At 48.0% G+C, this 65,539-nt stretch overlaps 2 protein-coding genes across 2 annotated transcripts; both read right to left on the reverse strand.

Annotated features, from left to right (window-relative positions):
* Window positions 1–18,009: 18,009 nt before the first annotated feature.
* LOC144105320 (uncharacterized) lies at window positions 18,010–19,795 on the reverse strand. The gene is made up of 3 exons (XM_077638455.1): window positions 19,271–19,795; window positions 18,731–18,949; window positions 18,010–18,149 (listed from the first exon to the last, which is right to left on the reverse strand). The coding sequence occupies exons 1-2, from the start codon at window positions 19,682–19,684 to the stop codon at window positions 18,755–18,757; spliced, it is 609 nt and encodes a 202-aa protein (XP_077494581.1). The 5' UTR covers window positions 19,685–19,795; the 3' UTR covers window positions 18,010–18,149; window positions 18,731–18,754.
* A 10,660-nt stretch (window positions 19,796–30,455) lies between these two features.
* LOC144103578 (uncharacterized) lies at window positions 30,456–52,901 on the reverse strand. The gene is made up of 9 exons (XM_077636257.1): window positions 52,800–52,901; window positions 50,872–51,099; window positions 47,349–47,710; window positions 44,695–44,823; window positions 39,564–39,804; window positions 37,856–38,035; window positions 35,142–35,306; window positions 32,328–32,623; window positions 30,456–30,843 (listed from the first exon to the last, which is right to left on the reverse strand). Exons 1-9 carry the CDS (start codon window positions 52,824–52,826, stop codon window positions 30,615–30,617), a joined length of 1,857 nt encoding a protein of 618 aa, XP_077492383.1. The 5' UTR covers window positions 52,827–52,901; the 3' UTR covers window positions 30,456–30,614.
* Window positions 52,902–65,539: the final 12,638 nt, after the last annotated feature.

The following is a 65,539-nucleotide window of genomic DNA, read 5'->3' on the forward strand; positions in this document are numbered from 1 at the left end:
ACGGCGAGGACGCCCGCACGGGGCCCGATCTCCTCGGCCATCTCCCAGCCCTGTTCCCTGGTGAAGGCGGTGCACCGGTTCGCCGGCCGAGACAGCACCGTTTCCACCAGGCTGGACTGGACCTCCACGGCAGCTGCGGCACGCTCCAGGGCAGCTATCCGACGAGGCTGCACCTTGGTTGTGGTGGTGCGCCACGGTACCAGGCTGGCCCCAGCATCAGCATCGCCGCCGTCTGCGGCGTATTGCTGCGGCGCGCCACTGAGTTGGGCACGCTCGCTGCCAGCAGACGACGCTTCAGCGTGGTCGCGCCAGGTGTTTCTCCGGACGTCGTCACCCCAGCAGCAACAGCATCAGCAGCAGGCTGGAGGAGGGCTCCATGTGGTTCTTGCGAAAGAGTCAGTCTTCCCGAAGAGGGCACCATGTCGCCGCTGGCAGCCGAGTCGTGCTGGGGCAAGGCCACCTCCCTCGAATGTGGAGGAAGGGGGAAAGGAGACATTGACGGTTGGGGGCTTCGTGCTTCGCGCTTGGCCACCGCGATGTCCCTGTTGGTCTCCTCGTCCCTCTCCTCCTCGGACCCCGTTGAGCGGCGCTGTTTCCGGAGAACAGACGACTCGTCCATCGGAAAAGACGTGTTCCCCTCGGCTGCAGGTGTCTGTGGTGAGCCTGCATCAGCAGCATCAGGGGGAGAGGGCATCAGGGCCGGTTCCCCAGGAGTAGCCATGGCGGCGGGAGGTGCAGGGGTGGCCGGCAATGGCGGGGAGTGAGCCGCCATGGTGTCCTGCGTCTGGTGAGCAAGCGCCATGGCGTCCCTCAGGGCTAGAACGCGTGGGTCCGTCGGCGACACGTCCAAGGCCCCGCTGACGGACTCGAGGTTCGCTGAGGTGGTGATGAGCGCCGCCGTCAGGCACCTGACCGTGTCCCACAGATCCGCGATCTTGGCCTGCATCCGCCGCATGTTGCCGGATGATCTTGCCCTGGATGTCGCTCGTATTCGTGAGCGGCCTACCCTGCATTGCGTATCGTTCCCGCCGAACGCAGGCCGTCGCTCGTTCTCGGTGCATGTGGCCTCCATGGGGAGGGCCCGCGGTGCGTCGAAGCCTTAGGCCTAGCGGCCAAAGGAGCCGAGAGCTAAAAAACACGTCCGCTCGCTTCGAGCGCCGGCTGGATTGCTGGTTTAATGAATAATATTCTGACCAAGTTTGGTTGTTATGTGAGCAGTAGAAAAGAAGAAACTTTTCTTCTCATGAGGCAGTGGCACGCATTTGCCGTCGAAGGCGTCTATGAATGCGCTTCTCAAGACGCGGCCGCAGTGCGGGCAAAAAACCGAATGCGAAGGGAATGCCCACGTTAGAAAGTTTATTTTTGCGCTTTTTAGTGACAGAATATCATTATTGATAATACTCAAGGGCACTAACAAAAAATTAAAAAAGAAAGACATATTTCTGGCTGCAGAGTGGATGGCATACCGAAATAGAAGCTGCGATTGGCGGAAATAAACCACGTGACCACTCAACGCTGTTTTCGCGCCATTCGGAGTTGTTCCCGCTTTGGTTGTGTTCGACGCTTGCTATCTGTTATCTTTTCTGCCTTCTGTGAGTTTACTGCGATCAGCGGGTGGCCGGTGGTGTGACCAGGAGATGCTGGCATGGAAGGCTTCGACTCGGAGAAGCTTCAGGAAGCGAAAGCGCATCATGAAAGCGAGAGCCCTGTACAGCACGGGCGATCGCCAGCAATTGAGCGTCTGCTTGTGCGTTCGCCAGGCCTAAGCCTGCAGACGAAAACCGCCGTGAACCATTCGAGCTGCGATGGTGGTTCGTCACCCGAAGCATCAGTAAGAACCGTGGAGACGGCGGCGCTTTGGCTGTGCTAGAATTTAATGAGGGCACACGTGGCATCAAGAGACTGTTTGACAGCTGGAACTAGAACACGGAGTCCAGACGATGAAGCACGTCCAGTAAGCACCCCACCAAAGTATTTCACGAGCGAACGCAAGGGCTGTGGACAGCTCTAAAGCTGAAAAAAAAAGCTTGAGGCGTTTGCCACAGAGCAGCTTGTGCTGTAGAGGAGGGCCCAACATATGAAGGAGGGCACTTTGAATAGTTTTTTCTACCCGAAAATAAAATCTTTGAACTCATTTTTATCAGTTTGCATAGTTTGTAAACAAAACGTTAGGAAAACTATCATTTCCAAACTGCATCGACAAAAGCTGCTTTCAAAGTGGTTTCTCGATTGAAATTTTCTCAGGACCAAGATAAGGTACTTTTTAGGTCGCTAAATATTTTCTAAGACAAAATATTTTGAGGTGTCTGACATATAATGACAACAAAAAATTGAACTTTTTTTAGAGCGATTAAATTTCACAGCAATGGCAAAAAAATATGCTACTGGCCTTATCCTGCACTACAAGCCATCTAGAGGATATCTGATCACAAACAACTAGCATATCTCTATTTTTGAAATGATAGTTTTGAAAAGCTGGCGCACCTGATTGCTCAATATAACAGCTATATTTTTTTGCTGTTTGCGCTAGGGAGCTGAAATTTAGAATATAGCCTAATGTCGAGAGACGCCTTGTGAGAAAATATTATCACGCTTGGTGCAGTCGTTCGAAAGTTGACTCTTCAGCCTTGCATCCCCCCTTAAGTCATGACCCTCCCAACCAATCGGGACATTCTCGACATGCCCGTGGCTACCCAAGCAGCACAGATAATCGGCCTAATACTCTGGTAATTTGCCGGGCCGGTTTTGACCACAAATTTTCAATACTGGGTCAATTACCTGTACTGCTTGGGTACGGCTGTTTTTTCCGCTGTACGGGAATTCAACGTTTTGGCGCAAAACTGACCGGCAGTGCAACACTGCCGCAAATGAACCTAACCTTTATTGTGCCCGTGTAATTGGCGAGGCTCCGCTTGTCGCATCCGTACATTAATATTCGCGGTGGCTCTCATGACAAAACAGGACGCTTACTCGCTGTAACAAAACACGGTAAAGCGCATCGCATTTACAGGAAACAATGATATGCTATTCTCCTTTCAAAGAGACATAGATGGTCATGCGAGCGGCACAGCCACTTCAACTAGGTAGTAACCGCCTTTGCGAAAATTAACCAGGCTTTCTGATTTGCTTCGAAGTCCTATCATCATCGTCATCAGCCCGACTACGCCCACTGCAGGGCAAATGCCTCTCCCATGTGTCTCCAATTAACCCTGTCCTTTGCCAGCTGTGCTCACCCTATGCCTGCAAACGTTTTAATCTCATCCGCCCACCTAACCTTCTGCCGCCCCCTGCTACGCTTGCCTTCTCTTGGAATCCACTTCGTTTCCCTTAAGGACCAGCGGTTATCTTACCTTCGCAGTACATGCCCTGCCCAAGCCCATTTCTTCCTCTTGATTTCGACCAGGATGTCATTAACACGCGTTTGTTCCCTCCCTCACTCTGCCCGCTTCCGGTCTCTTAACGTTACACCTATTATTTTTCTTTCCAGTGGAGCACTTATGGCACAGCTTATGCTCTTGATTTGTGTAAGGTAAAAAGAATCCTTGAGCTCAGCTTTCGGTGCCTTTTCATTCTTAGGTAACCGTAAAAGCTCAGCAATACGATTGAGAAGCAAATTATGCTGCCTAGTTACTTTTGGTGAACGTGGTGCAGTCATGAAATTTAGGAGCGTGAACAAAGGAGCCCGTGGCTGATGGCCTCAAACTCTATTTTTGGTGATACGCAGAGGCTGACTTCCAGAACGTGGTGTAAATGGTTCTGTTGCCTTGTCTGTTTGTGGTGAACAGAGGATCGCATCAGAAGAGAATAAGTTTAGCCATGTCGGTTGTACATACTAAGAACGAACTAATAGCAATGTACGTTCCTCTTCGCTCGTCATGTCATATCTGTGCGCTATTATTTCCTTTTAAGAACTGTTGTGTCCTGAGTTACCGTTTCGCTTTCTTTTTATTTTATTGGATAGAGTTTGGGCTTGTTTATGTAGATGCGTACTTCATATTGGCTGGTAACTGTCGCGCGATTATTTCCCACTTAAAACCACCCTGGCTTGAATAAATATTCGGGGGGCACTTTGCTGGCCTAAAGTGCGGTGAGGCGAAAGTCTTTAGCGCGGTGTTGCTGCTTATGTCACTGATGTGCGGTTAAGATGTTAATTAAGTACACAATTTTTTGTGAATCTTAAAGGCTGGAGACACTGGAGGGCGTATGGGAGGCATCCGTCTGATTCGACGCTTTCCGCAAACACTCTCCAGCGTTCTTGACAAGGAGAACTACATATTCGTTGGTAGGAAGTAGCGTAGTCGTTAGCACGCTGGGCTGCGGAACGGAAAAATGTGGGTTCGAATCCAATCGTATACAAATATTTTTACTTATCGAGTTGAAGAGCGTAACGGACGGACGGACGGTCGGTATGACGTCTCTTCCGTTGTCGTGACTTCCGGTTGGCCATTTAACGGGCGGACAGGCACTCGACCGGGAGTATGAGCCATTAAAGGCTTTCGCCTCAATAATGTACGTGTCTCTTCACTCGTCATGTCACATTTGTGCGCTATTCTTTCTTTTTAAGAACTATCAACATGCGCAAACTTATTCTCTTCTGAATTGCATTTCTAGCACATTGGGCCTGGTTTGTGTTCTTTTGATCCCGGTATTATCGTTTCACTAGCCACCAACGCTGAGGTTAGCACTTGCCCTTGTCTTCACGTTCAACCTGTCATCTTCTGTGTGCTATTATCTTTTTTTAAGGGGGAAGGCACCACTCTACCCACTTCGTTTGTGAAAGAAGCCGCCGCGTATATAGCCACAAGTAGAGCTCGAAGCTATCGGGCACGCACTCCTGCGTTCACGCATAAATTCCATGAGAGTACGTTTCCGCACCGCCGAAGGACCGCCACTTACAGAGCCTGGAGGGTCACTGCACCCAGGCGATGTCCAGGAACGCCTCGGCGGCAGTGGCGGGCTGCCGCAGCCATGAGTCACATGAGTAGTGCTGCCGCGCTGATCACTTCTTAGGGGCCCCTCGCTCGGCCTCTTGCCTATAGCCAATATCACGATTGCGCGCGCACTCGCCGAAAAATTGCGTCCTGGTTTGGACCTCGCTCAAGGGAACCGTGAGCACGGTGCCGACATGGGCCATCCTGCGTTGCCTGGTCGAGCCCGACAAGGTGAAGTCGGCAAGCATTTGTACGCTTCAAGAATTAGCGCACTAATTCAAGGCCTCAGGGCCTTATACACGCCCTAAAAACCAGATATCTGAGTAGAGACCTCGTGCAACGCTGCCATCTAAAATACGAAGGGGAACCAAGGCCAGAACTAGACGCTCCAATGAAGGAAGAACTACACCGCAATGCACGAGCCTGACTTCGCAACATGGCTCCCGGGGACAATACAGAAACCAACGCCATGATTCGAAAGCTGAGCCCGAGCACATGCACCACCAATCCCCCACGTTGGGCGTATGCCACTCTAACGGAGGACAACAACAACATGCACGACCTGACCGAATACCTGAAAGAACTCTGCAACAAAGGCCGCGTACCGACGGATTGGTTGACATGTGAACGTCGCGACCATTCATAAGCCCGGCAAGAAACTACGATCTCAGGCCCTGTGACCCATCTCGCTGACTTCGTGCCTTGGTAACCTGTGCGAGAAGGCCATCCAAGTCCGCCTCCAAAACTACATAGAGGGAACGGTCAGTTCCTGCACACCATGACGGGCTTCGTGCCGGGACTCTCTGCGCAAGACGCGTTTTTAATCCTAAGGCATGAAGTCCTAAAGGGCATTTCAATGGGTGGCGAATTAACACCTCCTGTTCGCACTCGACCTGGTGGAGGCCTTCGACAACGCCTCTTACGAGGTTATCCTCAAGAGACGGATCGCCAAGTGTTGCGGGGAACGCATCGTTGATTATGTCAAACCGTTCCTGACGAGCGGACGACGGCCATTCGAATAGGCCAGACTCGATAGGTCGAGTTGGGGGTGCCGAACAAAGAAACGCCGCAGGAAGCGACAGTGCCCCCGATTATTTTTAACATCGCTATGCTGGCGCTGACCAGAGAGCTGCGGAAGATCCCAGGGCTGGATAATGCCCTGTACGCCGACGACATCATGCTATGGGCCTCCAAAAGCTCCGTCGCGGAAAAGCTTAGAAGCGATGCTTCAGGAGGCCGCGACAGCCGTGGAGAGATTTGCAGCTGCAAGTGGGATGGGTTGTGGGTCCGAAAAGTCCGACGTGATCCGGGCGTACTCAGGAGGAATCTACAAGTCCCCTGGCTCCACAGAGCTCTGTCTAGAGGGCCAGTTCATCCCAGAGAGCAACAAGGCAGGAGTCTGTGCTTCTTGGTGAAGAGCAACCTGAAAGCTTCTCCCGCCATCCAATCCCTAAGGTCCGTCAGGAATCAGATCTCCAGATGATCAACAGAATAACTAGAAGCCCCAAGGGTATGCAAGAAGACGACCGCTTCGCCTCTTCCAGACCTTGTTGATCGCCAGAGCGATGTACGGAATGCCGTATGACCACGACTGCCTCCACCACGTCCAACGAGAAGCTAGCAGATCTCAGGATCGACAACACCTTCACCGAGCTGTCAGACGCGGTTCTGGCTTCACAAAAAGCCAGACGGTAGAGCATGGTGGCTGGCAGAGCAATCCTCCACCGGATCGGCGCGGAAACAGTGCTACGCGTTCTTGATAGGTAACAATGGCTCCCATACGAGGTTAGAAGCAGGGCCAAGACGTGCCTCATCCCGAACCACATGAACGATGAAGTCCATGCAGCCCATGCAGAAATGAAATAAATACCGCCATGACTGGGTTTCGAACCCACGGCGGCGTGAACAGGTCAGCTTCGCTTCCACTGTACTAGACCACTGTGCTATCGCCGTAGCCAATCACACCTCGCGTCAAACGGGAACCGTGCATTGCATATCGTCGTCTTCAAGTTCCGTCAAATTTGCGCCGAGTGATCCTCAGGCACACTGTGCGTAGACATCTTTCAGTTGCTTCACTCCAATCGCGTTCGCGAAAAAATGCACTAAACACGTTTTCCCACCCTAGAAATTTTGATCCGGAGTTCCCGGGTTCGAATCCGACCGCGACGGCTGCGTTTTTATGGAGGAAAAACACCAAGGCGCCCGTGTGCTGTGCGATGTCAGTGCACGTTAAAGATCCCCAGGTGGTCGAAATTATTCCGGAGCCCTCCACTACGGCACCTCTTTCTTTCTTCGTTCACTCCCTCCCTTATCCCTTTCCTTACGGCGCAGTTCAGGTGTCCAACGATATATGAGACAGATACTGCGTCATTTCCTTTCCCCCAAAACCAATTATTATTATTATTATCACCCTAGACATTTCTCACAGAGGCGTCCCGCAGCTATGCACGAGTTCGTAACTTCGACTGCTGGTAGCCACGGAAGCATTTCAAAGGAAAGAACGGAGGAGGAAATGGAGAAAAAAAATTGCCTGACTTAGCTAAGGTTAAGCCTAGGATGCAAAGCAGAATAGACGTTTTAGTCGCTGTATGACTGCCTCGGCGTGAGTAGCGGGGCTCTGTTATACAATGCCGCGACGACAATCGCCCCCTAGCGGGAGGAGCGGGAGCTAGCTTTGGTGGTCGCGGCCGCGCGGCGACCGCGCGAGTTGAGCCCCGTCTCAGTTCAGTTCAGTTCAGAAAAACTTTATTTCCGGCAGATGGTGGTCTCCCTAACCCCTCTCAGGCTCGGCCGAAGCCTAAGCCCGATTAGGAGAAGAGGCCGTCGGCTGAGGACGGTGTAGCTGATGCTTCACGGCTTCAGCCGCCACGCGGGTGGCTTTGCGCTGCGCGTTGGGGTCCTCGCTCCGCAGCAGCGCCTCCCAGGCTTCAATACTATTTATTTCTTCCTTAGCCCCTGGTGAGCTAAGACATTCCCAAGTAATGTGGTTTAGCGTACCCCTTTCCCCACAGTCGATATATTTTTGTCACCTGGGTTCTGAGCAATTTTGACTGGCGATATGTATACCCCTGCTTGGATCCTCCTCCAGATATACGCCTCTTTGTGAGTAAGGGATACGTCTGGAGGAGGGTATATTCTTCTTACTAATTTGTAACCATCCGTAATTTCCTTGTACGTGATTGGGGCATCCTTAAGATTTGTGCAGACCGGTTGCTCCGCTGCTGCCCGGATGTAGGTTACTCGGGCTAGCAGGTGAGCGGCCTCGTTACCAGCTATTCCTTCATGTGCTGGTATCCAGAATAGTGCAGCAGACCTATGTTTTGGCATGCTTTCCAGGATGTATTTGGCTTCCCAAGAGACCAAGCCCTTACTAAAATTTCTGACAGTGGATTTACTGTCGCAAAGAATGTACCCTGCTTTAGATCCTGCCAGGGCGAGCGCCACCGCCACTTCTTCAGCAGTTTCCGTGTTCTGGGTTCTGACTAAGACTGTGATCAGGGGTTTTTCCTGACCGTCTACAAGGGACGAAACCGCAGCCCCCTCCAGACCCCCAGCAGCGTCTACGTGTGCTACCTCCTCAGCAGGCAGCTCTCTGAACTTTTTTGCCATAGCCTTGGCCCTATGCTTTCGTCTATCTTTGTTGAACTGAGGGTGCATGTTTTTCGGTATGGGAGGAATTTTTAATTTGGACCTGATGTCGAGAGGTATATCTACCTTGCCTTCTATTTTGCTGTCAGGCTGTACCCCCACCCATCCCATAATTTTCCTGCCTGTCCGGGTTTTGCTAAGTCGTTCAAGCTGTGAAATTCTAACTGCTTCCTTAAGCTCCGCCCATGTGTTATGAGCCCCCGTTTTTTCTAGTTCTTCAATGGATGTATTTACAGGTAAACTTAGGGCTCTTTTTACACTTTTCTTAATGATTATATTCAGTCTGTCTACCTCCCCTTTGTTAAGTTCCATGAAGGGGGTGGCGTAGCAGATCCTGCTTGTGATGAAAGCCTGCGTGAGCCTCAGCAGGTTCCGCTCCTTCAACCCCCTTTCTTTGGTAGCTATTCTTCTAATTAACCCTGCTATCTTATCTGTATACTGTTCTAGTTTCTTTATTGTGCTAGCGTTCTTGCCTTTGGAATTGATGAAGAAACCAAGGATTCTGATTTCCTCAACTCTGGGAACCTTGCGGCCCTCAACTATGATGTTGATGTCTGGCTTAGGGCCGTATATTCCTTTGGCGTACACTAGAACCTCTGATTTTTGAGGAGAGCAGGCCAGCCCTCTCTCTTTGGCATATTTAACAATGATGTCCGCAGCCTGTTGTAGCTTATCTCTGGCTTCGAACGTACCAGGTTCGCTGATTCAAAGATTTATATCATCGGCGTACAAGCTGAATTGGAGGTTGCTAATTCTGTGGAGCAGGGGTGGGAGTCCTCTCATTGCAATATTGAAAAGAAATGGGGATAGTACTGCCCCTTGTGGCGTGCCGGACCCCCCTATCTTAATTGGTTCCGACTTTGCATCCTGAAACCTCAGTATCGCTTCTCTGTTTGCGAGAAAGTCCTTTATGTAGTTTTATGTTCTTAGGCCCAGGTTTGCTTCCTGTATGCCTCTACGTATAGCGTCATGCCTAACATTATCGAATGCGTTAGTTAGGTCTAGGCCTAATATAACTTTCAACTCATGTGAACGGTTCCTGATTATATCCTGCTCTAGTCTTAGCATTATATCCTGAGTGCTTAACCCTGGTCTGAAGCCAACCATCTCGTGTGGCCATTTGTTATTGTCCTCAATATGCCTGGAAAGACTGTTGAGCACTACATGCTCCATTACCTTTCCTACACAGGATGTAAGTGAGATTGGTCGCAAACTATTGAGTTCCTCGGGTTTCCCCGGTTTTGGTATAAATACTACTTCTGCCTGTTTCCAGGCTTTGGGAATCTTTACGGTTTCCCATACGTTCCGAATGTAGGCCGTGAGGTTGGTGACGGATACATAATCAAGGTTTTGAAGTACATTGTTGCCAATGCCATCTGAGCCGGGTGCCGGCTTAGTTTTTAGATTGCATAACGCAGCGAGCCCCGCCTCTCCACATCTGGCGTGACGTCAGACCACGTGCTCGGCTGCAGCGCCCCTAGCGGGAGGAGCGGGAGTTAGCCTTGGTGGTCGCGGCCGCGCGGCGACCGCGCGAGTTGAGCCCCGTCTCTCCACAGCTGGCGTGACGTCAGACCACGTGCTCGGCTGCAGCGCCCCTAGCGGGAGGAGCGGGAGTTAGCCTTGGTGGTCGCGGCCGCGCGGCGACCGTGCGAGTTGAGCCCCGTCAAAGTTCAGTTCAGTTCAGAAAAACTATTTCCGGCAGATGGTGGTCTCCCTACCCCCTCTCAAGCTCGGCCGAAGCCTAAGCCTGATTAGAAGAAGAGGCCGTCGGCTAAGGACGGTGTAGCTGATGCTTCACGGCCTCAGCCGCCACGCGGGTGGCTTTGCGCTGCGCGTTGGGGCCCTCGCTCCGCAGCAGCGCCTCCCAGGCTTCAAAACTATTTATTTCTTCCTTAGCCCCTGGTGAGCTAAGCCATTCCCAAGTAATGTGGTTTAGTGTACCCCTTTCCCCACAGTCGATACATTTTTCGTCACCTGGGTTCTTAGCAATTTTGACTGGCGATATGTGTACCCCTGCTTGGATCCTCCTCCAGATATACGCCTCTGTGTGAGTAAGGGATACGTCTGGAGGAGGGTATATTCTTCTTCCTAATTTGTAGCAATCCGTAATTTCCTTGTACGTGATTTGGGCATCCTTAAGATTTGTGCAGACCGGTTGCTCCGCTGCTGCCCGGATGTAGGTTACTCGGGCTAGCAGGTGAGCGGCCTCGTTACCAGCTATTTCTTCATGTGCTGGTATCCAGAATAGTGCAGCAGACCTATGTTTTGGCATGCTTTCCAGAATGCGTTTGGCTTCCAAAGAGACCAAGCCCTTACTAAAATTTCTGACAGTGGATTTACTGTCGCAAAGAATGTACCCTGCATTAGATCCTGCCAGGGCGAGCGCCACCGCCACTTCTTCAGCAGTTTCCGTGCTCTGGGTTCTGACTGAGACTGTGATCAGGGGTTTTTCCTGACCGTCTACAAGGGCCGAAACCGCAGCCTCCTCCAGACCCCCAGCAGCGTCTACGTGTGCTACCTCCTCAGCAGGCAGCTCTCTGAACTTTTTTGCCATAGCCTTGGCCCTATGCTTTCGTCTATCGTTGTTGAACTGAGGGTGCATGTTTTTCGGTATGGGAGGAATTTTTAATTTGGACCTGATGTCGAGAGGTATATCTACCTTGCCTTCTATTTTGCGGTCAGGCTGTACCCCCACCCATTCCATAATTTTTCTGCCTGACCGGGTTTTGCTAAGTCGTTCAAGCTGTGAAATTCTAACTGCTTCCTTAAGCTCCGCCCATGTGTTATGAGCCCCCATTTTTTCTAGTTCTTCAATGGATGTATTTACAGGTAAACTTAGGGCTCTTTTTACACTTTTCCTAATGATTATATCCAGTCTGTCTACCTCCCCTTTGTTAAGTTCCATGAAGGGGGTGGCGTAGCAGATCCTGCTTGTGATGAAAGCCTGCGTGAGCCTGAGCAGGTTCCGCTCCTTCAACCCCCTTCCTTTGGTAGCTATTCTTCTAATTAACCCTGCTATCTTATCTGTATACTGTTCTAGTTTCTTTATTGTGCTAGCGTTCTTGCCTTTGGAATTGATGAAGAAACCAAGGATTCTGATTTCCTCAACTCTGGGAACCTTGCGGCCCTCAACTATGATGTTGATGTCTGGCTTAGGGCCATATATTCCTTTGGCGTACACTAGAACCTCTGATTTTTGAGGAGAACAGGCCAGCCCTCTCTCTTTGGCATATTTAACAATGATGTCCGCAGCCTGTTGTAGCTTATCTCTGGCTTCGAACGTACCAGGTTCGCTGATCCAAAGATTTATATCATCGGCGTACAAGCTGAATTTGAGGTTGCTATTTCTGTTGAGCAGGGGTGGGAGTCCTCTCATTGCTATATTGAAAAGAAATGGGGATAGTACTGCCCCTTGTTGCGTGCCGGACCCCCCTATCTTAATTGGTTCCGACTTTGCATCCTGAAACCTCAGTATCGCTTCTCTGTTTGCGAGAAAGTTCTTTATGTAGTTGTATGTTCTTAGGCCCATGTTTGCTTCCTGTATGCCTCTAAGTATAGCTTCATGCCTAACATTATCCAATGCCTTAGTTAGGTCTAGGCCTAATATAACTTTTAACTCATGTGAACGGTTCCTGATTATATCCTGCTCTAGTCGTAGCATTATATCCCTAGTGCTTTACACTGGTCTGAAGCCACCCATCTCGTGTGGCCGTTTGTTATTGTCCTCCATATGCTTGGAAAGTCTGTTGAGCACTACATGCTCCATTACCTTTCCTACACAGGATGTAAGTGAGATTGGTCGCAAACTATTGAGTTCCTCGGGTTTCCCCGGTTTTGGTATAAATACTACTTCTGCCTGTTTCCAGGCTTTGGGAATCTTTCCGGTTTCCCATACTTTCCCAATGTAGGCCGTGAGGTTGGTGACGGATACATCATCAAGGTTTTTAAGTACCTTTTTGCCAATGCCATCTGAGCCGGGTGCCGGCTTAGTTTTTAGATTGCATAACGCAGCATGCACCTCCGCTTCCGTGACTGATGCATCCAGCTCCGGGTTGTCCTCACCACTATATTCTGGTAGGGGCCCAGCCGGTTCCTGGTTGATACATACTTCTGCCAGACGCTCCCATAGTAGTTCATCTGTGCCGTTGAAACTGTGCCTGACTTTCGTTTGTCTAACTCTTGCCTCTGATTTGGTTTTATCTGGGTCCAATAAGTGTCTGATTATATTTCACGTCTTTGTCAGACTCATTCCCTTTTCCATCTGGTCGCAAGCGCTTAGCCAATTTTGCTCGCATACCTGAAAGGCATGCTTTTCTATTTCCCTGTTGAGTTTGCTTAGGTCCCCCGTTATCCGCCAGTCGTTCTTATTTTTCTTTTTCCTTTCCTCGAGGGTCGTTTTCTGCCGAAAAAGACTGAGAAGCCTGCTGTCCACGTTTTGAGGGGCGTCCTTGTCCTCTACCTCAACTGTAGAGTCCTCTACGCGTTTTTTCAGCAGGGTGGTCCACTCGCATATGTCGGTTATGCTGCCCATGTGTTCTGCTTCTCTTATGGCCCTAAATTTATCCCACTACGTGATGGAAGGCTTCTTATATTTTCTCACCGCGATGCCCTTTCCTAAAGTGAGGGATATGATGATGTGGTCGCTACCTAGGTTCTGCCCTGTGGTGGCCCAGGTTGCCTTAGTAATGTTTCTGCTGAGGGTGAGGTCCGGAGAAGTATCCACTTTTCCTCCTGATCCTTCTCTCGTTGGCGTGCAGGGATCGTTATGCAGTGTGATTCCTAGGTCTTGAATGCATTCTAGCAATTGCCGACCCTTGGAATTTGCCTGCTTGTAGCCCCCCTCCGGATGGGCCGCGTTGAAATCACCCATAATAACTAAGGGACATCTGCCTGCGATTTTGATTGCCTCCTTAAAGGTGGCTTCTAAGTTGAATTTCGGCCTTGGGTTGCTGTAGACGTGAAGAAGAAAAATGCTGTTAGATTCCCTCCTTCCGGTGATTATTTCAACAAACACGGAGTCTGCTCCTTCGGACTCTATGTCATGTTTTATGACGGCCAGATTCTTTTTAACCACAGTTGCCACCCTGGAGTCCGTCTTCCCGTTCCCGTAAAACTTATAGCCGGCTATTGTCGCCCCTGTTTTCGATGTTTCCTGCAGGGCCACGGCTATGGGTTCGACACCGCACATCGTTATGTACTGTTGCAGTAGCACTCGTTTTCTGGCAAAGCCTCTGCAGTTCCACTGCCACAGAGCTTTAAGCTCCGGGCTTTCCTTGGGATTACTGTGATTGGGTCTCCCTGCCATTTTGTTCGTTTAAAAATTCCTCTATTCGGACAATTTTGGCCCCGAGGCTTGTCCCGATACTGTTGAGCGCAGCCGAGAATGCTTGCATTTTTTCGGTTATGTCTTTTATCTGTTCCTGAAAAATCTTAAAATATCCCTCGTATTCCTTATTTTTGTTTGCTTGATCTCTGACTTCTTTTTCTAATGGGTCCAAGTCTCCACTTTTCGTTTTTGGCGGTGAGGGTCTGGCCTCGTCTTGTTCCATGCAATCAGCTGACTCTGTTTGTACCAGGCCTGTCGTAGTGTTTTCCTCCACTGCTGGTCTCTTAGCTGTCGCCGCGGCATCCTGGAGAGCCTGGCCGTTTGAGATCTGAGCTTTAAGCACCTTAATTTCCTGAGTTAAGGATGTTATGAGCTCCCTCTGTGCTGCATTTGCTTTCTTTAGCTCCTCTAGTTCTTGATTTATAGCCTGGGAGGCGCTGCTAGCAAAGCTCACCCGTTTGGCTTCTGCTCCATTCTGCTGGTCCCAGGGGTTTGTCGGGTCCCTAGACGGCAGCCCAGGACCTTTCCGTGTCGCCGCCAGGCTCTGCCCACTTCCTGTGGTGGTCACCTCTGCATCCGCCGCAGCGTTGTCCCTGGTTGCAGATTTGGACCGGGATATCGATGCGGTCCAGGATCCTGGCCTCAAACTCGACCTGGACTCCGAGTTGGATCTCTCCCTGTGGCCTGGTTTTGTTCTAGACTTGGGGCGGCTCCTGTCGAAGCTACCAGTTGCTTCCTCTTCTTTTCGGTGCTGTTGTTGTTGTATTTCTGTTTTCTCCCATATCCTTTTCTTCGTGAGGTAAGGGATCCTATAGATGTTCTTGCACCTGTTGTCTCCCAACAGATGTGGTTTTCCGCAAAGTTGGCACTCAGGATGACAATCGTGCTCTTTCTCTGGGTTTTCTTCGCCGCATTCACGGCACGTCCTCTCATTTGGGTTTGGGCATACGTCTGCCCTGTGTCCCAGTTTGCCACACTCGTAACAGACCTCATATTTCTTTCGGTACAAGTAGCACCTCATACTCATTCCCACCATAAAAATCCGCATGGGAACACGCCAGTCCTCAAAAAGGACAATGATGGTCTGTCCCATGCCGAATCTTCTCACCCCCAGGATGGGCGGGTTGCGTTCATTCATTCTGATGATCTGATGATTTCTTTCAGCTGTTCACTGGTGCGTGCGGTGTCTATCCCATGGATAACACCTTTCCCGCAGTTTTCTGGGGCGACCTCGTAGGCCGTGACGTCTACGACGGAGTCCATGCTCGTGGCCAGGCCCTTGATCCTCAAGTATTTACGTGCCCTATCTTCATTCGCGCTATCGATCAAGATGGAATGATGCTTTAAGTTCGGGATAACCGTGTTCTTCGCCGCTTCCATCAGGTCGACTCCAGCTGCCTGGGCGATCACGCAGGCTAAGTTCAGGCTTCCAATCTTATGAAGGATGCTTCCCACTCCTCCGCTTGGTCTCAGCACTATCTTCAAAGCTTCGCTTGGCAGTCTGATCGGTAGTTTTTCAACCGACCTCTCCGCTAGTCTTCTGCCGCGTAGCGGCCGGTATCCCTTCATCCTCGCGGGCTCCTCTCCACCGCCGACGCTGGCCAGCACTGGCACATCCCGCTTTTTCTTCCTCTCGAACCAATTTCCTTCCCGTAATTCTTCCGTAGCTGTTCGTCCATCTACGGTAACCATGCTGAAGCTCGTAGCGACCACTTCCGCTGTCATGACGTCAGACCACGTGCTCGGCTGCAGCGCCTCTAGCGGGAGGAGCGGGAGTTAGAATTGGTGGTCGCGGCCGCGCCAGGCTGGGCTATGGTTGAGCTAAGTAGTGTCCCTATTATGCTTCGCATAAAAAAAATTGCGGCATCAGCCTGGTTTGGAGGCAGCGCTAAAACAGTGGCCTCAATGATGCGACACAACGCGTATTCGTAGGGAGATACCCTTTCGATTAGACTGCAGCGATTATATTTTCAAATCAGGGGATTATCAAATTTTACTGCACAGTTTACTGCGCTAGCAGTATAGTCTTTTTTCGACGAAAAAAGGAAGGACATCTTTGCGTGTGTGCGAAGCCTCCGCCCTCCGGAAGCGACCTCCGCTGGACGCACAACGGGGAGCCTCCGGTAGGCATGCACCTGCCTCCACCCAACGTCGCACCTCCTCCTCTAAGAGTCTCCACCTATCGTCAGCCAAGGCATCACTGAAACGAAAAAACGGCAGTGAAATGCAGCTTAATGGTGCATTAAGAAGACAGCAGATGTCGCTGGTTAGTCGCATCGCACCGTACAATTCTCGGTGCATTTTTTACCTGCGTAGAAACCGCGGCGATTCCGGCTACATTTTGAAGGAAGCCAAAGCTGAAAGCCTCGGTGTGCTGACATTTGTGTGCGCATTGAGAGTCGTCGCGTCTGTTTAAGGCGACAGCTCTGTATGGTCCATTATCAACGCAGCCTGGCGTCGTTATCGGCGTCCAGTAAAAGTTATCCAGAGAACCTCCGACGAGTTCTCGAGCAAAAAGAAAGCAATTTCTTCCAAAGGTTGGGGGATGCAAGTTAGGGCGTCCAGATTGCGAGGCTTGCGCTCAACCCATAGGCTACAAAACCGCTTTTTGGCGAATGAAGTCGAACATTGCGTATGCGTTGCTTTAAGACTATTTTATTGTGGAGGTGCGTCACTGGAAGGAAGCAAGAATAGAAATTAAAAACAGTGCTTCCGCCTAGAAAGCAAGAAAGTGGTCTAAGTCACATCAGTAACTTTAATTGCACACATATAACTGGTTCCTCAAGAGGGTTCCTCCCAATGATGGCTGTGTTATTGCTTGAGACTAATATTTTGGGAGGAAAATTATACGAACCTCTCGCCAAACATGCATATGTATGCAGCGTCCACAGCCGGGGTATTGTTTTTGAAGCGCAGGCTTTGACGCTTGCGTCGTTTTGCCCCAGGATCCAATTTTCAATGTCGAGAGCTTGGACGAGATTAATGCCGGACGGCAGAATTTGCTGTTCGTGCTGCAGCTTGTCGTTTGCGCTTGCTCTTCGCACTGCAGTGCCACGAAAATGATGAACCGACCTAGTCATAGGCATCTTGTGCATTAATTTCCGCCATGTCACTTTTCTGTCACGTCTTAGTTTTTTCGCAGAGAAATGACGCGTACGGATGGCCTTGAATCCTTTAAAGCCGAGAGGTGATAAACTTACTGAAATTGAAGTGTTGAGTGCGATTCTCCCTTTCTCTTGCCACTGAGAACATAAATGTTATGTGTGGAACGATTTAATAAGTGCTCCGTTGCAGCGGCGGCCGGGGAACAGAGAATGCTAGTGCTTTGGCTCAGTGGCGCTGGGAGAGCCATTTGTTATAGTTTTTTTACAACGAAATAAAAATGCTGCGTCAACCAGCAGTGCTACGCATCGGGCAGTTCATGCGCTGCGCAGAAAACAGCCACCCCCAACTCCGGTGGAGATGTCAAAGCCTGCGCCATCTGTGGGTCGGTCCCCGCAGGGATAACTCTGGGCTAACTGGTGTAAACAGACTCGCAGGACAGGATGCAGGTTGTGACGAAAGCATGGTCGAGGCAACCAATTTAGTCGGGGCAGCAGTGAAAACGAGGGTGACATATTCGACATCGACCGCTGCGGAGGCAACGAAATGCGATATCAGCACCTGTGCAAGGTTTACCCGCCGCGGTGGCTCAGTGGTTAGGGCGCTCGACTACTGATCCGGAGTTCCCGGGTTCGAACCCGACCGCGGCGGCTGTGTTTTTATGGAGGAAAAATGCCAAGGCGCCCGTGTGCTGTGCGATGTCAGTGCAGGTTAAAGATCTCCAGGTGGTCGAAATTATGCCGGAGCCCTCCACTACGGCACCTAATTCTTCCTTTCTTCTTTCACTCCCTCTCTTATCCCTTCCCTTACGGCGCGGTTCAGGTGTCCAACGATATATGAGACAGATACTGCGCCATTTCCTTTCCCCAAAAAACCAATTATAATTACATTACCTGTGCAAGGAACAGGCTTGGGAAAGTTGTGAAGCTAACAAAGCGACAAGAGCAGACAGAACGCCGTTTCCGCGAGTGAAAAAAGCCAACTCGAGGTACAAAGCAGGCAAGAAACGTTTATTCGCGTGAATAAAAAACACTCAAGAATGCGTACAAGTAGGAAAAAAAAACAAGCAAAATACATGATACATAAAGAGGCTGCACCGCGCAAGGTTGGTGAACGCTGGAGGCGTTAACATCTCGGGGATCCTGAAAAAAAAATCAGAAATGAGCGTTGACATAAGATATCACCGAAGGCGACGCTTATCGCCATTTGAAAAAAAAAAAAGGTGTATCTGCAGGAATAAGGGCGAGAAAAAAAGCAATTACGGCCAGTGTAACGCATAAGCAAGGTATACGTTAGCAATGATACAAGTTTCGGCACAATGGTCAAAGAAGACTGCAATTCTGGGGACACTGGGATTGCTCCAACGTGTTATCAATGGCATCAACTTTTCGAGGAAACGGGAATGTTAAAATCAAAATGTAGGTGGCGCAAGGGATGGAAATGGTTTACTGGGGTTGAACATACCAATGCGACCGGGGCTATAAGGGACGCCATAGTGAAGGGTTCCGGAAATTTCGATCACCTGGGGTTCTTTAACGTGGACTGCCATGGCATTTTACACGGGCCTCTAGAATTTCGCTTCCATCGAAATTCGACCGCCGCGGCCGGGATCGGACCGGCGTCTTTCGGGCCAGCAGCCGAGTGCTATAACCAGTGAGCCACTGCGACGGCTCGCATGGAATGGAAAGTTGCAAGAGAGCGAACAGCTTGAGAGAATACTTGCGTTTGAGCGCCGACGGCAATCAGCTCACTCAGTCGTTGTAGATAATACTGTGATTAAAGGGCACTCGGGACAGTCGCAGGATGGAGGGTGCACTCGCTTTTTCTTGCAATGATCGCAGTCGCAGCCTTCAGGATGCTCCCGCTCATAACGGCAATCATCGCAGTCGCAGCCTTCAGGGTGCTTCGGCGGTTTAGAGGAAGCTTCTGTTCTAGGTCGCTTCTGCAAGAGACGAAAAAAACCGTGATAACATGATAAGGCTCAAGATCGTCCACTGGCAGGAATCAGCAGCTTCCAGCAAGTGATTTGACAGACAGTCCGTGAAATGTATGCACAACCGTGTGCGAGCGACGTTTCTCCTTTCACCAAAAAAGAAAGAAAACACGACTTAATCACACTGCGTGAAAACGGAAACTGCTGCAAGCCGGACAAACGATGGCCAAAATTGCTGCTGCCATCGCCACACCAGGATCCTCAGCTGTTCCGAAAAGACGACCTTACGCTCGAACGACGCGCCACCACCGTATAACTGAAAGCACTCACCATGAGGGGAGTGCTGGGACTGCCAGAAGCGTGGCGTAAAACTTGAACTTCTGTGGTACTCGGTCCTGCCTTCGCCTTCTCACTCCCCTTGGTCGGGATGGAAGATACCGGAACCAGTTCCGATTCGCAACTCCCGCAAGAAGAAGGGGGTGGGGTAGCCTTAGGAGTATCCTCTTCACCTTCACGATACTGGTGAGTTGGCAGCTCCAGTGCACCTATCGCTCTAGGATACGGGAAGACCACCCCCCCTCGAGTCGGCAAAGCGGGGAAAAAAGCCTGCGGCTGCTCCAGCTGCACGTCTTCTTCGCGCACCTCTATCAGTCGCCCGGGAACTTCTCGTTCTCGTGATGGGCCCATGCAGCAGAGTAGCTTCTTCTTGCACTCAGCGCAGCAGCAGTCATCTTTGTGTTCCATCACTGCTTCCGGTTTTTCTTCCTGGGGTAGTCACACACGGAGGCGGCCGGGATGTTGGTCCTCCTGGTGCGAATTGCCTGAGGCAAGGGGACGACTGCCGACGCTGGTGGTGCTCTCAGGAATGCCGTCCGCAGTGCCCGTGTCGTTTGATTTTATAGCTGTTTCAGCCAGCGCTGCTATCTCCTTCGATTACCACATGCACGTGCGAATCGTTCGCCAGCAGATAAGACACCGCAATCTCTCGGAAATAGTCGTTGCTGCATGATGAAAAAAATGAGCATGCGCATAGGTTCTTTCGGGCAAGCTTTCAATAATGCTTTGTTTTTAACTGCGGAGCCACAGAACTCAGTGGTGTCGTTCTGCAGCTAGTCGCTGGGGGAACATTAGACGGAGTTCTTAGGCTTGTAGCTTAGGTTATGCGTGATGTGGATAACGATAATAGAAAACTGGGCTAAGGAAGAAGCTTTCAAGCAACGCCTCTGAGAAAACATGTCGGCTTTAAAAATTGGCGCGTGGAGGACAAGATGTTCATGGTATATTGCTTTTATTTTGTTTTTAGGCAGATAGGTGGGAACGGGGGTCAGTGCTTCAGACATTTCTGGAGGGATGGACCTGTCCTTCACGCACACGCGTACAATGGCGTAGAGCGCTGATTCTTTTAAGGTGTTCTGCCAAGGGTTGCTTTAAACCTGCTCAGTACGACGAAAGTTGCTTTGTTTCACCCGCTTGCGCGAAATCACAAGAAAAAGATGGTGCCCACGACCAGAGACGCATGGCTGTATTACACTTTAGTTTAACTCGAAACTCATGAGAACATTATCCTTAAATTATTGTATGAATAACGCTTCTCCTCATCTCTTCTTCGTTGTACGGATTGTTTTCTGCAACCTGATGGTCCACTATTTTCCGTGACGTTTCGTATTCTATCACCAGCTTTTCTCTGTGGTGAACCGCAATAGCCTTCTTAACGGCTCGCGTATCACAGACGGTAGAAACGGAAAATACTGCAATATTACCATTTCGGTTGATATTTTGGAAAACGGTTAGAACTCGATGTAACGAAACCTGATTTTACGAAGTTCACAATCTAGCGCACTAATTTTGATGCCACGGCAAGTGTCCATTGGGTTCCGCGTTCACAATAACTCGATATAATAAAACAAACGACCCCTAAACCTGTTTTAACGAGGTTTTTATGCGAATAAGCGGGGAAAAAAAGGTGATTTCTCACGACGTCTGGCAGCTTGTTGCCGGCATGCCACCAGTAACATCTATAGGTGCCGAAGTCATGGCCCTGGTTTTCTTTTGACAGAGCTGCAAGCTGCGCCGCTGCACGGAACAAATGACTCTGCGTACGGCGGCGCTTCCCACCTTGCCTTGGAATGAGGTTTGGTTTATGGGGGTTTAACGTCCCAAAGCAACTCACACTATGAGAGACGCCGTAGTGAAGGGCTCCGGAAATTTCGACCACTTGTGGTTCTTTAACGTGCACTGACATCACACAGCACACGCGCCTCCAGAATTTCGCCTCCATCGAAATTCTACCGCCACGGCCGGGATCGAACCCGCGTCTTTCGGGCCAGCAGCCGAGCGCCATAACCACTCAGCCACTGCGGCGGCGCCGGCTTCGAATGAGTTTTATCGCACAGCGCTTTTATGCAAAGGCGATTTAGGTCGCTTTCGCGGACTTTTCAAACGTACAGGCGCGTGTTGGCGGCAAATGCTGTGCCGTGGTAGCTTCTGGGTGCCGCCACGTTGGAATTCAAGATTTCATTCTGGGTGCCGCCACGTTGGAATTCAAGATTTCAAAGTCCGGAGAAATGCCTTCCCGGATTATACGAATTTCCCGATTTAACGAAATAATTCGAGGCTGCTATTCGTGTCGTTAAATTAGGTTTTAACTCTACAAAGCGGAAGGGCCTGAGATGCAGGAAGCGTTTACAGATACGACTTCTGCAAGAAGCTAAAGAAACGCTAAACACAACTGTAATTTTAATTGTCAGTATATCAATATCTGTAGGGAAGGGATTCATTTTAATATTGCTATTGATTCGTTTTATGCGCGTTAGTATGAGGGGGCAGTATCAGCTTTCGTACACGCCAAGAAATTAGCAAAGTTAGTAGAAAATTCGTGTTCGAGGAAAGGAAATTGCGCTGTAATTTTCCCACATCTCGGTGGACACCTGAATCTCGCCGTGAGGGAACGGAGGAAGGTGGTAGTGAAAGAAGAAAGAGAGAAAGGGCTTCAGATTAATTTCTATCACGTTGGGATCTTCAACGTGCACCGACAATGCACAGGAGATGAGCGCCTTCTCGTTTCGCCTCCGCAGAAAGCCACCATTATTTAATTTTTACGGTACTTGCGCTTTGCTTAAAGCATCGTTTAGTTCTTTATAGTAAAGTACTATAAGATCCATAATTAATGAATTGAGAACCTCGTAAATTTTTTCCAGCATTTTCTTTGCCGAGGCTTTACAGAGTGAAACAAGATGAAATCCAATAAGGCTTAACGCTGGCTGCCTGATAAGTCGTAGATATGTTTTTAGCATCTGATATATGTTCTTTTTTTGCTAAGAAACCGCGGCTGTTAAGACACAGACCGCGGTGTCTTGACGACCGGCTTCATGAGCACAAAATGAATGTTTATAAGATACGTGTGTGGTATCTTACTTTGAATTGTAGTGTGCTCAAGTCATTATATGGCCTGCTTTTATAAGACGAAGGTAATCAGTTGATGCATTGAGGCGATCACAAGACAGATCCACGCCTCGCCGGCGCGTCCGTACTGCTCCTAGACAAAGAATTCTTAGTCATGCAGGAGGCGCGTGAACACGTGCGAAGTACTTGCAATTCTGATGGGTGTCGCTTTTTTTTTTTAAATGTCTAGTGTCCCATGCCATCAGTTTTTTTGACATTTAGGTTTTATAGCGTTATGTATTGATAACGGGATATCTATTTAAAGCTTATCTGTGTTCCGTTGTCACGTCTCGCTTCTTCATTCCCATTGTTGTTTTCCGTTCTGGGGCTCACGCCCCCCGGCGGCTGTGCGAACACGGCTGAGCGATATGCACGTGCTGCTTCATTATGGTTTGAGTGCCACCGATTGCACGCAGGAATTTTTTTTTTCGCAGAAAGACAGCACAGGAAGAAACAAAAATATAACGGGACAGTAATTCTGTAATGCACCAACTAGTCTGCAAAAACGTTCTCGCAAGTGATTGCACGTAGATAAACTACTGACGCACATGCCCGGGAAGTGCTTCGGCAGGACGCGCAGGCACACCACCGTTGCATATTCCCGGGAAGTCCTTTGCCAGGACTGTAGTGAGCACGCGCGCAGATACACCACCACCGCGCATTCCCGGAAAGAGCTTCCAAAGGATTACGAGGAGCATCAGTGTGACCGCGGCGGGGGGCAGGTAACGGCCGTGCAAGGAGCCCACTGCCCGCTTGCGGTTGCCCGGCTTGCCGCCTAGACTTTCCAGGACATTGCCTGGGTCCTCCCAGGCTCTGCACCAGCGGTCCTTCGGCGGTGCAGAAGCGTGCCGTCTGTGCACAAAAGTAATTATTCTCTATGCGTTGATTCGCACTCGTATAGTGGAACCCTGGCGGCTCCCTGAGGATCAAAAGGTACCGAAAGTTGAGGACAGTCGTTCTCTTTACACACATTTAGAGCATATTTGGTGAAATAAGTGCTCCTCAGTACGAATTAGAAGGAAATAGAGCAGTATTTCGGCACAGACAGTATAACTACTTCAACTGAGCGGCTGTCGCGCCCGCAGTAGCGTCGTCATCGCGTTGAGGAGCAAGCGGAAAAACTTTTATCAGAAAACTATACTGTCGTCCTCTTGAGTGGAGCCCTCAGTCCTGTGCTCCATGTTCTGCCGCGATCCTGCGTGCCCGCCAGAGCAGCTGTTGCTGGTCTTGCCGGTTCGAGCAGATCAGAGCGGCCCCAAGAAGGGCTCTCAGTTCATGGCCCCGTTTGCCACCGCTATATTCTCTGCACGCTCGGTGAGCCGGCGCTGGTAGGTCGTCCCCGTCCTTGACAGGGCATCTTCCTAAGAGGAAGGGGTAGGGAGGGCTATGGATGGGACACTGCCGGGTAGTGTTGTGCAGCCCAAACGGAATGGTACAGTGTAGGCCGGTGTTCTTGGCAGCTCAGGAATTTGTCCGGGTAGAGGGTGGGGAAGAACAAGTGTTTGTGATATAGGTTAGGATACGTGTGAGTCTGAAGTTGACGCCATGCAACAGCCTCGACCTTGGTCAAAATTCGGTGCTATAGTGGAAGTGTTCTTTGAGTGCGGTAATATTCTGTGATGCGAGTGTAAGTGTGCAGAGCCACGAAGGCGCCCTCAGTGTCTGCTTCCTCCTCCGCTTCAGTCGACAGCGCCCGGAAGGTAGCTGCTCGGGCGAGCGCGCGGGCGCTCTCGTTGTCTTGAAGGGAGGCATGACCAGGGGTGCAAACAATGGGCACGGTGTGGAATATATCGGGATTGATTGGTGATAGTGCACGCGCAGCCTGCAAAGATAAAGTACCCTTCGCGAAGGCGCGGCATGCAGCCTGTGAGTCTGTAGTGATTGCGTATGCCGGACTGGCGTGGTGTTCGTCACGTGTGGCAGTGTGGTGTATGGAAGTCCTACCGCTATAGCGGTGTCCCCGGCCGGCGTGCTCGAGCTCATGCCTCGAATGGATCCCGTAATCTGAATTGAGCCAGTGACATTTGTAATCGCTAGTCCCATAGCGTCAGTGCCAGACGGGTATTTCGCCGCATCGACATATAAGACGTTTTGGTCAGAGCCATACTGCCGCATGAGTGCCTTGACTCTGGCTGTCCTACTGCCGGCGTGGATCTCTGGGTGCATCTTCTGCGGGAGCGGCACGACTCTGATCTTAGCTGTGAGTGGGGTCGGGATGGCGTGGTACCTCTGCTGCAACGGAGTAGTCTGGTCCAGGTAACCTAGTCGGCGCAGAACGGTCCAGCCTATTTTCGTGCCTCGAAGACGCGTGAGCTGGCCGGTTCTTTGTGCTTTCAACAGCTCTTCTGCTGTTGTCTGTAGGCCTAGCTGGAACAAGCGGTGTCGAGTTGTACGGAGGTAGTGCGAGAGCTTTCTTGATTGCCAATCGCAGGAGGACATTCAGCCCACTCAGCTCGCTTTGACTGAATCTTTGATAAGGGGTGTAGAACGGAACACCGCTGAGTCGGAAAACCTGCACGATTCGGATGGTGTCCCTTTCCTTGAGCACCACGCGTCGGTTGGACATGCGGCGGATCAAGTGTGCCACCTACAAAAATTGCTTCTGGAGCAGCTGTACAATGTAGGTCACTCGGTCGGTAGATTTTAGGTACAGGTCCAGCACCCGTAGTTTGTCTACTGCCTTCGAGGTGGAGATCGATATCGGGGTCGAATACACGGGTCGTCGAGCGTGCGGGCAACAAGCAGTTTCGACTTCTCAGGTGCGCACGTAAGCCCGCTCTCAGTCGTACATATTTGCTAACTTCAAAGGCTTCTTGAAGGATACCTTGGATGTGGCCGCCCGAGCCTGTCGTCATTTATATCGTGATGTCGACAGTCTAAAAGGCATGATGCACATCACGAATTCTAGAGAGCAGCGGGGGATGACCAGCTATCACACGTTTCAACAACGTGGGCGACAGCACCGAGCCCTACGGGGCGCCCCGATCTGTGAGGCGGATTGGTTTAAGCGCACGTCTCCTATGCCCAAGGTAGCGGTTCGATCTGAGAGGAAGACCCTCACGTAGTCGTAAGTGCGCTGGCCGCAGTGTGACCTAGCTAGGGCCGCCAAGATGGCATCATGCGACACGTTGTCGAAGGCCCCCTTCAGGACTAAGGCCAGCATAGCACGAGACTGGGTCTTACAAGGATGGCCAGCGGCTTGCCTGCTTTAGGAATTAGGTTGATGTCAGCGTGGCGCCATTCTCGTTGGAGTATGCGGTTCCTCGAAGCTTCATTATAATAATCTCTCAGGGCGGTTATTGAGCCATCGTCAAGGTTCTGGTGCATCTTGTATGTTACGCCGTACGCCCCATGTGCTATGCTCCTTGTCAGGTTCGCCAGTACCGCTCGGACCTCAGACTCTCTGATGTCGTCGCCCAGGGGGTGCAGTCGCTGCTATAAGGGTAGTCTGGATAGTGTGATCTGGGACCCGTCAGTATGTAGCGAGCCTCCAGGGCATGCAGCAGTGCGGTGGTGTCCTTTGCTTCTTTATGTAGGAGCTTGACGACTGCTCTGGAAGTTTCCTGTCTGGTATTGGACGGGTCGAGGAGGCCGCGGAGGAGCGGCCAGGTTTGGGCCATACTGAGCTCCCCTGTAGCCTGGTGCAGAGTATTTGCCAGTTGGAGCACGTCAGCTCCTTCGCGTAGTGCTCGGTCCCTTTAGTGACTTTATCTATGCGTTGGCGTAGCTTGCGATTACGTCGTTGCTTCCGCCACCTTCTGACCAGCCCTTTTGGAGCGTCCCACAGATGAAGCAGGTGCGGGTCGATCTCAGGAGCTTTTTCTGCGGTGTTCACTACAGAGGTGACCTTCTTTATTTCTGTTTGCAGCTGTCCCACCCATTCAGCTAGAGAGAGTCGTTCGCCGTCTTTCAGAGCTAGTCTGTGTTGTCAGAAGATGTACCAGTCGGCGAGGCGCAGCCTATGATCAGAAGAGCGGCCCACTGTCACTTGCATCGCCGTCTCAAGGATAAAATTATCGCTGCCCAGATTCTCTCCCAGACTGGCCCACGTGCACGAGTGTTGCGTTCGAACTAGCGTCAGGTCCGGGCTGGTGTCCCCGTTCACGCTGTTGCCCAGGCGGATGGGATGGTCGGGTTCCGTCAGAAGAGTCAGTTGGGTGCGGGTGATGGCCAAGGCCAGCTTACGCGTTTTAGCGTGTTTGTTGCAGTGAGAATGCGTCCTGTTTAACATTGAAGGCCGCTGCGAACACTGATGTGTGGATGCGTCATGCGGAGCCTTGTCATTTGAAACCGTACTTGGTGAGGTTAGGGAAGTGTTTTTTTTACAGCGAAAGCACTACTCCACTACTAATCCTCAAAATCCAGGTGCTTGTTTTAAGCCTGACCCGCCGCGGTGGCTCGGTGGTGAGGGCGCTCGGCTACTGAGCTCGAGTGCCCGGGTTCGAACCCTACCGCGGCGGCCGCGTTTCGATGGAGGCGAAACGCTAAGGCGCCCGTGTGCTGTGTGATTTCACAGCACGTTAAGGATCCTCAGGTGGTCGAAATTACTCCGGAGCCCTCCACTACGGCACCTGTTTCTTCCTTTCTTCTTTCACTCCCTCCTTTACCCCTTCCTTACGGCGTGGTTCGGGGGTCCACCGAGATACGTGAGACTGATACTGTGTCATTTCTTTTCCTCAAAATCAATTTTAAAATTTTTTCTTCAGCCTCTCAGATACCTGCAAAAATAAATAAATATTGTCGAGACGGCTTCGAACCCGCGTCGGTGCGAACAGATCACCTTCTCTGGCCTCTGCACGAGAGCACTACGCTATAACCGCAACCGGTCACGCCTCGTTGAACTGCCACATGCTCGGCTGTGCATTGTACGTCGTGGTCTTCATCATCTGCACATGTGGTCTTCATCATCTAGCACCTACATGCGTTCGTGCTGACATCGTTTTGGCACAAACGCAGCACTGGACCAAAAGGCCCGCAGACTTCCTACAGAACCGCACCGCAGAACACCACATTGGATCACTGAGCAGTGACAAGATCACCCCGGGCACCATAGGAACTCACAAGGCGCTGCCCTCTCCCCTTTTCACTTTAACGTCATCATGAGGGGTCTTCTCTACCCTTCTGAACGCCATACATGACGTAAAACACTCCCTATACGCCGACTATATCAACCCCTGGACCAACTCTGGCTCATACGGGGAGATCCAAAGCCCTCTCCAGAGATCCATTGACACCGTCCACACCTTCGCACAGAAGAACGGTCTCACATGCTCCCTAACAAAATTGGAACTGCTAGTTATCCGTGACAGGAGATTGCGCCGAATCGCTTAGAGGCACGCGACCTCATCCCGCTCCACACCGACACACACCCCATACCTTCCGTCCAGATAATTCGTGTCCTGGGCATGATGGTACCGAACAATACACACCACTCAGAAGTAATACTCCACACGCCGTAGAGGCATGAAGGAGGACGACCTCTGCAGGCAAAGAAAGGCTTTCTCCTCACGAGGATAGTATACTCCTACCCTTACTATCACATTCGTCGAGAAGATGACGAGGCAGTAAACCGTATCATCCGCTCGGTGCACAGGGCTGCCATAGGGTTACAAGAATACGCCAGCACACAACACCTTCTCCAACTTGGCATTTATTACGGAACTGCACACATCATGAGGTTCAAGGCAGTTTTGACACCCAGAACCGTCGGCTGAAAGCAGCAGGTTGCCCGACGAGACTGCTATCCAGTGTCGCAGAAGGGATTCTGCAAGCACCTAGAGGCAGAAAATGTCCCAACCACATCAGAATAAAGGAAGCCGTACGCGGTCATTCCTTGCATTAATGGCATTTCCCACAGTCTCAAAAGGGTAAGAGCAAGAGCTGGTGTAAAAGTGCTCATGTCAGCACCCAACAAGTTAAGAAGCCTGTGCGCCAAAGTCAACAGCGAGCAAAGAAAAAATCAATGCAAGAAAAAAACACCTGAGAAATCATGTGAAATGTGTGAAAAGCGGGGTTTATGAAATGCCTCTCATGCGGACGCACATAAATTGGTCAAACGGCGCCGTTTTAATAAACGGCTTCGAGAGCACAAAAGATTCCTAAAGGGCGCCATCAGCAGTGAATTAGCAGAACATTGCAGAGAGCATGAATGCGCTCCGCAGCTTATCAACACAATGATCATACCGTCGTATTTTGATCAACGGACCAGGGAGATGAAGAAGCCTTCAACATCCGACCAAAGAGCGACATATGCGTCTGCATACCTTATATAGCGCTTCGTGACAGAGAAATTGATTATCTGCGTGCGATGTCTTAATATTTCACCACGTGTTCATCTTATGCGTTTTTAATGATTCTTTCTTTTCCTTCTTATACGAGCGAGATTATATATTCGACGAACGTGCATTAAAAATCTGGTTGTTATTCAGCGTCGTGTCCCGCCTCTCTCTTTGTCTCGTGCTGCGCTGCTCCCGTCACAAGATCACGCACCAACCAGCCCAAATTTTCACCTTGTTAAAGCACATTTCATGTCAACAGGTAAGTCTGAATGGCCTAGCCAGCAAGCATTCACGTGAGTTGACAAATGTATTACACCGCCTGTAACGTAAGCATGTGCCTGAAATTTGGCACATATGTGCGCTTAGATGCCTGAAGTCTGCATGAAAAAGAAGAAATATTATTGAGCCAGAACTGAGAAATCTAGCATTAACCTTTTGGGGCTGTCCCTTGGATGCACAACTTTTTGGACACGGCTAGTTGTGGGGACGTTTTTGGCTTCGGGAAAAATGAGAACCTCCTGGGGACATTCCAAATGTCCTGATGGGATATTTCTGGGAGATTTTGAGGAGGTTTCGTGTTTGTTAGGCGGGAAGGTCTCGCCAAATTTCGCGCACAATTAGGAGTTTTATGCGGCATGTATTAGTCTATTATTTAGATCAGGTGTTTATAACGACACATTGTAGTGATTGAGCGGGTTTATTTACTCTTCTCGGAAAACATTTCTAGTTTATTTACTCTCCTCGGAAGCCATTTCAGAGCCCTTTTTATTCAACATTACACTCCCCTAGCTTTATTATCCTTAACGCAGAATCAAACGGCAAGAAGGGAGAAGGACATTGCTTGTTAATTCACAAAACGCAGAATGACTGCTACTATAAAAGCAGTGAAACTATATTAACTATGTCAATGACTGCAATAATCGGTGGCCAGTTGCTGCGCTCTTTTGAAATTTGTCTCCAAATGTCTGAAGAATCTTAAAGTAGGTCCGGCTGTTTACACACTTCAGAACCTGACGGTTGGTGATGCAGTACGATAGAATATGGCATTGAATAAGATTTGACGCTGATGTGCGCAAGGTTAATGAACAAGAATAAGAAAAAGAGAAATTTTATGCTTGGCAGTAATAAATGAATGGCGGCGACGTGGTGCCGAGGTTGATTCTTTTTGAAAATCAATCACCAATCAATCAATCAACCAACCATATAAACAACCAACCGACCAATCAATGAATCAATCGTACAAACAAATCTGTTTTATTCAAACGGCTAGTAAAAAATACATGCGAAGTGTTTGTTTCTATACTAGTCCGTTTACACAAAAAATTGTGTCGTGAAGCACACTCCGGCTCGCATAGCGTCACACGACAACAGAAAAGTGGCAAAGCGTGGAACTTGTGCTACAGTCAATGCACGCATAGTGCCTACTTTTCTGAACTACAAAACGTCTAGTACATTACTTTTTTTTTCAAAAGAATGGCGCCCAAAAACTGCGGATGACTTAGTGAAAGTGGAAATTCCCAGAAATATAATTACCTAGGATAATTTCATTTTACTGGGAAATTAAAGAATTACAGAAAATTCGACAGAAAGGCACAAGTCAGAAATGGGTACCAGGCTTTACCCTGCATTCAGGGAAAGCAATTATGGGGATGAAATGAAGCAAAACGCTAAACGTCGGGATGCCAGAAGAATGTATCACACAGACTCTCTTTATAAATTTAATGACGGTGCTGACAAAATAAACTTCAAGAAAACAGGCAGGGAGTAAACAATCATAGCACGGCAGGCGACCTCTCTTCAACGTTTCACATTGTATTCATATTTCGTGGAGGCATTGCTCTTGGAATCAAAGAAAAGGCACGGTGCAAACTGCGACCTATAATTCGCTACGTCTTCAAGGAGGACCCCCGAGAAGGTCAAGTGAGTTCAGTTTTGACGGTTGTCTTTCGCTGCAGCTACACCTGGGCGTTAGGCGAACACTTTTCCACGGCTGACATGGTAGTTTTCGTGGTGCATTGGAACGCCTCGGCAAAGTGGCCGGAGTTTCTGGCCACAGTATTGACAAGAGTAGCACCCTTCAGTTCGCCGCAGTGTCCGAGAGCCCAAAGGACGAAGAAGAGCTGCCCGTTGGTGTAGCTCGGATGAAGCAGAGTTCCGCTTCCCTCCGAATCATCCAGTTTTCTCCTGAGGACGTAAAAAGACACAATTACCCCCTCAAGCTATGTTTACCCGCCGAATGTAAGAGAGGACTGACAAGTAAGTCTGGTTACCAAAGATGCACTGCAAGAATTGAAGCAACCATATCTAGGAGACAGTACAAGAAAATATGCACTAACATTGTGATATCTAGAAAGCTTAGTGGCTCTCAGTCTGACCCGTGCTGTGTGTTCTGTTACGCATCGGAGGCGTTCAAACTTCTTGATGCTGAGGGCCTGCACGGATGCTACACGAGCACCATTACTTTCCTTGGAAGCAAGCCCCTTGAGGTCTTTTCTTTTCGAGAATTTTGTACAATATTTGATAAAAATAATGGTGTTTTACGTGCCAGTACAATGTGAGGCAGTAACGCGTCAGTAGTCAAGGGCTTTGTACTCATTTACATCACCCTCGGTACTTGAAAGTGAACTCGCAGATCACACAGCCCACAAGCGCTATTGCATGACCCCCTCCCTCCTCTGCTCTTCAATTGAAATGAGGCAGCTGCACCCTGGAGGTGAGTCTTCGACCTTTTGGTGAGTATGCGGAACCATTGGAGCTTGTTTAGATGCCTGAATGTTATGTGTGCGAAGCGTACTAAACCTGAGCGGCGTAGCACTCTCATTCAGTTACCTCAACCGAGCTTACTGCGCCGGTAGAGCGAACCGCCCCACCGCAATGCAACGCAAAAAAACAACGCTCCAATAGAGCAAAGGACCTGCGCATTTACATGAACAAGCCGTCACCAGTGAATGCCTCGACGCATCGTTCCAAACAAGGCTGAAGATTTAAACTTTGCTTTGGAATAGTAGGCGCGGACCGCGAAGTGCTGCAGTGTTGTTTGTTTCGATCAAAAATGTGCCTAAAGCTGTGCCTGAATCTCAAGGCTTCTTCTAGGATGATGTAGCACGGACTTCAGTCTTAAAGTGCATCTATTCTTGTGCATAGCCGTATGGGAATAGCAGAATTGTAATAATTTGTTGGCAATGCAGTTTCTGACACGAATGGATCATGAAAATGCCACGCTATGCCCATTCCTCTTGTTCACATCTGCTAATCCCGGACCACCGAGTTCTATTATCCGATTGCTCTTAAAAGACGCAAATGATCCGCTCAGTTCTATCGACTTCCAAGCTTACCGTATGAAGTAATGGATGAGTACTTTCCTTTGCTGATGTCGCCTCTTGCTCTGCATGCACAAATTAGCGAAAGAGCGCCGCCATCATCGCAAAATCTTCAACATAGCTGAGCGTACTGGTACAACACTGAGGTGGAAACTTCACTCAGAACAAAGAGATAGCTCTTGCTTATTATGGATAAAGATATATCATCTGCTGCGATCGGCGTAAATGATGGATAGTTGCCACGAGATAATCTTGCCCCACATTATCACGAGTCTGCTTTGGATTGCTTTGGATTTCATATGTCCTTTCGATTCCATATGTTCAGTGCCGTCTGATATCCAGACACACCTGTATAGTTGCAGCAATGGCTCCAGGATGACCAACTCGGCGGCCGTCGGCCTCCGTATGGCTTCGCTGACGTTCTGTTCTGTGGCCAGGCATTGGGAAACATGGTTCACAAGCCGGCTGGGGGACACTGACGGGACATTCTCGAACGACTTATCCATGAGCATGGCTCGCAGGAGAGGCGCGGCGATCGCCGGCACCAGTACGGTTCCCAGGCTCGAAGAGGCGTTGACCAGCAGGCCGAGGAGGCCTGGCGGGACCAGCAGTCGACGCTGGCGCTCCTTGTTGGCGAAGTGCGCCTGGTGGAAAGTGCAGAGTCGAGATAGAAAAAGTGAATGCCAACATGCGCCAAATGCCTGATGACGATAAGAGACTGACGTGACAGAGACTACTTTAAACCCAGGTTTAGTCCAAAATTCCACGAGAATGCACTGCACAAAAAAGACAAACAAACACCCTGGACAACTGCTAACCAAGAAATCAGCTTTCTTGATTGATAACAAGGAGGGTTAGCTTACACATGCCTCACAGGCCGCATCACTGAAGTAAACTTCAGTGATATCACGCGTCAATCTATTAGTACGCTTCCTTATTTATTTCATTGATAACACATGTGAGAGGTGTTAGCAACCCATGCACATTTTTGTCAAGGAAGGAACTTGCACCCAGAATTGGAACATGACCTGTGCTGGCGCTTTTTTGCCGATTTTCTTCGCGGCGAATTTTTTAACAACTTCAACTGAGAGTAGGCTATTTTATCGTGTGCGTCTGGTATTGATTTTCTTCTCGTTGACAATTTTTTAGTATGGCTACTTACATCTTGACCAAATTATAGCTTTCAGTTTATAAACAGGCAAGTGTGAACGCAGCCAAAGTAGTTTCTGATTCCTGAACTGCCAGGTTGGTTGGTTTTTGGAGAAATGAAATGGCGCAGTCTCAGTCTCACATATCGGCGGACACCTGAACCGCGCTGTAAGGGAAGGGATAAAGGAGGGAGTGAAAGAAGAAAGAGGTGCCGTAGTGGAGGGCTCCGCAATAATTTCGACCACCTGGGGATATTTAACGTGCACTGACATCGCACAGCACACGGGCGCCTTAGCGTTTCGCCCCCATCGAAACGCGGCCGCCGCGGTAGGGTTCGAACCCGGGTACTCCGGATCAGCAGCCGAGCGCCTTAATCACTGAGCTACCGTGGCGGGTTGAACTGCCAGGCACAGTTGCACAGCTGCCGTAATGGCGTGGCGTCCAGTTTGTTTATGCCAAGGCGTCGCTTTTAGTCTCTGTTCCCGCCGATATATTTTGGTTCGTACTTTAGTTCAAATGTGCTTGTTGATAACTTATCGCGTTAAATAGCCTCAGGTGCTCTCTTCTCAAACAAAGCCAGTGAACTGCGAGAATCTGATTGTTACCCACTAACTATTATTGCTACTGAAAATTACTGCCTTCTACAATCGTAACAGCTAGCGAAAACTGAAAGTGACTGCTATATGATCACAAAGAATGCCGGTTACTAATTTATCGTTCCAGGTTTGATCCCTATTATGAAGTAAATCTTATAAATCCTGGCACATACCTGTAGATTGTAGTGTGCACGAAGATAATTTTTCTAAATACATCTTCAAGATTGAAGTTGCTTCTGTACTTTCTCCAATCGCGCAGAAGATAGCCAACTTAACGGATAACCGGTTTTGAACCTTCGCAAGGGAGTAAAATGATTTTTGTGTGCAGTAAGCTTATTCTTTTTCAGTGCTTCTTCCGATTCGTAGTTTTTACGTTTCGTCCAGCTTCGTGTTGAGGATCGTCCAATGGTTTTGCCCAATTATGTTCTACGCCTTGTCCTCTTGTATCAGCAGCAATCTGCATTTTTGTGGCTAGTGTAGCGCTCGTAGCTGCCATTTTACTGCCCTTCCTCTCAATGAATCTCGTTTAGATTGCAATATTTAAATAAGCCCAATATGTATTATGTACATACTGAAGTTGTGACCCAAATACGAAACCGTGAGGTCGGCCGCGAAAAAGAAGTGTGTCCAGCGCATTCACCGACGGCTGATTCCGCATCAACCTTCGGAAGAGACGGTCGCATTTGCAAGATCTTCCTGGGAACATGTATTTCTTCAGTGTGAGCGCGCCCGTATAAGAGGTGCACTCTCAAACTAAACGTTTGCCGACAGTGCCACATTTAAGAAATGTCAAAACGCCATCACGGCCACGCAGCTCAGAGAATATTAGGAGGGTACAACTGGTGGTGCATTGTTCTTTGCAGCATTAGAAAAATAACCCTTGATCACAATCGAATGAAATTTAAACATAACATATATTGCAGTTCAGTTTTATTGGTAAGACATCCCTGTTCATAATTTCCTTAGAATAACAGTGAACATAGAGAATACAAGCAAACCCCCGTTACTCTTCTTCCTTTGTCCATCGCCACTATTGCTCAGTTATGCTTACAAAAGTGCATAAAAGTTTGTGAGCATGTTTGCATCGGTCCATTACCCGTTTGGATTCCATGCATATCCTCGTACGGACTGTCGTTCATCTCAAGAATGCGAGGTAAGACAAATAAGCTCTACTTACAATCCTGCGGGAAAATAGAATCATTGCGTATACACGACACCACACCGAGTATGGCATAATCGCAAAGGTATGACGTGAGTATGACGTCACAGATACAATAAAGAGACCAGTAAATTAGTGAGAATGAAGGCAAAAGTAAAGACAAGCATTCAGGTGACTACGAGCGGGCATCGTAAAAACATTAGCGTGAAGAAGGACGCGTACTCATTGTACGCAAGCCATCGTCAGCACTGTACCCACCTCCGTGGAGAAAAGCGTCATGTTGACCGCTGCACTATTTCCGGCGCCTACCACCTCCATGGATATGTCGTCCTTTTCGTTTGGCAACAAATATCTGGGAAATGCGAGATTTTCGGCATCCGCATCTTCTTGGGCAGCGGTGAAGCGGAGGTATTTCATCATCACCTGCGGTGCAGTAAGAAAGAACGCGAGAATGGCCGTGTGCTTATAAACGAGTCTTCCTGAAACACGGCTATAAGCAGATGTGATGCTAATTTAATTGACAATTTAGGAGACAGCACACCCTAGACGCCAACGTTCCTACGGCCGTTGATAAAGGAATACACTTATACATTATCTAATACATAAAAATACGTGCCACCAAGTGCTTGTGTGATAATGCGAGTAGTTTTATACTAATGCGCAGCAAACTTTTCTAGGACGAAGGCGAAGACGCGCACATAAAGCAGGACCAAAATCCGCGCGCTTTCATCATCATCATCATCAGCCTGACTACACCCGCTGCAGGGCAAAGGCCTCTCCCATGTCTCTCCGATTAACCCTGTCCTTTTCCAGCTGCGCCCACCGTATCCCCGCAAAATTCTTAACCTCATCCGCCGACCTAACCTTCTGCCACCCCCTGCTACGCTTACTTTCTCTTTGAATCCACTCCGTTGCCCTTAAGGACCAGCGGTTATCTTGCTTTTCCAGTACATGTCCTGCCCAAGCCCATTTTTTCCTCTTGATTTCGAATAGGATGTCATTAACACGCGTTTGTGCCCTTACTTACTCTGCCCGCTTACGGCCTCTTAACGTTGCACCCATCGTTTTTCTTTCCCTGGCTCGCTGCGTTGTCCTTAACTTAAGCTGAACACTTTTCGTTTGTCTCCATGTTTCTGCCCCGTAGGTGAGTGCCGGTAAGATGGAGCTGTTGTACACTTTTCTCTTTAGGGATATCGGTAACCTGCTATTCATGATCTGAGAGAACGTGCCATATGCGCTCCACCCCATTCTTATCCTTCTAGCTATTTTTCCTCTAATGATCCGGATCAGCTGTCACTACCTGCCCTACGTAGACGTATTCCGTTACCACTTCCAGCACCTCGACGCCAATTGTGAACGGCTGTTGCCTTGCTAGACTGTTGAACATTACTTTGTTTTTCTGCATGTTAATTTTTAGACCCACCATTCTGCTCTGTCTAACTCACTGATCATGGTTTTGTTTGCGCTCGGAACGTTCACATTCAAAGGTTTTTGCAGTGTTTTGTATGCTGGTCATGGCGAGGAGGACTTTACTGTGAGGAAACGCGTGTGGCTATGTCACAGAACGCAATGACTAACGCGCTTTACAGCGAACATTGTAGGCTGTTTATCGTAGGGAGTTATTCCATTGCATAGCAATGTTATTGTCGGTCCGCAGTTTTTATCGCGCCGGTGGCCAGGAGTGGCGGCGTAGCAAGGCTGCGGACAATCGCATCGTAGTGCGCGTGCTGCATGACGGGGACCATGCGTGAGGAGGTATGATGCATGCGAAGAGGTAGTACTCTGCTGCAATATAAATTGCTGCAACTAAAGAAAGAAGCGGAAAATGCCTTTCAGAAGGGCACTCCAGCCAATAGAATCGACCGGTTTTCATGACGTCGTGGTTAATGTTAATCACCGGGCACCAGCTAGCATGACATCCCAAGGGGCTTGCAGGTCATAGGAGATCAACCCCAGGTTGACAGCGACGCGATGGCATTGGGTCACGGCCTGCGGTTGGAGGGCGTTCTTTTGCTCGTTACAGCTTGAGTTGTATTCGACTGTAGCCCAGTGAAGCCGGCGACGCGGAGTTGAGAGAGAAGCAATCCTAGACCCGTGCGCCAATGTAAATGCACGCTGCGCACTACCTCACACAGTTCAAACGCATGGCGTTTATTTCACGGACTGACGATCGTTTGAAGGCCGAGGACGGCGAGGAAATATGGGCAAATATAAAAAAAGGAGGATGGTATAGTGGGAACAACGCGAACATAACGATTCAGTACATTCGTTGGAGGCCAATGGAGCTCAATGATTATTGTTTTTCGCGGCTTAGTGTAAACATTCTTTTTTTTTTCTTCTATCGCATGGTTAGGTCAAGGAATTTTTTCAAGAACTGAAGCTTAGCAACAGACCAGAAAAAAAAGCTCATGGTTGAGATTACAGTAGATAAAGGAGTCACACGAAAAGCTGATGCTCAAACTACCTGGCCACTGCTATAAAAAAATGAATAGTTCGAAAGTTCGATCCCAGGTCACCTTGATCCGGCTAAAGTATCCGCTTTTTCACAAGTCCACTCTGCGCATGCGCGCCACTTGTCCTCCAGCTCCACTGGTTGAAAATAAAACCGCCAGCTCCTACTTCGCGTGCAGTTCGTGTTATTGACAGGCGCATTCGACAGATGGCAGCCGCCGTCAAGCACACACGCTTGTCACTTCGCAGGCGCAGCTGGCTCCCCTTGGAACTGGATCGCGCCTGCGTCTCCCACGTGCGTTTGTTTTCAAGTCAGCAGCAGAAAAATTTTCGCCACTCACCAGAGGGCGCCTCATCTCGAGAAAAAGGCAGATTGTTTGATGAATAGATCACAGATGAGCTGCGAGCTCTCCGAATTTAAACTGTGGCTTCATGATCGTTTGGTTGCGACTTTATGAGGGCTACTTCTAAAATTTACAATTTTAGCACACACTAAATGAATATCGCGAGGTTTTACAGACCTGACGTGTGTGGCGTCCTAGGTCCGACAGCAAGCCGCCAAGGTCGTCGACGGCGCCAGTGAGCACTTGCTTGGCTACAGTCAGTGCTTCGTCTTTGAACGCGTCCGCCATAATGTTTAGGCACGCCTGCAAGCGAGGACTAAGAGGGCCCCGATAGACGAGCTCAAGCAAGGGTTCCGCCTGCATGTACAGAGTTTGCATGTAACTCACTCATGTAACTACTACATGGTTACATAATGGCAGTTGTCTAAAATTCAATGCACATTTACAGTACACCCGGTCCGGAACGGAAGCAGCAATACGAAAGAGACAACTGCAGCTTTGAGAACCGATTTTCGCGGAACACTGAAAATGCAGTAATTTGGACCGAACCAGTGACACAAAAAGAATAATGACCATTTTCCACAGCTGCACGTCAAGGAGTGATACCCGCGTTCATCACCCAAACTTCTTGGAGCCTAAAGCCGGGCATCGAAAATGCCCTCGTTTCCTCTTCCTAGGACACCTTAACAAATATTCTTTTCACATCATAATCTAATGCAACTTGCCTACACATGCAGTTTATTGGAAATTTTAAAGTGAGTTGTTATATTCATCTCATTTAGCGCAAAACACACATCAGACAAAGAAAGGAACACAGAAGACGAAACACGAGCGCCAGTGTTTCGTCTTGTGGGTTCCTTTCTTTTGTCTGGTGTGTGTTTTGCACTAAATTAGGCGAATATAATGAGTGAAAACTAACTAGCCCATCAGCTAACTATTCTGAGTTGTTGTCGAGAAAGTGAGGACCTTGCTTATTTTGTAGAACAGACCAATGTATTTCCTGAGCGGCTGTAGCAGCCATATCCGAAAAAATCAGCACTTTTATGTAGGAGAAAGACGTTCACTCCTTATTAAGGAGTGAATGTCTCTAAGCAGGCCAATAGGAAATAATGTCGGACAAAAACCAGAAAACATTGTGGACGCGAAGCAAGGGTGTGTGCTCAGGCCGCATAGACATAGCCTCAAAACAGAAAGCATTAAAAGAGGCACCATAGTGGGCTTCCACGACAGTTTGCTAAGACTGGAGGAAAACCATCAATATAACAAAAGCCAAGGGGACACCTACTTGCTACATTACCGTTGCGCCTTTGCCACGTCACTTCGTTGCTTTCGGTGGTAACTGGGAGCACATATGAGCAACTCTGGCTCCTGTGCGGAGCCTGTACAGTAACTCTTGATTATGCAACTATGCAGACAAGAAGGAAAAGTATAAATGCCGTTCTCAATCTATTTAACAATTAGATAAAGAACATTTTATGCTCAACAGTTAACATGCATGTTTATGTTATGAAGTTCCAGTTGGACTGAACTAACAATAACCTACCTTTCTACCAACGCAGACGCCTATGCAGTGGACGAAATGTGTAGCATTACACTCGTTAGGGACATGGGCGGTCTGCCTTTTGATCAAGGCGGAATTTTATCTAAGCATGATTTGCAGTACGGACGAAAAAAAGTCTTGCCACGCAGTGCAGAGGCTATTGTAAGGAGTCTGATGTGCATGCATTAAAACACATTTCTGCATAAAGAAAGATTGTGTGAAATAAAAGAAAGAATTTGTTTCAGTATTACTATACTTTGTTTTGCCGATTGAGGTATCCCTGCTTCCAGCGTTTTTAATGATCCAGCGTCTGCACTCAAGGTATATTAGAACAACTTCGATTACCTGTGGGCCCATGAAGGGTGCGAAATAGATGGTCTTCCAGGCGCGCTGATATTCTCGGAGCTTCTTGGCAGAGCGTTGAAGTCTGCCTCGCAGATGGCAGCGCGCTGAGAGTGAGACCCACTGGCAGGCCCTGGCCACCCACCTAGTCGGAAATGTGGATTTATTCCAGCGGCTTCTTCGGTGTATGACGTAGTTGGGCGCTCTGTCCTTACTACCACTGAGAGTCCTCTGGCCGGACAATCTGCAAAGAATGATTAATAAATCTCACATGTGCTACATTGCTGTGGGCATATTCTGCCATGGACAAAGCTCTTGAAGCCACAGGAATATCTTTTCAGCAGTGTAGTTTTGAAGTTATTGCACATTACAAGTTATAATGCGGGGATACGGTAGGCGCCGCTGGCAAAGGACAGGGTTAATTGGAGAGGCATGGGAGAGGCCTTTTTCCTGCAGTGGGCGTAGTCAGGCTGATGATGATGAGAAGTTATAACTGTTGGGACAGATTAGAATCTACTTCTGCTCACTCCTCTGAACGCTTCAAGTTTCAGGAATACCCGAAATGCTCGCATACACAGCTGAAAAGAAACTAATGTGGCCTGAAGACTCTTTACCAAAGCTGTATACTACGTACGCAATTCTTTCAGCAGTCCAGGCCTAAAAAGTTTAGATCTGGCATCAGATTCTTGCAACGGTATACAAGGAATTAGACCATAAAAAATAAGCGAAGTAGAATTCATTGTGTGCTTTCATTAATTTAATTAAGCGCTGCTCTGGACTGAAGTCTCGGTTTATCTTTTGAGCGCACTTTGATGTAAAAAAATATGGGACATTAACAAGCCGTAAGGCACACACGTTCAAATAAATAAAGCCTGCGCTGTGCCTTCGTGTTTCCGAACTCGAGTGCTTGGCTGCAGTCCCATGCACTATATGCTAATTTACAAACCCTGCAAATAAAAATAAAAACTCAAAGTTCTGTACAAAAATACTTCCACCGAATAGTGCTAATTCAATGTTTTAGTCCTGCTAAAACAATCCGCGTCATAGGGAGGAAAGAAATCAGCTGAAAATTTATTGTCCCTAGTCCATTAAAGTACGCCATGAAATCGTTAGAGGGACAATATTGGACGCTATTCTACTATAGAACACAAATCTATATTTGATAAATTCGTAAAACTAATGCAGATAATAAATTTCGAGAAATCTACCTCCACTCTATTTAAAATAAAGAGGCTATGGAGAGATATTGAACGTTAAAGGATATATACAATTTGTTGCGGTATGTGCGATTCATGAGTGAAAACATATACTCAGTCGCGATCAAATTTTTTCTGGGTGAGTGTCACATATATTAAGGAGCCTAAATAAAATTTTAAATGAAAAAGGTGTGAAAAAGACGACGTGAATAAACCGAAGAATAAAGAAGAGGAAGAAAAAGCATTCGGTGAGGTGGAGGGAGATGATTGGTGGAGACGCATTCGGTGAGGTGGAGAGAGTTGGTTGGTGGAAAAGAGAAGACGACGACAAGTCATACGTGGACTAACACCGAGGCTATAAAAGGGCGAGTGAGAGTGAGGTCCGGGGGGAACAGCAGAGAAGCGGAGGCTCCGGCGGGTCAGGGACACTTTGGCTGGAAGAGAGCGACGCCGGCTACTGCTCCGGTGAGCTCGCGTTCTACGACTCCGCATTGTGGACTTCCTACCGTGCCTGAGCCCGTTCCGGGGAGTCAACAGAGGACGCTACCACCTGCTACGGCCAGGGGTGTCTCCAGCGCTGTTGCCACCCATCCGGGTGGTGCCCCAACGCCAACAACACCGGCATCATCTCCACGGGGGCTTGGACCTGGAGCTTGTACGACGCAGCCAGCGACGCCAACCCAAGCGCGTCGAACGCCGCCAGCGACGCCAGCTCAATCACGGCGAACGCCGCCTCGACGCCGCCTACTGGATCCATACAACGCCGCAGTCACACCGAACCAACCGTGAGCACGAACGCCGACCGCTAATAGTAGAACACTAGTAGTAGACGGTAGTAGCAGTGTGCCCAGGTCGTGTGTATATATAGTCTTTGTGTTTTGTGTTAGTTTTGTTAGTTTTGTGTTCTAGTGTGTGTGCCACGTAGGGTGTATTAAATGTGCGTTTGTGTGGGTACACCCGTCGCCTAGTCCATTCTTTCAGTCCGAGTGTTCTCCGGAGAGATCCGTGACAATGAACGAAAGCATAGAAATACTGCCTTCTGCGCCACCTAACTGCGCACGTGCTCGCTCGTTCTGCCTTGCAGGCATGTCTGTGCTCTCACTCCTACCTTACACGCGTGAATGTGGATCGGAGCCGGCGCCAGGTGCCGCTTCATTATCCGGCTAGCGTATGTACACGGAAAAGCACGAACAGTCTCTCATAGCAAAAGGGCGAAGAGATGCCGGGATAATGAAACAGGGCACTGTGGGGTACAAGGTATGGAGTCCTCAGAGGTATTTGGAAAGGAATAATGGTGCCGGGGCTTACTTTCGGGAATGCGGTTCTATGCTTAAGGGCTGCACTTCAGTCGCGATTAGAAGTAACACAGAGAACTGTTGGAAGATTAGCACTAGGTGCCCACGGAAAAACCACAAACGAGGCAGTACAGGGGGATATGGGCGGGGGAACGTTCGAAGCACGGAAACTTCAGAGTAAAGCACAATACGAACGCCCGAGGAAATTGCACGATAACAGGTGGGCAGCTAAGGTATTTAAATACTTGTACAGAAAGAGCGTTGACACACAGTGGCGGAAACGAACTAGAAAGCTGACCAGTAAGTTTGCCAGAGACGAGGAAGGAGAAAGAAAGAGCATTAAACGACAGGTTAAAAACGTCGAAAGTAAAAATTGGATAGATTCAATGGAAAAGAAGCATAGTGTAGAACTATATCGATGCTGGAAAAGGCCGATCAGGAAAGAAACGTTTTATGATAACTCAAGAGGCAGAGCCCTACTCTTTGAAGCTAGGTCAGGGTGTCTTAGAACGCGCAGCTACAAAAAGAAATTTAACGAAGAAGATGACACATGTGCTGTGTGTGGTAAATCTGTAGAAACAATAGAACACCTCATTATAAATTGTGATGGTGTCCGTCCCGATGTCGATGCAGGCACAGTCACTCTTCCTGAGGCCTTAGGGTTTAGAGATAGCAATAGTCATGCAAATAAATCTGCGACGGAAATTAGCAAAAAACGATTGAAGGATTGGTGGCACAAAAGCAGAGAGGTGTCATAAGTTTTAAAGTGTAGGAAGACGTATTTTAAAGAAAATGGCAAAATGTATTAACAACTTACAGCAGAGTTAAACAAAAATAAAAGAAAAAGCTGAGCATGGTGGCAACTACCACTTCCCCGTTTCAAAGGAGACGCTCCTACCTTCCATCCATCCGTCCAGCGTGTGCTTATCTTGTGATCTCGTTCAGAAGTGACTGCCATGGATAGCAATTTCACGGGGCATTAGCAACGTGGGACTAGACTAGCGGAACATCGCCAACCAGTTTGTGTTTTCGCAGCCTGCATGTTTGTATTTTTACTTCAGTGAAAGTGCAGATAGACGTATGCATATCGCATCGCGCGCCGTTTGCAACGGCTAACCTTTTTCCGATCTTTTTTCTGTCTCGAAATGTCCAGCACACTCGGTGGACGCCAGAACAACTGCAGCCAGTGAAAGCCGTCGACACCAGGTTCACCGGGCACTAGCTTTGCTGAGTGCTGGACTCGCGTACACATCTGACACAACTGTTGCCGAACATTACTATTATTTTTCTTTTCAACGCGGGATTTTGCGCGTTAAGATCACACCATGTGAACGATACTTCACTTGTAAAACAAATAGCACATTTCCTTTTCGTCTATGTTTACCGTGACCGCTTTTTTCGCGAAGGGCTTAATGTGCCAACGTTCTTCGCGACCAGGAGCAGTCGGTCATGAAGGCATTCAGAACCTTGCGCTCCATTCGTTCAGCGTGCGCGCATTGCAAGTTGGTGGTCACGCCGGCGAGGAACACGATTTTCAATAGTTCAAACATATTTGCGTCACCCCTTTCAATTACCAAAGTTTGTGCTCCGCGAATGGTGACGCGATCTGCTTTGCCCATCCGCGGCCTGGACATCGAAGCGGCACGTGGCACCGGTTCCGATCTAAGTACGGTGCGCGTTAGGTAGGGAACAGAGACGCCTACGAGGAGTGAAAGAGCGGTCGTGGGTTGTTGGGTGGCGCAGAATGCAGTTCCGTCACGCTCTCCCACGTCTTGCAAAACTGTGATCGCGACAGTACTGCTCAACTAATATTAGAAAGTTTTAGTACTACGGAGGTAAGCTAGCGTAAACAAATACCTTATTCGCATGCGCTGTACGCAGGCGCACACCTGAACCTGTCATCGCGCATGCGCATCAGGGTAGTCTCTGTTCCTGCAGGCGTGTCGGCAAGTAGGGCTTCACTATGCTAAAATCCTTTATTGTCTGTTCTTGAAAACGAGAGCCGCCCTTCCGTTAGCTTACTATAGAAAGATGTATGATTCCTATTTACGCAACAAGAATCTTGGCTGCGTGTTGAGAGGATGCCTTTTTGATGCTGTATACGTGCTCCGTATACTATTTGTAGCAGTCAGTCATATATATTATAGTCACTGTGGTACAGGGCACTGGAAAGGAACGTATGCGTATGTGCCGTATATCTACAGCCAGAGAACGTAAACCCGGAAAGCGCACGCTTTGGCTGACAGGTCGTTGTAAACACAAAGCTTTGCCAAGGTCAACACACACACTACTATCACATATGCGCGAGACTCGGTGAAAAGAGTATTAGCCAGAAGTAAGCGCCGAGTCCGTAGGGCTTGTCTACCGTGCGATGTAGCCCAAAGCCGAAAGGCACATTGTATGGCAAGCTTATGGGTGCTCTTTCGGCGCCAACCATCCATGATAATAAGGTTAAAAAATTTTTTACCTTGATGCTTTCGAAACTTTTGTCAACAAGACAGCGAAATATCTGCATAATTTCTTCTACCTGGGGCTGAATCACTTGACTGACTTGATGACATGGCAACACTGATTATTCGACGTGTTGATTGTCATTTTTGCGTCTTGTTAAAAAATATAACTGGTAGGAGACAGACCGCTCACCTGTTGACAAAGGCAACAAATTCGTCCACGGTAGCATTGTGATTCCTTCGGAAAAATTCGTCCGAAATCACATTCGGTCCCTCTGGCATCTTGGAAGGGCAAACTTGCGTCGAGGGCGCTTCGCACGCGCTGTCAGTAGAGAAATTGTAGGAGGAGAGGTTTTCAGTTGGTTCGCTCCAATCGAATTTGCGGAACTGTGCACTACATGCACCTAGCCACCCTAGTAATTTCTCGTAGTGGCGTCCTGCAACTATGCCCGAGTTTGTGACTTCGATTCCTGATAGCAGGGGCAGCATTTTGAATGAAAAGAATGGGGTAGGATATAACGAAATAAAATTTTGCGGGCAACATCCTTGTTCTGAGTTCAGGCTAGAACAGCAGCGTCAGCGAAGTGAAAAAATTTGCAAAAATGCTCGCATTGTTGGAGGGCTTCTTTATCAATTAGACTGCAGCAGTTATTTGTCAAGCAGTGGATTAAATTTCAACAACACAGTTTATTAAGTTCGCAGTATAGTTCATTTTTTACGAAAAATCATTATTATTTTTGTGTGAGTGTGCGCGTGGGAAACCTTTACACTCCGAAAACACCCTCCTCTGGAGATCCCCTGGTAAGAATGGATCTCCCCCCTACAAACCTCCATTAATCATACACCCAAATCAGCCCTCCACCTCTTATCCATCCGCATTCTCCCACAACGAGCCTCCACCTATCAGCGTACCCAAAGCCCAAGCATCACTGGAACGAAAAAGCGGCGGCGAAAGCAAATTATAAAATGCAGTGGAAAGGCAATGTATGTAAAAGCGGAATGTCAAGCCAATACTGCTAGCGCACACTTGTGGCATGACACTGTAGGAAAGCCTCTCCATTTTTAGTGCACTAGCTTTTGTAGTGGCCATTCCCCGCATTTGGGAGTTCTGTGTTTGTCTGTATGTGTTTGAAGCCGGTTTTGTGGCAGGCTGCTCACCTGCCCACTGTGTGTGTATGTGGGGGGGGGGGGGGGGCAACCTGTCCACCATGTCAGGCGGCAGTCCACTAAATTGTGAGAGGCTGCTCGGGAAGAACAACTGGAGTCGCAACCCAATACAAGCACCCCAAGTCCCACCGATTGCAGCACCTGCCATAACACTGCATATTGACACTGTGCCACGACTCACCTGCGCACCGGGTGGCTTACTTGTCAATGCCTTGCCGGTTGGCAGGTGAGGAGTGCCGCAGTTGCACAAGGCAGGTGCTATGGCAGGTGTTGCCATGTCCTCCTTTCACGTTTGCATCAAAGAACACACACACCAACAACCACCTTAACCAAGCAGAGCAACACAGCACCTAAACACATCATGCTAGCGCACATATGCGCATTTGGCATAGTTACCCAAATCGACTGAAATTTTTTCTCCTCTTGTGAAAGCATCAGCGCCCAAAGATTTCCTTGCGCGCTGGACGCTGCAGCTTTTTTTATTTTAACGCACACATATAACCGGAAAGCATCAGAGGATTCCACCCACTGGTGGCTTTGTGTCAATGCTTGAGGTTATATTTATTTCAGGGAAGAACTACGAATTCCTTCTCCAACGTGCGGGCTATTGTTTTTGAAACTCAGGCTATTCAAGCTTGTGCCATTTCCCTGCCGGTTCTCGTTATCAACGCGGAGAATTTTGACATGCACAACGCAGGGCGGCAGAATTTGCTGGTCGTGCTGAAGCTTCTTGTTTACCTATGTTATTTGCACTGCAGTGCCACTGTGCCTTGCTATGTTTACGCTTAAAGTGAACTGCTTGACATCGACGAGCCGACATCATCATAGGCCTCTTGTGCATCAATATCCGCCAAACCGCATTGATTTTACTATTTTACCTTTAGTTCGGAGGGCTTGCTCGTAAAACTTTTTGCATGCTCAAGACCGCTTCTGAACCTGCCTCTTATTTCCACTAACTGAGCCCCGAAATCACTGTGCTGTTCGATCTGCCTTACAGCTTTCCCTCCCTTCCTCAGCTGCGGCGAGGTTATATCACTCAGGGAACAGTGCGTCTACAAAGTAATTTTGCTTTTAATTCAAACAGTATTGCATCCTTGCAAGGGAAGGGAAGCGTAGTAGGGCGCAGCACAAGATTAGTTTGGCGGATGAAATTTAGAAGTTTGCGGGGATACGGTGGGCGCAGCTGGCCAGGGACAGGGTTAATTGGAGAGATACGAGAGAGGTCTTTGTCCTGCAGTGGGCGTAATCAGGCTGATGATGATTGTACCCTAGCCTCTAGGACCATGTTACCGAGGCGTGCATTTCAGCCCTTTTCATCATATTTCTGGCGGTCCCCATGTATACTTACTCACACGACAATCTAGCTTTATACGAAAACAAAAGACTTTTGCGCTCCTGTGAAACTCCCTACAATTTGCTGTCGCCGGTTCAAGCATAACGCAAAAGGCGTCCGAGTGCTGTGCGCGGTCAGTGCACGTTAAAGACCTCCAGGTGGTCGGAATTATTCCGGAGCACTTCAATACGGCACTGCTTTCTTTTTCTTTTTTCCTTCTCATTTTCCACCCATCCCCACGATGTGGTTGAGGTGTACACCTTTAAGTGAGAGAGTTACTGCGTCCTTTCCACTCCTCATGACTAATTTTCAACTGAAGCACTTGTTTCGAGAGGCATAGAACGTACCTCTCGACGTCTATTTTACTGAGAACTGGTTCTCCTCCAGCGAGGCAGCGCTGAAGCACGACCGCGTGGCCTTTTCGCGATTGTCGACTGTGGCGTCCCCCGGCGACTCCCGCCGCAGACTGTTGCGCCTCCCCCAGCAGTGCCTCTTTCATGGCGACCATGAGTCTGGCCCGGCCGTCCACGTAGACCGAGTGAGGGTGCTGGGCGCACACGTAGGCGTAAAAGTCCTCGCACGGCTGCTTGACGGCGGGAACGTCCGGGCCCAGGTACGCGTTCAGCCACGCACAGGCCGTCGTCGAACAGAAGTGCCCGGCGCCGTTTCGACCGCCAAGCTTGGTTCCAGAAGGGTCTGGAAAATCCTCCTGAACACATTTTGGCGATCACAATGCGTGATAAAAATAACCGCCGTTGTCATTGCAGCCATCGTCAGCACAACTGTTGTTACGATGGGAAGCTGTCTCTACTAACAGTTAAAGAGCTCGTCTGTCTCGTCACTGCCTGTACTAACAGTCTGGATAGGGCGTCTCTCAGGACAATGTATTATCAACTGCCCGCTCTCAAGTCTGCGAAGCTCGAGGATAGGCTCCCGCGGCGCTCTTACCTGTTAGCAAATTTTGCAGTCAATACCCTGTGCAAATTCTTTAACCTCGCTAATGAAGAAAAGGCCATTAGCCGAAGTATTTTAAGCCCATTTCGTGAAGAATAAATTAAATTCATGATTGATGGCTGCAGCGTATTACATCCGTATTAGAGTACCATGGGCATTCGCGGTCATTACATGGATGAAAAGTGTAATTGAAGCAATTCAAGCAGTGTTAAACGACGGAAAAAGAACATGTGCACGAAAGAAGTGGTAGAAATGAACGTCTTTTATAAGAACGCCGGCTTTACGTCGATGTTCTATTAGTAGATATGAAGATGGCTTCAGTGTTCAATAAAACTCAATAGCGCTCTAATTCAGCACTTCTAAACAGAACCTGGGTGTACAAGTTTTTCCTATAGGTGGTAACGCAAGCAGAGCAGGCTTACGTATTGGCAGTTGGCGCAGGAAAAACTACAGGTAGTTACCTTACGAGGCCTATTTTACCACTGCTCCATCCTCTTTACTCAGACTCCGCGAATTGCAGCGAACCACTGAGTTTGTTTTGAACGATTAGCCACCCTTCTAGATTTTTACATCCAGACATAAATTGACAGCCCCTTTTACCATCAGTTTTGACCCCCCCTCCCCCCAAAAAAACATTGACATACGCGAATACAATATTTCATGAACTACATCCTGGCCATTATATAAGTGTAGGTTATGTGTACACTTGTAGCCTTTAGGCATGTAAGAGAAAAGCCATTCTAAAGAAGCTGCATTCCCTAGTGGTGCGGCAGACAGAGTTTTTCTTCTAAACTCATATTTTAGGGGATTTACCACCGAAAGCACATTGTTGAAAGATTTCCAAGCTTTGTAGGAGCCCTCATGTTTTTGAAATACAAAGAGCTCCTCTATTGCAGACCACGCCTCACCACAACGCAGATCGAATCACTGGGGCTGGCCACATCAGCAACCCAAAGAACGATGTCGGCATTTTCTTAGCCTCAAAGCACTTCTACCTCGTGTTATACGAAATAATAGCCGGAATAAACAATAGAGGTTGCGGAACATGGGGTTAATTTCTGGCTCGTTGTGCGAGTTTCGATCAAAGTTTCAGGGAAGGTGCATCCTTCAGCTAATAGAACATCACAGATTTCCATATGTTTTCTTAAGAAATGAAGAATGGTTTCACTTCACAGTGACATAGTGACTGCACCAGTTTACAACACAATCGGTGTAAAAGTACCTAAGATGTGTCCAATTTTTCGTCATACATGCCTCAGAAAATTTTGCCTTAAAAGATAAGGGGAAGACATTGTTGTACCGCCCCTCTTCCCGAAAATCACATCCCTTAAATGCAAATTTTGAATTTTCGCCGTAGCTGCTATTTCAAACGTAAGACCTTGTAAGCAAAAACCTAGGAACTAATCATAATAAGTGCCTGATCTCTTTCAGCACTAATTTTTTCTGCAGAAAGCACTTTGAAAGTAAATTTTGGCTTAGCGCTATAAACGAAACTGTTCCTAAAAGTGGAGCTTGTCTTATGCGAAAAACGACTTCAGTGATTTGAGGAACTGCATGCATGCATGACACGAAGTAAAGAACTTCCTCATCCCACGCACTGCTGTTTAGTGGCCGTCGTTTTCAGTTTTTCTCCTTATTTTTGTTTTTAAACAATGCATAAATTGTGTTCGTGCCCGGAAGGTCACGAAAATAAGGCCATGTGATTTAAGAAGAACAAACACCAGAAATTCGACTCCGAATGTGATCGATGCGGTTCTGCTCATAACTTCATTTTCGTTTTTCTTTCAATACCGGCTTGGAAGCTCAGGATTATTTTTCAGCTTGCGCTTTCACGTCTTTCTGCTGCAATTCTGACAAAATGCCGGTGCAGGTCTCAAACAGCAACACAACTTGCGAAGCCCATTTCCAACCAAGGAGCGCGTTGGAAACGAGTATCGGGTGCGGCTGGCGGCACATCGCGCGGTATGTTCTCTAAAAAACGTTAATTTTTGACATTTCTACTTTGATTATGATGACCTAGCTTGGATGGCACGTTTACTAATGTCAGAACTTTGTCTCCCGAAATTTTGAAATAAGAACATTTTAGTGAAACAAAGTTTTTTGATCCTCATTTTCTTGTAACCACGTCGCTGTGTGTTAATAGAGGACACCTGAACTTTCAAGAAGGCCTGCACAGAGCGAAATTAAGCAGAGTGCCGCTCAAGTTTGTGCAAGCCTTAAAAATGAAGAAAAGGGGTTTTGACTCGTCTTAATTTCGTTCACCACGCAGATATTGCAAAGACCACGTCAGCTTGATTTAAGGAAGATTAGTACCAGCGCATAAATGAACCAAAAATTTCTACATCGATCAATGTGCTTAAGCGATAGAAGTACCGCACCCAATCCATGCACCCCAAGAGTTCAGTCATGTCCATTCGGACAATGTGGCGGGAAGACGGCATACCCTCCTGTGCTAATACTTTCCGTACCCTAGTCCTTTTGTCACTCGTGATCAACTGGGCAATATTCCAGCATTGAGGAGCTGGCTAAGAAACGGACTAATAATTTTACTGGCGTGAGCGCTTTCTCTCTGCTTTGGCGTAACAAATCGTGCGACCTGTGCGCCTAAATCAGTAGCCGACGTCGGTCTCGACCGGAAATTTGACATCAAGGTGACTAGGCGCGCCACCCAACATATGCGCATAGTGGCTCATGCTCTTGCTCCGAGCCTTCCTATACACTATTGCTGAATCTTATGCTAGGAGAGGGGGGAACATGATGATAGGACGGCTTTATATGCGTTTGTCTTCCAGCATGCTCCAAGGCAAGTATTTCTTCAACTTTTAGTTGATGAGGCTTAGATGCTAGCTGAGCACGAAAAGTCACGGCGTTCTTAGCAAACCTATACGCTCACTACCATTAACCACCTCGACTTACCAGGGGCAGCTCTCCTCGGTTGCGGTTGTAGTCGTAGTCAAGGTCCGGATTCTCTCGGAGCTTCTCGGCCTTGCGAGCGCTCGTCCTCATCGGACTGGAATTGATCCAGAGGTAGAGGAGGAGGCAGTCTATGATCGCCAGGATCACGAGGACCGCGCAGCTTACGTGGATGAGAAGCTTTTTGCTTTGGCGGTTGCCTCCAAGCGTGGACGCGACACTGTCCGCAGTCTGAGGAAGGGAGATGGAAGAACGAATTCTGATGAAGGCAGTTCTTCTACTCACGCTGGCAGCTTTACGCTAAATCGACAACCTAAGGCTGTGGGCTAAATAGCTAGATGAAGTACCTTTGCAGTTTAAAAACAGTCAATGCTGTATACAGCAAACAAAAAAAAATCTACAAGGGGCACTTGTCTCTTTACGCATTATGAATGCGAAAGTATTGTGCACTACTGCTTTTTCCGTTGGTACGTTTGCGGTTGATTATGTCTATGGTATCCTGTGCCTTTGTATAACGTAGTTCACGTTGACCATCGAACCGCACACCATTCAGAGATCCGTGGGTCAATGCCCATCTATGCAGAATTGGCCATTCTCTACTTAAAACTCACAGCTGGCGGCGAGTACTCATACCACTACCAGCACATGCAGTGGCGCAGTGTTTAAGCGACGCGCCACTGCACTGGCAGGTGTCTGTTCCTGTCACTGCCACCCGTACGGATTGCGCCACCCATGTTGCTCTACCCGAGCAACTCTCTCGTGTCTCGCGTCTGACGCGGCGCTCCTCAGAATGTACCCGAGCTTGACTGGTTTACTACCGAGTTACCGAGTAACTCGTGTAGCTCTGGTAAGGAATCCTGGCAGCTTGAGAGAGGTTGTTAAATGCTACGTCGGGCAGCTGCAGTAAAGCAGCCGCAGCATTTCAATGTGCCGGATCGGTGAGAGCGGTAGAACACCGCACAATATTAGTGAAATACGCAGAAGAGAATGCTCGAATGTCGAAAAACTTTCTCAGCGGCTGCTGCTCCGCGTCTTCGGCGTTGTCGGCGTAACACCACGCAACACTAATTGGTCACTGGTCAGCGGTGTCATGCAAGGCGTCACCGTAACGCATTTCGATGATTCGTCCCAGTGCACGACACATGACGTAGCTACAGTGCACCTGGACAACACACTACGTCGAGTGGCCCGAACACAGTGACTACTTGAGGGACAACAAAGTGACTTCACTCGAACTGTGCCACCGATGAAGAAACATTATAATAACCACTGCGAACCACTGCGTTACAAGTAACAGCGGTTCTGTTCTTTTATTTTTCAACTAGTGTCGTTTGAGAAACATATATACCTTTCCTGCGCATGCTGATAGCAGCCATAATGCACATGCTAATTCCGTCTATTCGTTTTATTGCACCACTGACGCATATTGACCTCTGCACCCTTTATCCGCGGCGGCGGAAAGAAAATTCGAAATGTACGGTATACGAAAAGCAAAATTTAAATAGTGTCACTGAACAGTCGTAGCATATAATTGCTGAAGCTGCGCTAGGGTTATCAGCAATGCTGCAGTAGGGCGCTCTGAAGCAACTTGTACCTCATGATGTAATTATCATGTTTGAACACCGAAAGCACACGTGTGCCGCCGCATTTCGACTCCTGTGAAATCCGGCTGCCTCGGCACCCAAGCAGCACAGGTAATCAACCCAATATTGCAAACGAATGGCCTCACTCTGGCCCTTTGTAGCAGCGGTCTTTGCCAATACGTTATCAATATTGTGCCGATAGCCTGTGCCCCTTGGGTAGCTTTTCACTCTCGCGGACTTGGGCTCCGCAGGCAAACGCCAGAACCAATGAACCACGACGGCTAGCCGCTGCACACATTCTTCCTGCGAGACAAATAGTCTGATCCTCTGCTGGTAGAAAAGGCTCACCTGAGATGCAGCGTAGCTTTCAAGCATGGCGCCGAAAAGCTCGGTAGAGACAGGAAAAGGGATCAGACGTCTAACTGGGCAAACAATGTCCTTCGAGATTAGTCCCCTGCGTAGAGAGTCTCGATATCTCGGTTCTTCTTCATTCTTCCCCAGCAAACAGTGCGAGACTTCCAGCTCGTGTCATCTTCGCCTTTTTCAAATAGAAAAATGTTAAGTCAATACAAGTTTTTGTAATGGGCACTATAAGCGCTAGTACGTTTTTTGTGATGCAGTTGCTTTTATTATTTTGTGATCTGTCGTTTCAGAATTTAGGATTGAGCTAGTTTATCTGGCGCAGTTATAATAAATGGACCACCACCTCAGGCACATGAAAAGTTTCAGCTTTCTGGTCATTCTCTACTTTACGTTCATAGATACCTGGGAGTCCTCATACCCTTCCTGGCGCAGTGGTGCAGCGGTTAAGCGATGCGCCTCTGCCCTGCAATGGCAGGTGCTCCCACAAGTGGGCCTCGTGCGGCCCATGGGTTGCTCTTCCCGAACGACCAATCATTAATCTACCTGCCACTTGCCATGGTGGGCAGTTTGCTCACTTTCCCGTGGGCAGTTTGCGATGACGCCGTAAGTTCACGTGATCTAGGTGGCCCACCTGCCTCCCAAGTTGCTCGCTGGGGACCACCTGCCAGAGTCATGCTCATGATTTGTCCCTCCCAACGCCGAGCCGACAACGCCGACACTGGGTTTCCTCGTGAACAGCGCTTTTAACACTCGCATATTAAAATATTGAAAAGCGACCGGTGTCCCCACTATCAGTCGCTATGGAAAATAAAATGCATGCGTCGACACCCACATTCGACGGAGATCCCGGAGGCTGCGCCACAACGCCAACCCGTCGTTTTCTGTAAATGCACTCCCAGTTTGAGCCAACTGGTGGGAAAATTTTAAATGTGAATTCTTCTCGGCGTTAAATGCGTCGTGTGTTCCTAGACAACCAAAAATGCACTAGAAAAACAGAAGAGTTTATTTCCACTCAAGATCACATCAGCTTTGAGTTCTCCTCAGTGTTTTTAGAACCGGCGGTCGGAATTTTAAACGAAGTCCTCCACTACGACGCTTGTTTGTCTAAACTGCCTTTCATTACCTCTTTTCCCCATTCTCGCATGTAGCAATCGTTCTGCCAGGAAGTGAGACAGATACTGCGCATTTCTTTTCCTAATTTTTTTTTTCTCGGTTAACGTATACCGCGCTGGCTCAGTAGTTAGGGAGCTCAGCTACTCAGCCGGAGGGCCTGGGTTCAGTTCCAGCCGCGTTTCGACGGAGGAAAAAACGGATGTCAGCCTCCATTAAAGAGCCTCAGGCGGCTAAAATAATGCCGGAGTACTCATCTACGGCATCCTTGACCGCACACTCGTCGATTCTGGATGTTAAACCCCCGAATTTAGGACTCACAATTTTTCGGTTAACTTCTCTCGTTCGCTCTATGGTTGCGGCGTTTGGCTGTAGAATAAATTGAGGCAGTTTCAATGGAAGGAAACCCGAAAGGCTCCAGTGTGCTAGTGGCGTAAACTTCAAAGCGCCTAATTTGTTACGCAGCCCACTACTACGGCCTTCTTCTTCTTTTTTTTCTTCTTCTTCTTCTTCTTCTTCTTCTTCTTCTTCTTCTTCTTCTTCTTCTTCTTCTTCTTTTTCTTCTTCGTCTTCTTCACCCCAGGTATAGACAAACGTCATGTCTGTAAACAAATGTGGCGCTGCCGTCGGCAGCGACACGGGTGTAGGCAGAAAGAGCAGACCGCCTACACTGCCCTTCCAGCGAAAAGTGACTCTGCACGTAGAAAAAAGTCGTGTGCGGGCATTTTATTGTGTACTCTGCAGATTTGTCCGAACATTTCGACGCGTGCTTGTCGCTTGAGTACGGGAACATTCTTGTTCGTATAAAGTAAGCGGAGCAGTGCATCTGTATCATTCTGCGGTTCTCGGCAGCAAGCACGTGGTAGCAAACAACGGCGCAGTTACGATGGGCGAATATATCGACGGCTTGAGCCAGGAGGAAAAAGCAAGGTATGTGCAGAAATTGGCCGTGTACGGATCGCAACTGCCGGACCCATACAGCATACCGGAGTCCGAGTGGAAGAAAGCCGGCGACGCGAAGCAGCTGCACCCACACTTTCAAATAACAAACCTTGTGGTGTGCCTCCTGTATTCACCAAGCCAGTTCACCCCCGAGAACGTCAAAAATTATAAGGCGCTTGAGGCTTACAATTACTTTGAATCAGGCAAGTATAATTACTATATTTTTGTCACTATCGTCTGCGCAGTGAACTTTATGGATAAGAGCTCGCTTTGTTCTGTTTCCTGAAACAGATACTTGTGGAACGAGTGGAGGTCTCGCTCCGCCGGTAATGTATTCAAGTGCGTAAAAATGCACTTTTCATTACCCACTTGATGCTTGGAAAGGTGCATTAACATGTAGCCGTTCGCTAAAGCTTCAAACAGAAGTGCAGTCTGCTGCTTTGAATGTTTAGTCACTCAGCTTGTTCTTTCCAAATAATGATTTAAAGGCATTTCTTTTGCTTGATCAGAGTGCCTTTTGGGACGGTATTTGCTTGGTATGAGGACGGACTGGTGGCACGGCACATATTACCTTGGTGCATTGCACTTATTCATGCGCTGTTCATGCACATTTATGCACTGGTGGTGGTTGCTTTGTTGGGTTCTCATAGCCATTGCTTAAGTCCTGAGGACACAGCTGCGATGCCTGCAAAATTTCGTCTTATTTTGCTATTGTTTATGTTCAATGTGCTTGAGGTACTGCATCTGCATGCGCACCTTGGTTCCACATGTGCTTTGAACTGTGCATGGCAACAAGAACTGTTTTCAAATGCTCTTAGGGCCTAGATACGAAATAATTATCAAACCAACGTTGCAACTGTGCCTCTTCATGCATTGTGCACTTTGAGCCCTTTTTAACCCTATATCTCCAGCCTTTTTTTCAGCAGTAGATCAGCAGCTTGTTTGTAGTACGGAGTCTCATGCACTATGTAGGTTTTTTGTTGTTGCTTGCAATAGCCGGCTGGCCCAGCAGCTGCTTAGCATATTTCGCATTCTTCACGGTACCATACAGCTTGCAGAAATGCGCACGCCACCTTCTGGGAAAACTCTCAGCCCGAGAAGACAAAATAACGTGCCTGCAGTTTGTTTTCCATGGAGCACTGAAGTTAACATAACCATTACCACTTCAGCTAGAGGTAATGTCTAGTGTCATGCCGTAAATGTAAAGAAAAAGCAGTTCTCATTACTCTGGTTTACAACACCTGAATTCTATCAGAGACCCATGGATGACATTGTGGGCATGACTGAATATTTCAGGGTTTGTTCGGAGATGCCGCTACTGGGCGCCACGCGCGAGGAAAGTGTGCCTGGTGCGAGCGGAAGTGATGCCATCGCAGGCAGCAACAGGAAAAGGCCACGATGCCTGGGTTTGTGTGGACAATCTGTCGGGACACGTCCTGGCAGCTCATTGTCAGTGCAAAGCTGGGTAAGTGAGAAAGAAATATAAATAATTTATGGCTTATATGCCCCTTGTAAGTTATGTTCAAATCATCCATTACTATTTTCATGACCGTTTTCAGGCTAAGTGAAGTGTGCAGCCACGTGGCTGCTGTTTTGTTTGCCCTTGAGGCAACAGCTCGTATGGAGGCAGAGAGATCATGTACATCTCGGCCATGTGCCTGGAGCTCTGCAACGTCAAAAAAGGTTACCTTCAGTAATTATTGAAGAACCATTATTAGCAGGGACCTAAGCATGAAAATAACAGTGACAAAATCCTGTTTGCTTTGCATGCAGGACACAATGGTGCCCATAGATCAAGTTGAACTTAGCAGGCCAGGAAAAAGGTCCAAGAAGCTGAAGACACAACCTTGCCACACATCCGAAAAATACAACAGCAGTGAACGGGAGATATTTGAAGCTCTGAAACGTGTGAACCCGAAAGCAGTTGTTCTGCGGAGCATTCCCAAGCTTGACCCTGAGGAAACAGATTCAGCCTCGAGGATGAGGAGATGTACACCTTTCTTAGGTACAGGTTTCTAAATTCAAGTAGACCCAGGAAACTAGACACCATGAAATGAGCTGTCTAATGTGTGGGAGACAGTTGGCTGGGATATACGTTCATTGATTTGTGTGAATCTAGCATTGCTTTGCCTACTTAATGATCTGTCACTTACTGCTGTGCATGGAAACATTCCTACTAATGTTTATTGTACCAGAATTGCAGCTTTAGTGTATTATTCTCCAAAGTTTTATAACAGTGATGCTGGGTGTTAGCTGCGACACGAGCAATATTCAGTGTTATTTATGGGTTCTGGTTGTTGGCTGCGACACGAGCAGCATTCAGTGTTATTTATGGGTTCTACACTTCTCTTTCTAGAAATGCACGTAAAAGCCGCAGCACAAGGGAGACATTCCTAGATGACATGTTCCTTCCACTAAGTGAAGTTGAAAGGATCGAAAAAAGCACTCGGCTTTCTTCGGAATCGCCAATCTGGTATGCAGCCCGCTATGGAGGAATCACTGCGACTACCATGAGCAGGGTATGCTGGTTCGATTTATACTATTAAGAGTTGAAGAGGACTATCCTAATCGCTGTTGCAATGTAAAGTTTCTGATTGGTAAATTTTAAAGTTGACAGTTATACTTGTCATTTCAGAAGACGTTAAAAAACAAAGGCAATGAAAGAGTTGCTCATGCAAACTGTCCGAGAATCTTCTTGAAAATTTGACAACAGCCACTTGGTGAAAAGGCTCATTCGAGGAGACAGAGACATCAAGAATACCTCTGTTCCACACTTTTTGAGACAGATGAAGTTTAGCATGGAACTGTTGCGAAAGGTCCTTGGCTCCCATCATAATTAGTGACGAGTGCAGAAAAATGGTTGAAGATGGATGGTTGGACAAGGTTAAGTGTAGCATCAAGCATGCCTAATAATTCACAGAATGCTGCAAACGCATACTGTGTGATGTTTTAAGGCCATGTAAGAAGCAGTATTTCGAGCTGACCTACCTATTCCTGTATATGGAATACAAGATGCGAAGGAGACACTGAGTACAAATTGAAGCTGGCTTTTATTAATAGATTACCGCATTGTAACAACAAAGATGATGCTTTGACTATAAACGCAAGATTTTTGAGCTAGAGAACGTCGGCTAATGAAATACAAGTGTCACCATCGCCAGCCTATTTTGCAGATAACCTGCAGCACTTAGTTTTCTAGGTGCCGATTCCAGAGGCTAGGCTTCACCACTGTTCACTTCATAACTGGTTTGGTTTGGTTTGCGGGGGTTTAACATCTCAAAGCGACTCAGGCTATGAGGGACGCTGTAGTGAAGGGCTCCGGAAATTTAGACCACCTGGGGTTCTTTAATGTACACTGGCATTGCACAGTACACGGGCCTCTAGAGTTTCGCCTCCATCAAAATTCAACCGCCGAACTGTGATCACAGAGTCCTTTTCTGTGCATATGTCATGAGTTTGAATCGAGTGCCGGGAAAATTTTAGTGCAATTCGTCAGCAATAAATGTGTCTTTTCCTGCCAGACACGCATTGCAATAGGTAAAAAGAGCCAAAGATTCGCATTTACCAAGAATCAAAATATAATGCAGTTGTCCTCAATGCCTTCAATGACTAAGTTTGTGCTCATTTTCAGCACTCCTTTTTCCCATGCCTTTACTGCTATTTTAAACTTTGGGACAAGAACAAGTGTGCAATTATGAAAGTCCTTGCACTCCTCAAAAGAGATGCATAATGTGTGAGTGAACCATCTGCTGCTCTGCTTGGCAAGGAAATTGCATATGATAGTATGCAATTTGGTTCTAGTGCTGTACATTGCTCATGCTGTTTCTCTCATGTGAGCTTACAGCTGTTCCCAGGGAATGAATACTTGCTGGTAGCACTGAGATTTAATATCATTTATTGATACTGCCAGCCTTCGCAGACTACTGCAGAAATAGAAAAATTTTGATAACATCACTTTCAGAGTGAAATTAAGCAAATAAAACAACCCAACACAAAATACTGCACTGCAACAACTGCACTGGACCCAAAAGCCAGACCGAGCTGAATCAACATGAAAAGGGTAAAAATAAGTTCAGGCACAACTGTACTAATGTTCAGGTGCACAATGATATATAAATGATTCAAGGCTTTCAGTAAAGGCACTGAGGGAATAATTTCTCTTGATGGAGTCAAGCAGCACATTCCACTCTTTAATAACTGGAGGAAAAAAGCTGCATCGGAACGATCGAATTCCTCTTCTGCCTCCATCCAATTTTTTTCCCAGCACTTTCTTAAAACATGATCATCAACAAACAAGTAGTTTGTTTTTATGATACAGTGTTTCACCTGTTCTTGTGTCATTTTTTTTTTGCACCAGGTCTCGACACTGAAACCAGAATTTGTAAGCGGGTTTCTCGACAGTGTTCTGCAACGGCGACCACGCCTTAATGTGGAATCTGTCAGATTGGGCAAGGATAACAAAAGGACTGCCAAGGAGCAATACTTTGAGCATATGAAGACGTGCCACACCAATTTTGAACTGCACGAAATTGGCTTTGTCATTGACCCAGATGTATGGTTTCAAGATATTCATCATGACATCAAGCATGAAATGCATGTGCATTTTGTCTTATCACTATTTAGAAGGTTAGCCAATGTTTTATGATCTGCCATGATCTGAAAGAATTTCATTGCACAAATCCAAGGTTTCATGTGTAAAGTTTGTTGTAGTTTGGGCTGATTGTGAAACGAAAAAGTTTGCTTGCGTTGGCTGTTTGTTTAGCTACTGCAGCACAAGCTGTGTGGAGCTTAAAATGGATAGCATCTGCTGTCCTTATTTTTCACATAGTTAACAATGAATTAGTTTCATACACCGATACAGCTCAAGAAGAAAGCGGGTAATGGTCCTGAAAGAAGGCCTTTCAACCTGCAGCATCGAGTGTCATGATGACACAGTCAATCCACCACGCCAGCAGGTGGGAGGCTGATCAACCACATCATGATAGTCGGTCAATGCCACTGGTTTGAGGGCCTCCTTCGAAATGCATCTGTTGTTTCTTTCTCGAGTTGCATCTAATTATACCATCTTTTGTGAAGTGTGCAAAAAATACGAACTGTTGCTTTGAATTAAATTTCCAGTTCAGTTCTTCTGTTCAACATTTTTCATTGCCACACACTGTTTCCCTGCAGGCCCCTTTCCTAGGCGCAACACCTGATGGGCTGTGGAGCTGCTCTTGCCATGGAGTGGGACTTGTCGAAATTAAGTGCCCGTGGTCTTTGAGGGAGCCTAACCACGGCGTGCTCGAAGCTCCATACCTCAACGACCAAGGTCATCTTATTGAGAAGCATCCATAAGATACACAGGTGCAGACTCAGTTGCACGTTTGCAGGAAAGACAATGCGCACTTCATTGTTTGGCTGCCACACGAAATGTCAATAACTGAATTGAAATATAATGCAGAGTTTTTTAGGCCTCTGCTACAGAAAGCTCGTTCAGCTTGGGAAGCATATGTACTATCAGCTCTTCTGGAGTAAGCTGGAGTAATCTCGAGTCTTGATCTCAGAGATGCGAGGCGCATGCAAAGGAAAATTCAGCGCAGAACTCAAGCCCCCCAGGCGCAACGTTGGAGGTCATTCTGTGAAACACTTGATCCACGGAAACCTTTGTCAAACATCTGGAATGTCGTTCGTGGCCTCCGAACATCCCCACACCAGCTGCACCCTTTCAAGTCTCTCGCACTCTACCAACGACGTGGCGAGGTCGAGGTAGCCGAGGATGTCTGCGCTAGGGTAGCAGGGCCATCCACCCCATCCGCCACGCTGCATTTCAGCGACGCTCCCGCTTCTCAGGATTCTCGGATGGAACTTGATGCCGCGCTGGCTTGTTGCAGACGGTCATCACTGCCGGGACCCGACTGTGTGCCATACTCTGCACTTGCAAACCTTGGACAAGAAGCTAGGCGTGTGCTTTTGGAGTATTACAATAAATCATGGAATGAGGGCACAGTTCCAGACAAGTGGAAGTCCAGTCGTCCAGTTCCGCTCCTGAAACCAGGGAAATCGCCACTTGACCCGACATCATACCGTCCAATTGTGCTGGCTAGCTGCGTTGGTAAACTTCTGGAAAGGATGGTACTTACACGCATTGAGTGGTATCTGTAGTTATATACGTATATATCCCGCTATAATGTCCGGGTTTGTTTTACGCCTATTTTTTTAAGGAAATGCAGTGTGTTGGTGTCTGCTCATTCCATGCTCGCTTCTTTCTTTTCTTTGTTGCATTGCAATGTACAAAGACGTACACCTGCACCACTCTGGCTGGCAGGATTGAATGAATGAATAAATAAATAGATAAATAAATAACAATTTTTCTGCAATGGAAAACATGCCTACAAAAGAGTGTACCAGAAAATACAACCGGTTAAACATGGACAGTCTTTTACAACAGCAAAATACTCTTCTCATGACAAGCAAGCTGAAATGCACATTTCTATAAAACCAATGAGGAGCACAGGACCCAAGAGGCCATACATACACAAAATGAAAATAACAACAGACAAAGCAAAGTAGACAATACAAACATATTACAGCACGTGTGTACCAGCATTTAGTCTTCTGCAGGACCTAGCATGGTTGTGCAGAGAGTCAGATGCGCTGCTGACCTGAAGGATGAGAGTTCAGTACAAGCTGCTTAGGTGGAAAAATCTCGACGGAGTTGAATTACAAAGGCCCATGTATTTATATATCTAATTGCCGCCAAAGGATGCTAAGACCGATCAAAGTCCTTCACATTGCAAGACAAGTATTTGGGCTAGTCAGTTTTAATTCTGTGACATAATTCCAGCATAAAAATACGTGGCACAGTGGCTTTGGCCACTGATTCCAAGGTTGGTGAGTCAAGCATTGCTGCGGCAGCACTATTTTGATGGAGGCAAAACACCACTTTGCTGGCCACGTTATAACTCGCATTAAAGAACCCCAGATGGTCTAACTTAATCTGAACCCATCCACTACTGAGTCCCTCATGGCCATTTTGTCATTCCGGACGCTAAACCCCACAATTCACAGTTCATGGCAAGATAAATTACATTCACAAGAGAGGCCACATTACAGTGATGTAACGGAAGCATCTATCCTAGTGCATCGTGTGCTTTCTTGTGAATTTTTTATTACGCTGCATTTATGTCCTCCAAAATGTCCCTCACAGCAAAGTTGTTGCTTCATAATGTTACAAAAGACGTGCCACTATCACTACTACTGTTCTGCAGGAATTTTTCACTTCACTGTAGCATACCACTACAGTAATTAGATAAGCATATTTCACCAATTTTAGAGAAGCTAACCTGACGTCAGGAGTACAAAGAAAATATTCACTTATGCCAATCGTGGCTTCATGTTTGTGATGGCTGCGCAAATTATCGTTATATCAGTTGCATACTTGACAAGTGTGATTGGCATTCTGTCTCTCAGTATATGAAACACTTTCATGCGGCCAATTACACGTTCCACATGTATCCGTACTTTAGAAATCTGCCGTGCCTCTTCAGTTTCCTTAGCAGACAGTTGCCTTTTCCCTCTTTTGAACGGCGGAACAACCAACTAAGCCCCCTGCCTTGCTACATCCTCCTTGGCTAAAAAGCCTTGTCAGCCAAGACTATGTCACCTGCCTCCAAGCACTCGATAAAGCCGCATTTGGTTACAATGACTTTGTCCGAGGATCGCCCAGCCCAGCACTTCGAAAGAAAGCTGATTGAGCCACATAGCGTAATTGCCACTAGAAATTTGATAGTGTTTGATCCTTTGTAGTGGGAATACGTTTGGGATCGTGACGAGAAGCCCAGAGGTCTCTGGATTCTACACTCAGCACAATCAATTATTGCAATGCAGTCTTGGTACTTTCTCTGCATCACCATAGGCATATTCCTTTTGGCATCTTCCTTTGATGGCCACACAATCAAGCGCTTGAGCTCTGCTGACAATAATGAGATGTTCTTGGCCATCACTCTGCCCACTGTTGTTTCCGACAGGCAAAACCTAAAGCCAAGGTCAGCATTGAGCAGTGCCAGCCGCAGCTTCATCAGGATGATGAGCACCACATCAGCAAGCTTACACCTGCTTGGTACATATATGCCAACTGTTTGCACCAGTGTAACAATAAACAGAAATCTTGCATTATTAGGCAAACCTGTGTACAACCGAACACACTGCTCTGTTAAAGCCCGGGCCGAGAACGGAGCTGCTTGGTTTCAAGTTCCATTGTGTTGTCCACCCTTTACCGCAGCTTTCAGAACTTTATTGTCCCTCTGCAGCCTGTCATTTTCTTTCTCCAGCCTCTTGATTTTTACCTCCAACATGGCATACTGTTCCTCTGATAAAAGAAAGGTTTGTTCAGTTTATTCAAGGGGCTTCAATGAAAGAACTCGGAATGGACATTTACTCACTGCAGATATAACATGGCGCAGCAACAACTGGCACGGCACGTTATGGGAGGTCACCTACAACAAATAATAATAATCAATGAGAAAGCCTTGTGAAAATTCGATTTTTTTATGATGTCATAGCCTCTTACTAGCACTTTCCTGAGCACAAAAAAACTAATATATGATGGCTACAAGGAAACCAAAAATACTGCTCACAACTGCTATTCACTGCAGTCATACTGGCGTCAACATCTGACAAAGGCTGCTGAAAGCTCTGTTGTGTAGCTGCTTGCTTCATATGCACCATTCATCAGCTCTTGCCTGTGTGAAGTGTGGACCTAATTTTACTTGTCTACACCATACCTGGACTATCATCGTGTGTGGAGCAGACCACACTCGTGTCGATGCCACCGGACTCCAAAGAAACTTCGGCAGACGAATCTGGTGAAGTTTCATCACGTTCTGAACAACCCGGAATGAAAAAATTATGCTGTTTGGAAAATGGCACGACATGACTTGGATAGCGATGTTTCATCGCTTTCTAGGCATTTCTACACCGCTGCTGAAAAAAGTAATTTGCTGCAGCTTGCGAAAGTCGCAACACAGGAGAAACAACGTATCGTACTGCTTTCAGAGTCCCACGCTGCTTCAGCAACATACCATTCGGCGGCTCGCTGCGCTGCACACTGCAGACGACCCGCTACAGCTCTTCTATCCTTCTTTCTGTGCGCAAAGATGCTTGGCACGAAGTCCGGGTGGCATGAATCTGACGACGGCCTCCCTGCGTTCATTAACGCGGATAGCACTTGGCAGCACACGACGGATACACAGATACCCACTGCTTGTGCTGTGTAGGGCGTTCAGTGCGCCAAGGAGCACGAAAATGTCGCAGGCAGTGATGCCTGCGGCTTTGCGCGCAACTAGACAGGAATCATGCAGATGAAGAACCGAACAAGAAGCGCTAATTTTTACCTGAGATGAAATGCTGGCCGCAGAGCCGATCCGTCGCGGAAAGTGCCCACTTGTCCCGCTTCACAGCCGCTATCCACTGCTTTCTACGCTGTTCATCCGCAGGAAACTTGTGGAAACTTATCCCGCTTCCTTTCTTGTGCCTCTCGGCACAACTGCCACACAACTAGTCGGCATGTCGCAAATGATACCGTAAAAACAAAGAACGCACAGCCGACACAGCAGACCGAATGCGGCAGGTCCCCCTTTTTGCCTACACAACGAAAGTCACTGCTGACGCCAGCGCCGCCGCATCTGTTTGACGTCACAGCCTGACGCTTGTCTATATGGCACATACCCACGCGGGGGGATTGGCCAAGGTGGAGTAGAATAAACAAAGAAGTTTCCATGGAAAATGACGACAAAATTGTAGCACCAATCCTGAATTTTGAAAAATCAATTAATAAAAACAACAGAACAATATCGACAGTTAAATAACAGAAAGCATTTTGGTGAAAAAAGAGCTCGGAGAACTTTAAGAAAATTAGCACATCAACCTACCAGTTGCCATTATGTAATCGTGGAGAAACCCACAAATATAACCTAATGCAAATCCCTTGGTGTTCGCACCAAACGATAATAATACTGGCAAAGATAAAGGGAGCCCTAACCTGGAGAGAGGGACCTCCAGGTAAATCTTTCTCTGAAGTGCGAACTTTGGCCAGTAGAGGAGAAAATGGTCTAAAGATTCAACTTTCCCACATGCGTCACATAGGTTCTTCGGTGCCAACCCACACCTGCATAGATATAAATTCAAACTTGGAATCCTGCACCACAATCGCGTCATTGTTACCTCACACAGCCTGGATTTACACGAACGGACGTTCCAATTATATGCTAAGTGCTGATAGTCAGTGATATTTAGTAAGGGATCTCGTAACCTGGCTGGTATACGTAGGAACCGCTGAAACCTTGAAATCGCCAGCAGGCTGAAATTCGGGACGGGATGTGTCACTGGCCCGTCGAGAGCCGACCTTGCTAAGTAATCAGCCACCTCATTTGAATGAATACCTGCATGGCCAGGGACCCAGACAAAACGGACCACCTTCAAAGTGCATGGGACGAAAAATCGCTGGATACGGCGCAAAAAATCTTCTTGTGAAGTGTCAAGGGAGACTAACACTGACAAACAATCAGCGAGAATAATAACATGAGACACATGGCATGGAATTTTGTGAAGTGTTATTCCAAGAGCCTAAAATTCCGCAAAGAATATAGGAATATAATCTAAGATGTGGACAGAATAGCTCCATGCCAAATCCTGCG

Source organism: Amblyomma americanum, chromosome 9, assembly GCF_052857255.1.
Source record: "Amblyomma americanum isolate KBUSLIRL-KWMA chromosome 9, ASM5285725v1, whole genome shotgun sequence".
NCBI classification, from domain to species: Eukaryota; Metazoa; Arthropoda; class Arachnida; order Ixodida; family Ixodidae; genus Amblyomma; species Amblyomma americanum.

Bases quoted from the DNA above. Each gene is read 5' to 3' on its own strand.
- LOC144105320 (XM_077638455.1), bottom strand. From the start codon at position 19,684: ATGGAACACAAAGATGACTGCTGCTGCGCTGAGTGCAAGAAGAAGCTA. The intron at 18,950-19,270 runs GTGAGTGCTTTC...CGTCTCTTGCAG, and splicing joins GTCCCAGCACTCCCCTCATG to AAGCGACCTAGAACAGAAGC.
- LOC144103578 (XM_077636257.1), bottom strand. From the start codon at position 52,826: ATGCTTGAAAGCTACGCTGCATCTCAG. The intron at 51,100-52,799 runs GTGAGCCTTTTC...TCCCTTCCTCAG, and splicing joins AAAGCTACGCTGCATCTCAG to ACTGCGGACAGTGTCGCGTC. The intron at 44,824-47,348 runs GTACGTTCTATG...CTCTACTGACAG, and splicing joins AGTAAAATAGACGTCGAGAG to CGCGTGCGAAGCGCCCTCGA.